Source organism: Nerophis lumbriciformis, linkage group LG01 (assembly GCF_033978685.3).
Source record: "Nerophis lumbriciformis linkage group LG01, RoL_Nlum_v2.1, whole genome shotgun sequence".
Classification (NCBI taxonomy): Eukaryota; Metazoa; Chordata; class Actinopteri; order Syngnathiformes; family Syngnathidae; genus Nerophis; species Nerophis lumbriciformis.
In genome coordinates, this window is record NC_084548.2 from 59,334,740 (window position 1) to 59,401,045 (window position 66,306).

General features: G+C 42.6%; 2 protein-coding genes and 1 long non-coding RNA gene across 3 annotated transcripts; 1 reads left to right on the forward strand and 2 right to left on the reverse strand.

The window, feature by feature from the left end:
* Window positions 1-390: 390 nt before the first annotated feature.
* LOC133570364 (uncharacterized) lies at window positions 391-18,664 on the reverse strand. Its single transcript, XM_061923152.2, has 2 exons — window positions 18,380-18,664; window positions 391-2,387 (listed from the first exon to the last, which is right to left on the reverse strand). The coding sequence occupies exon 2, from the start codon at window positions 2,335-2,337 to the stop codon at window positions 1,060-1,062; it is 1,278 nt and encodes a 425-aa protein (XP_061779136.2). The 5' UTR covers window positions 2,338-2,387; window positions 18,380-18,664; the 3' UTR covers window positions 391-1,059.
* On the forward strand, window positions 7,676-8,447 carry LOC133570550 (uncharacterized). Its single transcript, XR_012050737.1, has 2 exons — window positions 7,676-7,902; window positions 8,308-8,447. It is a non-coding gene; the product is annotated as an uncharacterized lncRNA (long non-coding RNA).
* A 7,910-nt stretch (window positions 18,665-26,574) lies between the features above and the next one.
* On the reverse strand, window positions 26,575-43,814 carry LOC133570116 (uncharacterized). Its single transcript, XM_061922804.2, has 2 exons — window positions 43,459-43,814; window positions 26,575-29,290 (listed from the first exon to the last, which is right to left on the reverse strand). Exons 1-2 carry the CDS (start codon window positions 43,574-43,576, stop codon window positions 27,321-27,323), a joined length of 2,088 nt encoding a protein of 695 aa, XP_061778788.2. The 5' UTR covers window positions 43,577-43,814; the 3' UTR covers window positions 26,575-27,320.
* Window positions 43,815-66,306: the final 22,492 nt, after the last annotated feature.

Here is a 66,306-nt window from a genome sequence, read left to right on the forward strand (position 1 = left end):
TGACTGTGCAGAAAGTCGACGACCTCTTTGCACTATGCGCTTCAGCATCCGCTGACCCCTCTCTGTCAGTTTACGTGGCCTACCACTTCGTGGCTGAATTGCTGTTGTTCCCAAACTCTTCCTTTTTCTTATGATAAAGCAGACAGTTGACGTTGAAATGTTTAGGAGGGACAAGTGGTAGAAAATGGATGGATGTACAGTAAAGCTCTGTGGCATGATGTACATTATTGACTTTTCCATAACATTCCAAACTTTCCCATGTTTTCTGAGATTGATATTGTTTTAGGGTTTCTAAAGGGAAACAATCATGAAAAACTTTTAGAAACAATATTTGTCATGTGTAGTTTTTTATTCAGAAATGTAGATTATTAAAAACAAAACTTTCCCTCATAACCTTCCACATATAATGTTGCCATCTTTTCTAATCTACATATTTCATAAAGGGGATTTACATATAAAACAATATTCATATTACAAAAGAGAGTATGGATTATCGAGACCCAACAAATGATTGATAAAGTCACACATTCTAAAAGTAAATGATCTTGTATAAAACACAACTGCTCAAATGATGTATAAAGTCAATAATAATATGCTTCCAGAAGTGGTCCAGAAGATGTTTCAGATGTGAACCAGTAAATATGAACTAAGAGAGATTTATGTGTACTCAAAAGTGAAATGTAAAACAAATATGTATATCACATAATGGAGTTCATCTATAACATTAACAATTAAAAACACAAATAAAAATGATTTACAATAATCTACAGTATATACACATAGAATGTATTTGTAACATGTTTTGTCCTGTTTATTGTTTATTGTCACCTTTTCAGTCAGTGTTATGTTCATTTTTAAATAAAAGTACACAATGTTGTATATTAAAACATGTACTTGATTGAAAAAAGCATTAATCCAAAATATCTAATCTATACATGTTAGAATCATATTGACAGGATTGTGTTACACACACAACAATGATGTCACACATGTTATATGTGCTGATGTTGTTAGAAAGTCAAAGTTAAAGTTTTGACAGTTTATTTCAAACCCTGCAGCTCATTTGCTGCTGCTGTTCTCACCAGCACACTTGTGTTTCTTACACCGGTACTTAGAAGATAATCTTTCACCACACACACGGCAACTCAACACTTTCTCTCCTGTGTGTGTTGTCATGTGTTCTTTCAACACGTTTTTTTGTGCAAAACCTTTACCACACCCTGGGCAGCAAAGTGTTTTTTCTCCAGTGTGTATTCTCCTTTGTGTTTTTAAAGTTTGTCTTTGTACAAAATCTTTACCACAGATTAAACAAGAAATTTTTTTTTCTCCAATGTGTTTTTCCATGTGTTTTTTCAAACAAGTTTTTCGTGCAAAACAGTTACCACATTCTGGGCAGGAAAAAGGTTTTTCTCCAGTGTGTATTCTCAAGTGTGTCTTTAAATTTTGCTTTTGAGCAAAATCTTTACCACAGATTGAACAGGAAAAGGGTTTTTCTCCAGTGTGTATTCTCATGTGTTTTTTCAAATCACTACTTTGTTTTAAACTTTTACCACACATTGAACATGAAAAATGTATTTCCCCAGTGTGTAATCGTATGTGTTTTTTCAAACACTGTCTTCGTGTGAAACATTCTCCGCAGATTGAACACGAAAAAGGTTTTTCACCGGTGTGCAATCTCATGTGTACCTTTAAATACTTTTTTTGGACAAAATATTTACCACATTCTGAGCAGGAAAAAGGTTTTTCTCCAGTATGGGTTCTCATGTGTACTTTCAGACGACAATGGTAGCTAAAAGTTTTGTCACAGTGAGAACATGTAAAGTGTGTGTTGTCAGTGTGACATGTCTTATTATTTTTAGAGTTTTCATCATCAGTGTCATGAGAGTGAGACGTTGTGTCGTCACTATCTGATAGTGGAGCTAAGATCTTGTCTGCTTGTGATCCTCCACAGTGGTCTCCATCAGCTTCTGTTGTCATGTGTTGAGTTGAGCTGCTGCTCGGTGGCTCCGCCTCTCTCTTCTCCTCACTTTCACCTTTGACCTCATCATCTTCACTCTTCACAATCACACCACTCAATGGCATCTTGGTGACATCAACCTCCTCCAGTCCTTCAAGATGCTCTCCTTCCTGACTGATGCTGTGTTCCCCTCCTTCCTCTTTAAAATGGTGTGTCAGTGGGTACTCCTCTTCCTCTTTAAAATGGAGGTTCAATGTGAACTCCTCTTCCACCTTAAAAGGGAGGGTCAGTAGGTCCTCCTCTTCCTTTTTAATTTGCAAGGTCTGTGGCACCTCGTCTTCCTCCTTAATGTGGGAAGGCTGTAGCTCCTCTTTCACCATCCTGAAGCTCCACTTCTATTGCTCAGGGAGAAGATGTTCCTCACAGACGTCTGCAGGACACAAAAAAACCAAACATGTTTTAGAATCGTCCAGCTTTGCTTAGTCACACAATGTATTTGGTATTTACCGTACTTAAGAAAACCAAGTCATTGTATGAACCAGTGACGTGCAGTCACTAGAGGCAGGTGAGGCGGGGCCTCACCTGCCATCATGGAAAGAAAAAAAATGTAAAAAGAAAAAAAAATAATTTAATTGTTATATGTATTCAGTGATTATACTATAAAGTTATTTTCCATTTAACTTCACCAGTTTTAGATAATTTTTATTCAAAATCGCTGAATTTTCACATTTGCCGTTCAAATACTGAGAAGAGACGGTGCGGTGATCAGCAGCCAGTTGAGGCACGTCACTCAGTTGTGCCTCAACATGGATTGCGGACTCGGCTAACTGCTGGCCTGCTGTGCAGTGAGACTGTATTGCTATATGAACTATATTATACATTTCCATAGTTTAGTTAGCTGAGGTATATAATGTACAGTGTATTTTGTCAACAACTGTAGGTGTGTAACGTATTTCTTGTGCTGAGCGATCATAAAACGGCTGCAAAAGACGCACTGGCTGAGGCTCGCAGTTATCCCGCCTCCTGCACCCCCGCCGTAAAATGCAACCCCTGACGGGAGTGTTATATCAACTAAAGCCCACACTTAAACTTTCCAAGTGCAAGATTTAATCTATTTAAAAAAGTTATTTCATAAGAAGCCAAAAAGTGCAAAAACAATAATGTTCGTGTTTGAGGAGTTGTGAATGACTGCAGGGCCACAACATTAGGTACACCTGCAGACTGCAAGTGTATCTAATTCACAACTCCTCCAACACGAACATTATTGTTTTTGCACTTTTTGGCTTTTTATTAAATAACTTTTGTAACCTATTTTTATGGGCTTTCCTCTTTGTGATGTTAAGTTCCTGTTATGCGCTGTTATACAGTATATGCCTTGAGCTCTTATTTTGAAGGCGCTAAGAGTGGAAGTGATGACACGGAGTGGAGCGGAGGTTTTTGAAAGCAGGTAAATAAAGTGGAGCCTCTGTGTTTGTTATTTTGTAGTTTCATACAGTATTGGCAACATTTATAAACCCTCGGTTACACTTTTTTAAATAGATTCAATCTTGCACGTGGAAAGTTTAAGTGAGGGCTTTAGTTGCAGCGCATGGACTTCATTTATGAGTAAAGGTAAGACCATAATAAAAATTTTTTTAATTAAATGTGCTTTTTTGTGTGCTACAGTTTGTATGTGTAAAGTTAAAGTTAAGTTAAAGTACCAATGATTGTCACACACACACTAGGTGTAATGAAATTTGTCGTCTGCATTTGACCCATCCCCTTGTTCACCCCTGGGAGGTGAGGGGAGCAGTGAGCAGCAGCGGCGCCGCGCCCGGGAATCATTTTTGGTGATTTAACCCCCAATTCCAACCCTTGATGCTGAGTGCCAAGCAGGGAAGAATGCTGGTATGAGCTTTTAAACATAACCCGTTAACTGCTGCCAATCAAATGGTGAATAAGATACTCTTTAGGGTTCATATGTTTGTAAATCTGACTGTGATGAAGTCAGTGCCTCACCAGCCATCAACCTCACCGCACGTCACTGGTATGAACTGTCCTGAAATCTTTGTGGTGGACAAACACGCTGCTTTTTACAACATTATTCACAGTTAAAGACTCTGAAAAGGTGGACTTTTTACAAAGAAATGTATGGTGCGATAAATTATTTAAATATAGAATTACTAATGGAACCATTTTTTGATGGGCGCCAAGGCTCCTAATTTAGTTGCTAAATTATGCAGTAAGATATTGTAATATTCTTAGGTAATACGATCTCCGAGCGGTCCCTGAAGTATACACGAATACCATTATCCAAGGAATGAGGTACTTCCTGTTTAAGCGTTGCCGGACATGTGATGTGTTATTCCCACTAGTCGTGAATAAAAGTACGGTTAGCAGCACGTCGTGTGTTGGCTCAACTTATTTCCACAACACGGAACAAGACATGGTGTCAGAATAAAAGGAAAGAAGAATTTTGCAACAAGATGGACGTCGCCTATGAGGGGCCGTTAGGGACATTATTCAGAATTACCTCTTACATACACAACTGAAATGCTCTCACATAAACAACTGAAATCTTTTTCTTTTATACACACTACTGAAACACTCTTATAAACACTACTGAAATGCTCTCACATAAACAACTGAAATCTTTTTCTTTTATACACACTACTGAAACACTCTTATAAACACTACTGAAATGCTCTTACATACACAACTGAAATGCTCTCAATGAGGGGCCGTTAGGGACATTATTCAGAATTACCTCTTACATACACAACTGAAATGCTCTCACATAAACAACTGAAATCTTTTTCTTTTATACACACTACTGAAACACTCTTATAAACACTACTGAAATGCTCTCACATAAACAACTGAAATCTTTTTCTTTTATACACACTACTGAAACACTCTTATAAACACTACTGAAATGCTCTTACATACACAACTGAAATGCTCTCACATAAACAACTGAAATCTTTTTCTTTTATACACACTACTGAAACACTCTTATAAACACTACTGAAATGCTCTTACATACACAACTGAAATGCTCTCACATAAACAACTGAAATCTTTTTCTTTTATACACACTACTGAAACACTCTTATAAACACTACTGAAATGCTCTTACATACACAACTGAAATGCTCTCACATAAACAACTGAAATCTTTTTCTTTTATACACACTACTGAAACACTCTTATAAACACTACTGAAATGCTCTTACATACACAACTGAAATGCTCTCACATAAACAACTGAAATCTTTTTCTTTTATACACACTACTGAAACACTCTTATAAACACTACTGAAATGCTCTTACATACACTACTGATATGCTCTCACATAAACAACTGAAATGTTCTTCTTTTATACACACTACTGAAACACTCTTATAAACACTACTGAAACATTCTTACATACACTACTGAAATGCTCTTACATACACTACTGAAATGCTCTTATAAATACTACTGAAATGCTCTTATAAATACTACTGAAACACTCTTATAAACACTACTGAAACACTCTTACATACACTACTGAAACACTATTATAAACACTACTGAAATGCTCTTACATACACTACTGAAACACTCTTATAAACACTACTGAAATGCTCTTACATACACTACTGAAACACTCTTATAAACACTACTGAAATGCTCTTACATACACTACTGAAACACTCTTATAAACACTACTGAAATGCTCTTACATACACTACTGAAACACTCTTATAAACACTACTGAAATGCTCTTACATATACTACTGAAACACTCTTATAAACACTACTGAAACATTCTTACATACACTACTGAAACACTCTTATAAACACTACTGAAATGTTTTTGTCTCACGCACACACACACACGCACACACACCTGGAATTATTTTTCACTAGTATGTATAAATGGATTTCACCTGTAAGTGTGTGTGCTTTTTACACGTCCGTGTGAGAGACAACAATTTCAGTAGTATGTGTGCAAAGATTTCAGTTATGTGTATGAGCGCATCTTACCAGTGTGTATGCAAGCATTTCACCAGTGTGTGTAAGAGCATCTTAGTAGTGTGTGTGAGCGATGTTGCATTCCGGTTCCGGTCACCAATAATCCCCGCCCCTTTTCAGACAAGTTTTTTTTTTTGTGTGTTTTTTTTTTAAAGCCAAGTTGTTGACAAAATGTCTGCCGACAAGTCGCTTAACCGAGGCGGGAGCTCCACTTCATAATTTGAGGGCTTCAGCGGAGAATATAAGAACACTTTCAATGCAACAAGGGTCGCCCCTGCAGGACGCGGCACCTGAGCGGCCACACAGGTGTCTTTCTCCTCCCGACAGCCAAGCAGCCTGGAGCAAATGTTACCTTGCGAGTTTACACTGCAGCATCATCAAGTGCAACGTTTCAGTTCATGGACATCGAAGCAAGAGGAGGAAAAGGTAATTAGACATTATTTATTTCTAAATGATTGTTGAATCCCTCGAAATGTAAGGCGACATGGCATTGTAGTGCGCTACAATGGCAACATGTCGAAATGTGAGTCACGTCGTGGTACGTCAGTAGCTAATCAAATACTAATGATAATGGATTACAATTATTTAGCGTTTTTCTATCGACTTGATAAGGGGTCCCCAAACTACGGCCCGCGGGCCGGTTACGGTCCACCAAAGTCCAACATCTGGTCCGCTGGAAAAAAAAAAAGTTGTATTATTATTTTCAATCTGTCTTTTCTAATCCATTTTTTGGTGTCCCCTAGCCGCTCAGGCAAATCATATTGTCTAAAAATGCATTTCCCTGTATGACTTATATTGTCTTGGCTGTTTTCATGTGATCTGATTGTTACATTCTTATTCCAGAGTCACCACACAGCTGCGTGACCATTTCAACAAGGACAGAATAAACGACCTCTGGATTCATGGAACTTCTCTGCACACAAATATATTAATTGGAATATTCAATCAATTTCACATAAACATATTAAATATCCTTTTAAGCTACTTGTCGGCAGACATTTTGTCAACAACTTGGCTTTAAAAAAATAAAATAAAATAAAAACTTGTCTGAAAAGGGGCGGGGATTATTGGTGACCGTAACCGGAATGCAACATCGCTCACACACACTACTAAGATGCTCTTACATACACTACTGAAACACTCTTATAAACACTACTGAAATGCTCTTACATACACTACTGAAACACTCTTATAAACACTACTGAAACACTCTTATAAACACTACTGAAACACTCTTACATAAACTACTGAAACACTCTTATAAACACTACTGAAACACTCTTACATAAACTACTGAAACACTCTTATAAACACTACTGAAACACTCTTACATACACTACTGAAACACTCTTATAAACACTACTGAAACACTCTTATAAACACTACTGAAATGTTTTTGTCTCACGCACACACACGCACACACCTGGAATTATTTTTCACTAGTATGTATAAACGGATTTCACCTGTGTGTGTGTGTGCTTTTTACACGTGCGTGTGAGAGACAACAATTTCAGTAGTATGTGTGCAAAGATTTCAGTTATATGTATGAGCGCATCTTACCTGTGTGTATGCAAGCATCTTACTAGTGTGTGTGAGCGATGTTGCATTCCGGTTCCGGTCACCAATAATCCCCGCCCCTTTTCAGACAGGGTTTTTTTTTTTAAAGCCAAGTTGTGGACAAAATGTCTGCGGACAAGTAGCTTAACCGATGGGGGAAGCTCCACTTCATAATTTGAGGGCTTCATCTGAGAATATAAGAACACTTTCAATGCAACAAGGGTCGGGCTGCCGCCGTGCAGGACGCGGCACCTGAGCGGCCACACAGGTGCCTTTCTCTTCCCGACAGCCAAGCAGCCTGGAGCAAATGTTACCTTGCGAGTTTACACTGCAGCATCATCAAGTGCAACGTTTCAGTTCATGGACATCGAAGCAAGAGGAGGAAAAGGTAATTAGACATTATTTATTTCTAAATGATTGTAGAATCACACGAAATGTAAGGCGACATGGCTACTATGGTAACATGTCGAAATGTGAGTCACGTCGTGGTACGTCAGTAGCTGATCAAATACTAATGATAATGGATTACATTTATTTAGCGTTTTTCTATCGACTAGATAAGGGGTCCCCAAACTACGGCCCGCGGGCCGGTTACTGCTTGCCAAAGTCCAACATCCGGTTCGCTGGAGAAAAAAAATGTTGTATTATTATTTTCAATCTGTCTTTTCTAATCCATATTTTGGTGTCCCCTAGCCGCTCAGGCTAATCATATTGTCTAAAAATGCATTTCCCTGTATGACTTATATTGTCTTAGCTGTTTTCATGTGATCTGATTGTTACATTCTTATTTCAGAGTCACCACGCAGCTGCATGACCATTTCAACAAAGACGGAATAAACAACCTCTGGATTCATGGAACTTCTCTGCACACAAATATATTAATTGGAATATTCAATAAATTTCACATAGAAACATTGTGATTATTATTTTCAACAGTGTGTTGAAAACAACCTTTTTTGGCTCAGAAAGGTTCCTTATGTCTTATTATTCATATGCTTTCAATACTTGTCGGTGTGTAATTCCAGACATAGATGTAAACATTAATGAGACAACAATGAACATTTTTCAACAAGTGAACCCACTTGAAAATGATGGCAACTATGGAATAGACATTTTCACTTCAATTCTGCACTTTATTCAGTGAACATGGGAATTATAAGGTTTGTTAAAATGTTTTCTTCACTTGTGCAGTGTATTCTGCAAATGAACATTTTGTTTAAACATTTTGTAAAAAATAAATAAATAAGGAACCTGTTATACGGACCTGTATGAAGTTGCCCACTTTATTATTGCAAATATCAAAATAACACTGCAATATGTTTGTGCTGTGAACATTTATGTTTCTACCGTTGAGGTTTTTAAGTTATTTTAAAATACAGCCCCCATTATCACACACACTTTGTCAAAATCTCCCCAAACGTTTGTGATACACAATGTTTTTGTTTGTGATTATTGTATTTAGGTTTGGGGCTAGGTGTAAATATTAACACATTAACTTAAACTATAATTTTGGACCCAAAAAATATTCAGCACAAACAATTGGGACAAGTGTGGGAAGATTTTGAGGAGGTGGGGGGGCTGGATGACATCACCAGTCAGAAAATCTATTTTGGAATAACAACAAACTTATCAGCACAAACACTTTTTTTTTTACAGCACAAACCAATGGCAGTGTTGTTTTAATATTTGCAATGGTAAGGGGTTTGTGCAATAAACTTAAGCCAGGTGTCATACAAGGCATATGTTCAGCTTATTTGTTTACATTTTAGCTGTCCAAACAAGTATATGTTAAAAGACAGTTTGGCAAGAATATATAATGTGCCGTCAAAATAAATGTAAACATCCATGCCCATCCATCCATCCATTTGCTACCGCTTATTCCCTTCGGGGTCGCTGGAACCTATCTCAGCTACAATCGGGCGGAAGGCGGGGTACACCCTGGACAAGTCTCCACCTCATCGCAGTAAACATCCATGCATCCATCCATTTTCTATTGCTTGTCCCTTTTTTGGGGTCGCGGGAGGTGCTGGAGCGTATCTCAGCTGCATTGGGGCGGAAGGAACTACACCCTGGACAAGTCACCAGCTCATCACAGGGCCAAAATAGATAGACAGACAACATTCACACTCACATTCACACACTAGGGCCAATTTAGTGTTGCCAATCAACCTATCCCCAGGTGCATGTCTTTGGAGGTGGGAGGAAGCCAGAATACCCGGAGGGAACCCACGCAGTCACGGGGAGAACATGCAAACTCCACACAGAAAAGATCCCGAGCCCGGGACTGAACCCAGGACTACCGTATTTTTCGGAGTATAAGTCGCACTGGCGTGGCGCTGTTGGGAGAGTGGCCGTGCCAGCAACCTGAGGGTTCCTGGTTCAATCCCCACCTTCTACCAACCTTGTCACGTCCGTTGTGTCCTTGAGCAAGACACTTCACACTTGCTCCTGATGGGTCGTGGTTAGGGCCTTGCATGGCAGCTCCCACTATCAGTGTGTGAATGTGTGTGTGAATGGGTTAATGTGGAAATAGTGTCAAAGCGCTTTGAGTACCTTGAAGGTAGAAAAGCGCTATACAAGTATAACCCATTTACCATTTACCGGCCGAAAATGCATAATAAAGAAGGAAAAAAACATATATAAGTCGCACTGGAGTATAAGTCGCATTTTTTGGGGACATTTATTTGATAAAAGCCAACAGCAAGAATAGACATTTGAAAGGCAATTTAAAATAAATAAAGAATAGTGAACAACAGGCTGAATAAGTGTACGTTATATGAGGCATAAATAACCAACTGGTATGTTAACGTAACATATTATGGTAAGAGTCATTCAAATAACTATAACATATAGAACATGCTATACGTTTACCAAACAATCTGTCACTCCTAATAGCTAAATCCCATGAAATTTTAGAGGTCTAGTCTCTTACGTGAATGAGATAAATAATATTATTTGATATTTTATGCTAATGTATTAATAATTTCACACATAAGTCGCTCCTGAGTATAAGTCGCACCCCCGTCCAAACTATGAAAAAACTGCGATTTATAATCCGAAAAATACAGTACAACATGTGTCTGGGCCGGTACGCTGTTTGTATGGTGAAAAAACGGACGCGTCGACAGGTTGTAGAGGACGCTAAAAGCAGTGCCATGACGGCACGCCCTTAATATTGTTGTCCGGGTGAAAATCGGGAGAAATTCGGTAGTATGGTTGCCCCGGGAGATTTTCGGTAGGGGCACTGAAGTGTTATTTTGATATTTGCAATAATAAAGTGGGCAACTTCATACAGGTCCGTATAATAGGTTCCTTATTTATTTATTTTTTACAAAATGTTTAAACAAAATGTTAATTTGCAGAATACACTGCACAAGTGAAGAAAACATTTTAACAAACCTTATAATTCCCATGTTCACTGAATAAAGTGCAGAATTGAAGTGAAAATGTCTATTCCATAGTTGCCATCATTTTCAAGTGGGTTCACTTGTTGAAAAATGTTCATTGTTGTCTCATTAATGTTTACATCTATGTCTGGAATTACACACCGACAAGTATTGAAAGCATATGAATAATAAGACATAAGGAACCTTTCTGAGCCAAAAAAGGTTGTTTTCAACACACTGTTGAAAATAATAATCACAATGTTTCTATGTGAAATTTATTGAATATTCCAATTAATATATTTGTGTGCAGAGAAGTTCCATGAATCCAGAGGTTGTTTATTCCGTCTTTGTTGAAATGGTCATGCAGCTGCGTGGTGACTCTGAAATAAGAATGTAACAATCAGATCACATGAAAACAGCTAAGATGATATAAGTCATACAGGGAAATGCATTTTTAGACAATATGATTAGCCTGAGCGGCTAGGGGACACCAAAATATGGATTAGAAAAGACAGATTGAAAATAATAATACAACTTTTTTTTTCTCCAGCGAACCTGATGTTGGACTTTGGCAAGCAGTAACCGGCCCGCGGGCCGTAGTTTGGGGACCCCTTATCAAGTCGATAAAAAAGCGCTAAATACGTGTAATCCATTATTATTAGTATGTGATTAGCTACTGACGTACCACGACGTGACTCACATTTCGACATGTTACCATAGTAGCGCACTACAATGCCATGTCGCCTTACATTTCGTGTGATTCTACAATCATTTAGAAATAAATAATGTCTAATCACCTTTTCCTCCTCTTGCCCCGATGTCCATGAACTGAAACGTTGCACTTGATGATGCTGCAGTGTAAACTCGCAAGGTAACACTTGCTCCAGGCTGCTTGGCTGTCGGGAGGAGAAAGGCACCTGTGTGGCCGCTCAGGTGCCGCGTCCTGCACGGCGGCAGCCCGAACCTTGTTGCATTGAAAGTGTTCTTATATTCTCAGCTGAAGCCCTCAAATTATGAAGTGGAGCTCCCACCTCGGTTAAGCGACTTGTCGGCAGACATTTTGTCAACAACTTGGCTTTAAATAAAAAAAATAAAAATAAAAACTTGTCTGAAAAGGGGCGGGGATTATTGGTGACCGGAACCGGAATGCAACATCGCTCACACACACTAGTAAGATTCTCTTACACAAACTGGTAAAATGCTCTTACACACACTGGTAAAATGCTTGCATACACACTGGTAAGATGCGCTCATACACATAACTGAAATCTTTGCACACATACTACTGAAATTGTTGTCTCTCACACGGACGTGTAAAAAGCACACACACACACAGGTGAAATCCGTTTATACATACTAGTGAAAAATAATTCCAGGTGTGTGTGCGTGTGTGTGTGTGCGTGAGACAAAAACATTTCAGTAGTGTTTATAAGAGTGTTTCAGTAGTGTATGTAAGAATGTTTCAGTAGTGTTTGTAAGAGTGTTTCAGTAGTGTTTATAAGAGTGTTTCAGTAGTGTTTATAAGAGTGTTTCAGTAGTGTATGTAAGAATGTTTCAGTAGTGTTTATAAGAGTGTTTCAGTAGTGTATGTAAGAATGTTTCAGTAGTGTTTATAAGAGTGTTTCAGTAGTGTATGTAAGAGTGTTTCAGTAGTGTTTATAAGAGTGTTTCAGTAGTGTTTATAAGAGTGTTTCAGTAGTGTATGTAAGAGTGTTTCAGTAGTGTTTATAAGAGTGTTTCAGTAGTGTTTATAAGAGTGTTTCAGTAGTGTATGTAAGAGTGTTTCAGTAGTGTTTATAAGAGTGTTTCAGTAGTTTATGTAAGAGTGTTTCAGTAGTGTTTATAAGAGCGTTTCAGTAGTGTTTATAAGAGTGTTTCAGTAGTGTTTATAAGAGTGTTTCAGTAGTGTTTATAAGAGTGTTTCAGTAGTGTATGTAAGAGCATTTCAGTAGTGCTTATAAGAGTGTTTCAGTAGTGTATGTAAGAGTGTTTCAGTAGTGTTTATAAGAGTGTTTCAGTAGTGTATGTAAGAGCATTTCAGTAGTGTTTATAAGAGTGTTTCAGTAGTGTTTATAAGAGTGTTTCAGTAGTGTGTATAAAAGAAAAATATTTCAGTTGTTTATGTGAGAGCATTTCAGTTGTGTATGTAAGAGCATTTCAGTAGTGTTTATAAGAGTGTTTCAGTAGTGTGTATAAAATAAAAATATTTCAGTTTATGTGAGAGCATTTCAGTTGTGTATGTAAGAGCATTTCAGTAGTGTTTATAAGAGTGTTTCAGTAGTGTGTATAAAATAAAAATATTTCAGTTGTTTATGTGAGAGCATTTCAGTTGTGTATGTAAGAGCATTTCAGTAGTGTTTATAAGAGTGTTTCAGTAGTGTGTATAAAAGAAAAAGATTTCAGTTGTTTGTGTGAGAGCATTTCAGTAGTGTATGTAAGAGGTAATTCTGAATAATGTCCCTAACGGCCCCTCATAGTCGCCGGATTTCCTTCACCTCGAATGGATTGGGATGCGAGCAACCTGCCCGAAGCATGGCGGAAGTTTAAGCTCCACGTAGAGTTGATGTTTTCTGGTCCTTTTAAGAAAAAAGGAGAGGACGAAAAGTGCAGCTATCTTCTCATTTGGATTGGCGAAAGAGGACGGGACATATATAACACATGGACACTTACAGACGACGAACGTAAGGTACTGATTACGTACTATGAGCGCTATGAAGCATACGTCATGCCGAAGTCAAACATATTTGCTCGTTATAAATTTCATGAAAAAGTCCAAGTAGCCAACGAGCCATTTGAACAGTTTTTGACGGATTTGAGACTGCTTGTGAAGGACTGCAATTATGCAAACAAGGAGGAGATGGTGAGAGACCGTGTCGTGTTTGGGATCCACTCACCTAAAGTAAGAGAAAAGCTACTGAGTGTCGGTTCCGATTTGACGTTGGATAAAGCTATAGATATAGTCAGGTCTCATGACATGGCACAAGCACAGCTCAAAACTATAGCTAGCGGCCTGCACGAGCAGACTGTCCATGCTATCAGTCGCCATTATCCAAGGAAGACAGCTTGGAAAACGCGCCATGACAAGGCAACAGAGCACACCTACAGACCTGATGGGGACAGAGAGCGTCATAAAAGTTGTGGCTACTGCGGAAACAAGCCTCATGGAGCAAAAGACTACTGTCCAGCCAAAGGTAAACAGTGCAAGATATGCAGCAAATGGAACCATTTCGCAAAAGTATGCCGCTCAAAGCAGAGTACAGGAGTGCACACTGTAAGTGAAATTGACTCACTCAGACAGACAATGAAGAATTATTTATTGATGCAGTTACACAAGGCAGCGGTAACAAAAGAGAAACTGAACAGGCATATGCAGATGTGTTTGTTGGACCAAGTAAAACTACTGTCACCTTCAAGCTAGACACCGGGGCTTCAGCTAATGTCATTCCCACTAATGTTTTCCAAAGGCTTGGGATACAGGACACACTACAACCAACAACACGCCCTCTCTATGGCTATGGGGGTGAGAAGTTATCCGTCAGAGGAAAATGCAACATTAAATGCCAGTACAAAAGCATCCATCTGACATTAAAGGTCCACATCGTTGACACACAAGCTCCTCCTGTGTTAGGATTAAAAGCCTGTTTGGATTTTGGACTCATTAAACTTATACTGTCCGTGCACAGCACACCTGAGACATCGGTTATGGATGAGTTTGCTGATGTGTTTACAGGAATAGGACTGTTTCCTGGAGAGTGTACAATTCACATTAAACCCAAAGCAGTACCTGTAGTTCACCCACCTAGGCGCGTCCCTCTGGCCCTTCGTGACCGCCTCAAAGAGGAATTACAAAACATGGAAAAACAAGACATCATTGTAAAAGTCACTGAACCAACCGAATGGGTTAATTCAATGGTAGCAGCAGAAAAACCACGCACAGGAAAACTAAGAGTATGTCTGGATCCAAGGGATCTAAATAAAGTCATCAAACGCCCGCACTACCCCTTACCTACCCTTGAGGACACCACATCCAAATTGTCAGGAGCCTGTTTCTTCAGTGTAATGGATGCAAGGTCAGGCTACTGGGCCATCAAGCTCTCAGATGAGTCCTCAAAGCTGACAACCTTCAACACTGTTTTCGGACGATACAGATTCCTCCGCTTACCTTTTGGACTGATTTCGGCTCAAGATGAGTTTCAGCGTAAAGTTGACGAGACTTATGAGGGTTTGCAGGGTGTCACAGCAATAGTCGATGATATCCTCATCTATGGCAAGACTAAAGAAGAACATGATACCAACCTCCGTGCAATGTTGCAGCGCTCCAGGGAGCGAGGAGTTAAGCTCAACCCAGATAAGAGTACAATCTGTGCTACTGAAGTCAGCTACTTTGGGCACCGAATCACCAAGGATGGAATCAAGCCTGATCCAGCCAAGATTGCAGCTGTGAAGGACATGGAGCCACCAAGAGACAAAGGTGAGCTCGAAACAATCCTTGGCATGATTAACTACTTGTCCAAATTTGCCCCTGGACTGTCTGATGTCAATGCACTCATGCGTCACCTATTAAAAGATTCGAGTGAATTCAGATGGGATGCACAGCAGGAGGAAGCATTCGGAAAGATTAAAGAGCTCCTCACTCAGGAACCAGGTCCAGTGTTAAGGTATTTTGACCCGAGCAAGGAACTCAGACTCCAAGTTGACGCATCAAAATATGGATTAGGGGCAGTACTATTACAAGAAGGAAAGCCCATAGGCTATGCATCTAAGTCACTAACTGATTGTGAAGTCAATTATGCACAAATTGAGAAGGAGTTATTTGCTATTCTGTTTGGGTGCAAGCGTTTCCACCAGTACATATATGGTCGGCACATCACCGTGGAAAGTGACCATAAGCCACTTGAATCCATTTTGCAAAAACCACTTGCAGCAGCGCCTCCAAGGTTACAAAGAATGATGTTACAGCTACAGAGGTATAACTTCACCATCACTCACAGACCAGGCAAAGACATTCCTGTCGCAGACACTCTCTCCAGAAAGTCACTGCCTGACCAGGACACCAGCCTCAGTGAAGGTATGGACATGCAAGTGCACACCGTTTATAGCAACCTACCTGTCAGTGACACCAGACTTGAAGACATCAAGGTGGAGACTGGAAAGGATGCTCAACTCATCTTGCTGAAAAAGATAATTAAGTCAGGATGGCCCGAGGAGAGGAAACGATGCCCTCAGAACATAGCGGAGTATTGGAACTACCGGGACGAGCTCTCGCAGATGAATAACATCCTGTTCAAGGGGGAAAAAATCATCATACCCAACTCACTGCGCACAGAGATGTTATCCCGTATCCATGCAGGTCACATGGGTATGGAAAAGTGTAAACAAAGAGCGCGTGACATCATCTTCTGGCCTGGGATGAACAAACAGATTGAGGAGTTAGTTGGTAAATGCCACATCTGCAATGAACATAAACCATCAAACACTAAAGAGCCAATGATAAGTCACAAGATCCCAGACAGGCCATGGCAAACAGTGGCTACTGACCTGTTCACTTGGAACAATGATGATTATTTAGTCACAGTAGACTATTACAGCAGATACTTTGAGCTAAACAGATTAAACAGCACCACAGCTGCTGCTGTTATACATCAACTAAAATCTTCTTTTGCAAGACACGGGATACCAGAGACTGTTATATCAGACAATGGTCCACAGTACAGATGTAGAGAGTTTGATGTTTTTGCCAACACATGGGGGTTCACACATATTACCTCAAGCCCATGCTATCCTCAAAGTAATGGGTTAGCCGAGAAGTCGGTTCACATTGCAAAGTCCCTTATGGAAAAGGCCAAAGCTGATCAGAAAGACCCTTATCTGAGTCTGCTTGAATATCGCAATACCCCAGTGGACAACTTCAAATCACCAGTTCAGCTGCTCATGAGTCGTCGCACACGCTCAATCCTGCCTAACACCCATCAGCAGCTGCAACCCAAAACTATCAGCCACAAGGATGTTCACATCATGAGAACCAACAAACAACACCAGCAGAAGAAATACTATGACAGATCAGCTAAGCAAATGTCACCTTTGCATGAAGGACAATACATCCGTTTTCAGGAGAAAGGCTACTGGAAACCAGCAGTTGTCGTTCGTTCAGCTGATACCGAAAGATCATATCACATACGTGCATCAGGAGGACAAGAATATAGGCGAAATAGACGACATCTCTTGGACACAAGAGAGACACTGACCACTCAGACTGAAGAAAACACAAAACATGACACACAACATGCACCGCACACTGACACACCACACACCTCAAAGATAACAGAAGAAACAGCCCCACAGCCTGTGCGGTATCAGACAAGGTCTGGACGTGAGGTTAAGCCCAGAGTTGTTATGGACTTATAAAAATTATACTCAATGGTGTTCAGATATGTACAATTCAATAACATTGTGATTGTGTTTCTATTTACAACAGTATGACATTCAAGCAAGTTAAGTGATAATTGAAATCTGTTGTTGAATTCTTACTTTATGACAGTCGTACATGTGCTACTTGAATTTCAATACGTTTCAGTAATGGTTATCGCACAGAGTGTGTTTTCTTAAATGTTGTGTTCCATATTTTTCTAAAAGAAGGGGGATGTAATATTCTTAGGTAATACGATCTCCGAGCGGTCCCTGAAGTATACACGAATACCATTATCCAAGGAATGAGGTACTTCCTGTTTAAGCGTTGCCGGACATGTGATGTGTTATTCCCACTAGTCGTGAATAAAAGTACGGTTAGCAGCACGTCGTGTGTTGGCTCAACTTATTTCCACAACACGGAACAAGACAGATATGACCTCATTTCTAGTATTATTTTCTCAAAACTGGCCACCATGCCGTCCCAAAATGTCCTCCACGTCACGCGCTGACGTCATCATACCGAGACGTTTTCAGCAGGATATTTTGCGCAAAATTTAACATTGCACTTTAGAAAGCTAACCCGGCCGTATTGGCATGTGTTGCAATGTTAATAATTCATCATTGATAGATAAACTATCAGACTGTGTGGTCGGTAATAGTGGGTTTCAGTAGACCTTTAACTTATTCCAAATGATCTTTCATGTGTGGTTTAAGTTATTTTTGAACATGTATGCAGTCACAATATGTTACATCATGCAATTTACATATTCCCATTCCTCTTTACATGTTCGAAAAGTAGTAGGAAGAAGCAACATTTATTTAATCTTGCCCCTTTTCCAAATAATTGCTATTACTGACACGCTATCACATTATGTCCCCATATTATAACACAATACACATGAATGAAATACAACAGTTATTTTGATGGGCAGTTAAGTCAGTTATTATTCTGCTATCCTTCTTTCTAACACTACTAATATTTATTCAACAACCAGTTCGTCGCTGATTCACCAACACTCTCATCGTTGCTACTTTACACATGTTCACACAATCACAACACTTTATACTCACACTTGATCTCTGCTTAGCGATGTGTTTTGATCATTTCCGCGTCTCTTTGTTAGCAGCTAACAAGCTAAGCTAACCAGCAAGCTCAACTAGCTAGCAAGCTAAGCCTGAGAAGAGACGCTTCAAAGCTCACTGCGACGAGTTGAGTTGATCCTGACACGAATACCTAATAGTTTATTTGTTCATACGATGGACGACTAAGTACAAATATAAAAATGAAAGAATAATGCAGACTTAAAGACCACATTGCTATGTTGCGTTTTACGACACGATTGGTACCGGAAAACACAATCGTTTTGCGCATGCGCATGGAACAGGTTATTCTTCATTTTATGGCGGGTCGCAACCAACGTTATAAATGCATACCGCTACTTACTGTACTGGAGTGTGTATCATCAGGGTGAGTACTTGAGACTATGTTGGTATATTCATATCCATCCATCCATCCATTTCTACCGCTTGTCCCTTTCGGGATCGCGGGGTGTGCTGGAGCCCATCTCAGCTGTATTTACACAAAACCACACATAACAAAAGGGAACAAATAAAATATTAAAAATAATAAATGAAAAAAACCCCCCCAAAAAACAAAGAAATAATAAAAATAAAAATAAAAATAAAAATAAAAATAAAAATAAAAATAAAAATAAAAATAAAAATAAAAATAAAAATAAAAATAAAAATAAAAATAAATAAATAAATATGAATAAAATAAAATAAAATAAAATACAATAAAATAAAAAATAAAGAATAAAAAAAATAAAAATAAAAATAAATGCAACCTACGCTTTAAGTATTAAACCTGTGATCTTAAGCTATCCCATTAGAGCCTTGCTACATTCTTTATTGTTTTCCCCCTTCCCTAAAATTGCCTTTAAACTCCATCCTCTACCGAGACTGTACAATTTGTCCCTTAGTGTCTTCCTCTGCAACCTGTACTTCCTACACTCCATCAGCACATGCTGCACATTTTCAACAACCCCACATAGCTCACATTTATCTGTTGCCACTTTGTTTAATAAGTATAATGTTGCCCTCAGTCCAGTGTGTCCTAACCTAAGTCGAGTATAAACCACCTCTTCTCTCCTACACTTGCCTCTATATTCTTCCCCTTTAATACATTTTTGGATGTTGTACAAGTGTCCGCCTTTCCTCCCAGAATCCCACAGTTTTTGCCAGGATTCCCTAGTTGCTGTATTAATCAGTGATTTTGCCTCCCCTCTTCCAACTGGGATTTTAATCAACTTATTGTCCACCATTTTTAGTGCTCTTTTATCTGTCATCTGCTCTTTCGTTGTCCCATATTCCAATGTGCGCCGGCATCCAACAGAATTCTACCACAAGACCAGTCCTCTGAATTCTAAAAAGCAATACATGCACTTCTAACAACAAATTGTCTCTGCAAGTCTGTTTTGCAGTTAGACTTTCCATAGCTGCAGCAGAGTCTGAGCAAATGACTGTTCTCAGCGGTTTTATTTCCTCTATCCATTGTAGTGCTAGTATGATAGCCACCATTTCCGCTGTGAATACTGACAGGTTATTAGAGATTCTTTTACAGATTGACACCTCAATTTCTGGAATATATACTCCTGCTCCAACCTTCCCTGATATCGGCTCCTTTGATCTGTCTGTATAAATATTCAGAAAACCATAGAATCTTGTCTTCACATACGTTTCGACCATGGGCACATTATCATATTCTTTCCACCCTTTCATTATCTCTATTAATTCAATGTCTACCCTTGGTCGAGGTAGAATCCAAGGGGGGACATCTCCCCACACTGAAACCGGGCTGTACTCCACTTTGTTTAAACTGAACTGAGCTGCTGCACTTTCAATAGTCAATCCAAAACCTGTACACTTTGGTTTTTGTCTGTATTCCCAGCAGTCCACCAAAACACTTGTTGTTTTGGTTGTTCCACCCCAGAACCCCTTAGTTGTGTCCAGTAGACCAAAGATAATTTGTTTCTTCTTAAATTCAGAGTTAGCTCATTTGCTTCAATTAAGATGGCATTTGTGGGACTTGTTATAACTGCACCAATACTAATTCGAATTGCTCTGTATTGTATTCTGTCTATTTTTCCTAACATTGTCTTAGTAACTGCTCCATAAACAATACACTCATAGTCTAAACTTGCCCTGATTAGTGCCCTATAAATGCCCAACAACAACTGTTTATCTTCCCCCCAGTTGTAGCTTGAGACTGACCTCATGAGATGCAGTACCTTCTTGCACTTTGTCTTAATTTTATTAATATGTGTCTTCCAGAGACATCTTTCATCAAACCACAGTCCAAGATATTTCAATTATTTAACTCTCTTAATGTTTTGTCCATATATTGTCAGGTTGACGTCACAGATCTTATGTTTCTTTGTAATAATCATGAAGCATGTCTTGCATACAGACATTTTAAAGGCCCATTTTTATGACCGGTCTTCCACTTTATGAATTGCATCCTGTATAGATCTGACAATTTGTCTGACATTTCTCCCTTGTTTCCATATGGCCCCACCATCTGCATATAGTGATTATCTAATATCTCTGCCCACGTTCACAAAGATGTAATTTATTATTATATTAAATAGTATTGGACTAATTGAGCTACCTTGTGGGATTCCATTTGAAATGCTGTACTCCTCTCAGGTGTTCTCTCCCACTTTGACTCGAAATGTTTGATTGGAAAGGAATGCCAGTTATATAATCTCCCTTTTATGCCCATATTTTCTAGTTTAATAAGCAGACTTTCTCTCCAACATTGAGTTGTATGCTTTCTCTATAGGGCTGTGAATCTTTGGGTGTACCACGATTCGATTCAATATCGATTCTTGGGGTCACGATTCGATTATAAATCAATTTTTTTTTTCAAATCAACACGATTCTCGATTAAAAAAAAAATGTTTTTCCTGGTTCAAAACGATTCTCTATTCATTCAATACATAGGATTTCAGCAGGATCTACCCCAGTCTGCTGACATGCAAGCAGAGTAGTAGATTTTTGTAAAAAGCTTTTATAATTGTAAAGGACAATGTTTTATCAACTGATAGCAATAATGTACATTTGTTTTAACTATTAAATGAACCAAAAATATGACTTATTTTATCTTTGTGAAAATATTGGACACAGTGTGTTGTCAAGCTTATGAGATGCGATGCAAGTGTAAGCCACTGTGACACTATTGTTCATTTTTTAATTTTTTTATTTATAAATGTCTAATGATAATGTCAATGAGGGATTTTTAATCACTGCTATGTTGAAATTGTAACTAATATTGATACTGTTGTTGATAATATTCAATTTTGTTTCACTACTTTTGGTTTGTTCTGTGTTGTGTTTGTGTCTCCTCTCAATTGCTCTGTTTATTGCAGTTCTGAGTGTTGCTGGGTCGGGTTTGGTTTTGGAATTGGATTGCATTGTTATGGTATTGCTGTGTATTGTTTTGTTGGATTGATAAATAAAAAATTAAAAAAAATTAATAAATACATTTTAAAAAAAAGAGAATCGATTCTGAATCGCACAACGTGAGAATCGCGATTCGAATTCGAATCAATTTTTTTCCCCACACCCCTATTTCTCTATGTCAAAATAAACTATTACCATTGCTTGTTTATTGTTAACTGCCTTCTCTGCTTCATTACCAACTATAATAACAGCATCTAGTTGTTGACCTCATTCCCTCTGTCTGTATTGTCACCCATGTTGGATACATTCACAGTACAGTTGTTGCTTCCTCACCACTGTCACCGACTCTCCCCCTACCTGCGTCGCCAGTCCTTGTCCCTGCAACCATTCCCGTTGGTCAGGGCGTTAGGCGGGATGCGCTTTCAACGATGCTCGCAGCTTTAATTTGAGCTTTAATGTGTCAATTAGTCAATAGACTGACACATTACTGCTACAAGTGGTGGAAAGGTGTATCACAACTGAGTACCGCTGCAGCCCATGCAAGCTATATAAATGATTGTTTTTGGAAGCTCTATTGTTAAGAATCACTTTAAAAGTGTTAACATTATTGAAACCACTTTAGGTTTGAGTATTTGCCACTTGGAGTCACAGCAGATACCAATTATTTTTTTAATGTATTTTTTAAAAATGTTTATTTATTCATTTGATAAGGAAAATATAATGTAGGTACTGAGAAACAGATGCCCCCCCCCCCCAAAAAAGGACAAAATAAATACCAAAAATGTACATACCGGTAATAAAAAATAAACAGATACCAATTTTTCAAGCTGAACAAACGGAAAACAATATATATTAATATTTGTGTTACTTTCAGCACTTCAATAGCTATAGAATCACTTCAAATCTATCCATTGACATCAAGTTAGATTTATTTTTTTAAGTTTTATGCCCTTTTTTAGTCAAAACCCTCTTTTTTATTCAGAAAAATAGACAATATTATGTACAATATGTACATATATAATATGACACTACCCCCCTCCCCCTCAGAAAAATGTCCAAAGTGTAGTATTTGATGTGAAGTAATTGGAGCCTTAAATAGGTCAATAATTCAAAACCAAAAAGGGTCCCACTCATAAAAGTATCAAAAATAAATCATATATCAATATATATTATTTTTCTTGCAACGATTGAATGATTCATTATTATGTTTTTGTTTTTTTTCATTCTTTTTTTTTGTTTTAGCAATGACAGCTTTGTGTTATTGATGTCAACATTTTAGAGCTGTCAAACAATTATCCATTCATCCATCCATTTTCTTTTGCTTATCCGAGGTCGGGTCGCGGGGTCAGCAGCCTAAGCAGAGAAGCCCAGACTTCCCTCTCCCCAGCCACTTCGTTCAGCTCCCCCGGGGGATCCCGAGGCGTTCCCAGGCCAGCCGGGAGACATAGTCTTCCCAACGTGTCCTGGGTCTTCCCCGTGACCTCCTGCTGGTTGGACGTGCCCTAAACACCTCCCGAGGGAGGCGTTTGGGTGGCATCCTGACCAGATGCCCGAACCACCTCATCTGGCTCCTCTCGATGTGGAGGAAATTCATTTCGGCCGCTTGTATCTGTGATCTTGTCCTTTCGGTCATAGCCCAAAGCTCATGACCATAGGTGAGGATGGGAACGTAGATCGACCGGTAAATTGAGAGCTTTGCCTTCCGGCTCAGCTCCTTCTTCACCACAACGCATCGATCGAAAGTCCGCATTACTGAAGACGCGGCACCGATCCACTTGTCGATCTCACGATCCACTCTTCCCTCACTCGTGAACAAGACTCCTAAGTACTTGAACTCCTCCACTTGGGGCAAGATCTCTTCCCCAACCCGGAGATGGCACTCCACCGTTTACCGGGCGAGAACTATGTACTCGGACTTGGAAGTGCTGATTCTCATCCCAGCCGCTTCACACTCGGTTGCGAACCGATCCAGTGAGAGCTGAAGATCCTGGCCAGATGAAGCCATCAGGACCACATCATCTGCAAAAAGCAGAGACCTAATCCTGCAGCCACCAAACCGGATCCCCTCAACGCCCGACGTCGCCTATAAATTATGTCCATAAAAGTTATGAACAGAATCTGTGACAAAGGGCAGTCTTGGCGGAGTCCAACCCTCACTGGAAACAGGTCCGACTTACTGTTGGCAATGCGGACCAAGCTCTGACACTGATCATACAGGGAGCGGACCACCACAATCAGACAGTCCGATACCCCATACTCTCTGAGTACTCCCCACAGGACTTCCCTGGGGACACGGTTGAATGCCTTCTCCAAGTCCACAAAGCACATGTAGACCAGTTGGGCAAACTCCCATGCACCCTCAAGGACCCTGCCGAGAGTATAGAGCTGGTCTACCGTTCCACGACCAGGACAAAAACCACACTGTTCCTCCTGAATCCGAGGTTCGACTATCCGGCGTAGCCTTTTTTCCAGTACACCTGAATAGACCTTACCGGGAAGGCTGAGGAGTGTGATCCCACAATAGTTGGAACACACCCTCTGGTTCCCCTTCTTAAAGAGAGGAACCACCACCCTGATCTGCCAATCCAGAGGTACCGCCCCTGACGTCCACGCAATGTTGCAGAGTCTTGTCAACCAACAAAGACCCACAGCATCCAGAGCGTTAAGGAACTCCGGGCGGGTCTCATCCACCCCAGGGGCCTTGCCACTGCTTTTTAACTACCTTTGCAACCTCAGCTCCAGAAATAGGAGAGCCCACCACAGATTCCCCAGGAACTGCTTCCTCATAGTGTTGGTGGGATTTAGGAAGTCTTCGAAGTATTCCCTCCACCGATCCACAACAGCCGCAGTCAAGGTCAGCAGTACACCATCCCCACCATACACGGTGCGACCGCTGAAGCAGTATACCGCTTGGCCTGTCAGTACCTATCAGCTGCCTCTGGAGTCCCATGACCCAAAAGGACCCGATAGGACTCTTTCTTCAGCTTGGCGGCATCACTCACTGCTGGTGTCCACCAGCGGGTTCTAGGATTACCGCCACGACAGGCACCAACCACCTTGCGGCCACAGCTCCAATCAGCCGCCTCGACAATAGAGGCATGGAACATGGTCCACTCAGACTCAATATCCAGTGCCTCCCTCGTGACATGTTAAAAGTTCTTCCGGAGGTGGGAATTGATACTCTCTCTGACAGGAGACTGCGTTTGGGCCTGCCAGGTCTGTCCGGCATCCTCCCCCACCATCGGATCCAGCTCACCACCAGGTGGTGATCGGTATAAAGCTCTGCCCCTCTCTTCACCTGAGTGTCCAAAACATGAGACCGCAAATCCGATGACAACTACAAAGTCGATCATGGAACTGCAGCCGAGGGTGTCCTGGTGCCAAGTGCACATATGGACGGACACCCGTTTGAACATTGTGTTTGTTATGGACAATCCGTGACGAGCACAAAAGTCCAATACCAAAACACCACTCAGGTTCAGATCCGGGTGGCCATTCTTCCCAATCACGCCTCTCCAAGTTTCACTGTCGTTGCCAACATGAGCGTTTAAGTCCCCCAGCAGAACAAGGGAATCACCCGAGGGAGCAGTTTCCAGTACTCCCTCAAGAGAATCCAAAAAGAGTGGGTACTCTGAGCTGCTGTTTGGTGCATAAGCACAAACAACAGGCAGGACCCGTCCCCCCACCCGAAGGCGGAGGGAAGCTACCCTCTCGTCGACTGGGTTGAAGTCCAACATGCAGGTTTTGAGCCAGTGGGCAACAAGAATTGCCACCCCAGCCTGTCGCCTGTCACTGCGTACAACGCCAGAGTGGAAGAGAGTCCGGCCCCTCTCGAGAGAACTGGTTCCAGAGCCCTTGTTGTGCGTCGAAGTTAGTCCGACTATATCTAGCCGGAACTTCTCTACCTCACGCACCAGCTCTGGCTCCTTCCCTCCCGGTGAGGCGAGGTTCCACGTCCCAAGAGCTAGCTTATATGGCCGAGGATTGGACTGCCAAGTGCCATGACTTTGGCTTTCGCCCAGCTCACATCACACCCAAACTCTATGGCCCCTCCTATGAGTGGTGAGCCCATTGGAGGGGGGACCCACGTTGCCTCTTAGGGCTGTGCCATGGGGACAGGCCCGGCCACCAGGGGCTCGCCATCGTGCCCCCCCTCCGGGCCTGGCTCCAGAGGGGAGCCCCGATGACCCGAGTCCGGGAGAGGGAAATCTAGGTCCTCGATTTTTACTTTCCATAAATGTCTTCGAGCTGCTCTTTGTCTGATCCCTCACCTAGGACCTGTTTGTCTTGGGAGACCCTACCAGGGGGCATAGAATCCCCCGGACAACATAGCTCCTAAGATCATTGGGACACGCAAACTCCTCTACCACGATAAGGTGGCAGCTCAGAAAGGAGCTGTCAAACAATGATTATGTTTCAAATCAGTTTAATCACGTTTTAAAATTTGATCACAAGTGAAAACTCACTTGCATGATTAAATGATTTGTAGTAAAATGTAATTTTTTTGTCCGAATGACATCCCGGAATGTTTTTAAACATTGTACTTGAATTAGTGTCATTTTTTAGAACAACACTTGGTAACAGTTATATCTAATTTTCTTTCAAGATGTACCATGGCTATAATATTTAGTTTTATCAAAAGGATGTAATTTGGAGTGACATTTGCCAGCGAGACCACCGGTCGGAGTCTCCTCACTCATTTTTGTATTGACGTATTATTGATATGATGATGCTCAAGCAGTTGTCCTATCCAAACAAGTTTCTTGTGTAGACAAAGCAGGAACAACAACATGTAACACTATATCAACTCTTTATTGATCAGATTGTTGTCCTCCAACATTACTCAAACCTACTTCCTGTTCTTGTCTCCAGCACAAACCTTTCTGGGTAATGAAGTATATAAACATTTACTTCCTAGTTTACATCTATTTATCCAGGGTAAAACAATGAAGAACATATTTACATTTACAATGCTGATCTAGGAAAGAGGCAACATTTACATGTTAGAGATGTTGAAGTGTGATGATAATCTCTCATGGTCTGTCATTTACCAAACAAAAATTAACGCTTTAGATCATAACAGTTCAAAAATTATCTGAGCATGCGAGGGTAAATGTGTTAGAACATAAAAGTTGAATACAACTTGTCAAGCTTGTAACACACAGTATAATGACAAAACATCCTGCGTCTTCATTTGCTGCTGCTCTTCTCACCCGCACACTTGTGTGTCTTACACTGGTACTTATTAGGGAATATTTTATCACACACACTGCAACTAAATGGTTTCTCTTGAGTGTGTGTCTTTTCAAAGTTAGACTGTCTATGAAACCTTTAAAGCCGACTGAGCTTATAAAAGGATTTTCACCAGTGTGCTTTCTGCTCTGCATTATCAATAATGCCGTCTAGGAGAATGGTTTGTCTCCAGTGTACATTAAGAGTCTTACTTCGTATAAAACCTTTACTACAGACTGGACAGGAAAATTATTTTTCATTCTTGTGTGTATTTTCAAAAGACTTTTTTTGTGCAAAACCTACAGACGGGACAGGATTAGAGTTTTTCTCTGTGTGCATTTCTTGCGTGTTTTTTCAGATCACTATTTTGTAAAAAACCTTTACCACAGACTGAACAGGAAAATGTTTTTTCTCCAGTGTGAATTCTTATGTGACTTTTCAGGTGACTATTTTGTGCAAAACCTTTACCACAGACTGAACAAAAAAAGGGTTTTTCACCAGTGTGCATTCTTGTGTGTATTTTCAGATCACTTTTTCCCGCAAAACCTTTACTACAGACTGAACAGGAAAAAGGGTTTTCTCCAGTGTGTATTCTTCTATGTCTTTTCAGATGAGTATTTTGTGCAAAACCTTTACCACAGACTGAACAGGAAAAAGGTTTTTCACCAGTGTGGATTCTTGTATGTAATTTCAGATCACTATTTTGTAAAAAACCTTTACCACAGACTGCACAGGAAAATGGTTTTTCTCCAGTGTGTATTCTTGTATGTATTTTTAGACAATTCGTTTGTGCAAAACCTTTACCACAGACTGAACAGATAAAAGGTTTTTCTCCAGTGTGGATTCTTGTGTGTCTTCTCAGCTCACCTTTTCCAGCAAAACCTTTACCACATTCTGTGCAGGAAAAGGGGTTTTCTCCAGTGTGGATTCTTGTGTGTTTTTTCAGATCACTGTTTTGTAAAAAACTTTTACCACAGACTGAACAGGAAAATGTTTTTTCTCCAGTGTGCACTCTTACATGCATTTTCAGATTATCATTCCGTGCAAAACCTTTACCACAAATTGAACAGGAAAAGGGTTTTTCTCCAGTGTGTATTCTCATGTGTACTTTCAGTTTACTATGGTAATTAAAAGTTTTGTCACAGTGAGAACATGTAAAGTGTGTGTTGTCAGTGTTACATGTCTTATCATCTTTAGAGTCTTCATCATCAGTGTCAGGAGAGTGAGACGTTGTGTCGTCACTATCAGATAGTGGAGCTAAGATCTTGTCTGCTTGTGATCCTCCACAGTGGTCTCCATCAGCTTCTGTTGTCATGTGTTGAGTTGAGCTGCTGCTTTGAGGCTCCGCCTCTCTCTTCTCCTCACTTTCACTTTTGTGGCTCCTCCTCTTCCTCTTTAATATGCTGCTGCAGTGGCTCATTCTCTTCTTTTTTAATGTGTGGGGGCTGTGACACCTCTTCCTTTTTAACACAGAGGGTTGTGGCACCCCATCTTCCTCAATGTGAGGGGATTGTGACTCATCTTTAATTTGGGTGGGCTGTGGCTCTTCTTCTTCTGTTTTAAAGTGAGGGGGCTGTTGCTCTTTCTCTACAAATTGAGGGGGATGTGGCTCCTCATTGTCCTCTTTAATTTGGGGGGATTGTGACGCTTCAATTTCCTCAATATGAGAGGACTGTGACTCATCCGTTTTAATTTGGGTTGACTGTGGCTCCTCTTCTTCTGTTTTAAAGTGAAGGGGCTGTTGCTCTTCCTCTACAAATTGAGGAAGCTGTGGCTTCTCATCTTCCTCCTTAATTTTGGGGGACTCTGGCACTTCAACTTCCTGAATGTGAGGGGACTGTGACTCATCCACTTTAATTTGGTTTGAATGTGGCTCCTCTTCTTCTGTTTTAAAGTGAGAGGGTTGTTGCTCTTCCTTTAAAAATTGAGGAGGCTGTGGCTCCTCATCGACCTTAACTTGGGGGGACTGTGCCACTTCAACTTGCTCAATGTGAGGGGACTGTGACTCATCTGCTTTAATTTGGGTTGACTGTGCTTCCTCTTCTTCTGTTTTAAAGTGAGAATGCTGTTGCTTCTCTTCCTTTATATATAGGGGGGGCTGTTCCTCTTCCCTTTTAATTCGGAGGGACTGTGGTGCCTTGTTTTCTTTAAACGGAGGGGACTGTGGGTCCTTCTCCTCTTTAATATGTGGGGGGTATGGCTCCTCATCTTCAATGTGGGGTGGTTGTGGCGCCTCAGAGAAGGTCCACTCCTGCTTCTCAGGGAGAGCATGTTCTCCACAGATGTCTGCAGGACACAAATAGACAAAATCATGCTTTAGAAAAGTCCAGCTTTGCTTAAGTTAAATCAGACATTATCCTGCACCAGCAAATGTTCTGATAATCTCATCAGTTTCCACATTGACATTCAAGATGTCATAACCACACTGTACACCAGGGAGTAACAGAAACATTACAAATCATGAAGAAACACAATATGAACTCAGCAGTAAAGCCTTACATACAAACAAGACAGCTGCTCGTACACCCAAAAGACAAAACATTAATTATGATATCCTGTGCAATTCCTGGAAAAAATAAAATGTGGGAAAAAAACATTTTCATAACAAACAAAAAGCAAATAAGGAAAACTTACAGTAAAAGGGACTTACAAACCCCACAACCTGTGAAGTTTGCACATTCTGTAATTCGTAAATCATCCTGACCAGATGCCCAAACCACCTCATCTGGCTCCTCTTGATGTGGAGAAGCAGCGGCTTTACTTTGAGCTCCTCCCGGATGGCAGAGCTTCTCACCCTATCTCTAAGGGAGAGCCCCGCCACCCGGCGGAGGAAACTCATTTTGGCCGCTAGTACCCGTGATCTTGTCCTATCGGTCATAACCTAAAGCTCATGACCATAGGTGAGGATGGGAATATAGATCGACCGGTAAATTGAGAGCTCCTTCTTCACCACAACAGATCGATCCAGCGTCTGCATTACTGACACCGCACCGATCCGCCTGTCGATCTCATAATCCACTCTTCCCTCACTTGTGAACAAGACTCTGAGGTACTTGAACTCCTTCACTTGGGGCAGGGTCTCCTCCCCAACCCGGAGATGGCACTCTACCCATTTCCGGGCGGGAACCATGGACTCGGACTTGGAGGTGCTGATTCTCATCCCATTCGCTTCACATTCGGCTGCGAACCGATACAGTGAAAGCTGAAGATCCTGGCCAGATGAAGCCATCAAGACCTTATCATCTGCAAAGAGCAGATACCTAATCCTGCAGCCACCAAACCGGATCCCCTCAACGCCCTGACTGCGCCTAGAAATTCTGTCCATAAAAGTTAATATCAGAATTGGTGACAAAAAGCAGCCTTGGCGGAGTCCAACCCTCACTGGAAACGTGTCCGACTTACTGCCAGCAATGCGGACTAAGCTCTGACACTGATCGTACAGGGAGCGAACTGCCACAATCAGACAGTCCGATACCCCATACTCTCTGAGCACTCCCCACAGGACTTCCCGAGGGACACGGTCAAATGCCTTCTCCAAGTTCACAAAACACATGTAGACTGGTTGGGCAAACTCCCATGCACCCTCAAGGACCCTGCCGAGAGTATAGAGCTGGTCCACAGTTCTACGACCAGGACGAAAACCACACTGCTCCTCCTGAATCCGAAGTTCGACTATCCGGTGAAGCCTCTTCTCCAGTACACCTGAATATACCTTACCGAGAAGGCTAAGGAGTGTGATCCCACGAAAGTTGGAACACACCCTCCATTTCCCCTTCTTAAAGAGAGGAACCACCACCCCGGTCTGCCAATCCAGAGGTACCGCCCCCTATGTCCATGCGATGCTGCAGACTCTTGTCAATCAAAACAGCCCCACAGCATCCAGAGCGTTAAGGAACTCCGGGCGGGTCTCATCCACCCCCGGGGCCTTGCCACCGAGGAGCTTTTTAACTACCTCAGCAACCTCAGCTCCAGAAATAGGAGAGCCCACCACAGATTCCCCAGGCACTGCTTCCTCATAGAAAGACATGTAGGTGGGATTGAGGAGGTCTTCGAAGTATTTTCCTCCACCGATCCACAACATCCGCAGTCGAGGTCAGCAGAACACCATCCTCACCATACACGGTGTTGACAGTGCACTGCTTCCCCTTCCTGAGGTGGCGGATGGTGGTCCAGAATTGCTTCGAAGCCGTCTGGAAGTCATTTTCCATGGCTTCCCCGAACTCCTCCCATGTTCGAGTTTTTGCCTCCGTGACCGTTGAAGCCGCACACCGCTTGGCCTGTCGGTACCTGTCCGCTGCCTCCGGAGTCGTATGAGCCAAAAGAACCTGATAGGACTCTTTCTTCAGCTTGACGGCATCCCTCACCGATGGTGTCTACCAACGAGTTCTAGGATTACCCCCACAACAGGCACCAACTACCATGTGGCCACAGCTCCAATCAGCCGTCTCGACAATAGTGGTGTGGAACATGGTCCACTCAGACTCGATGTCCAGCACCTCCCTCGTGACATGTTCAAAGATCTTCTGGAGGTGGGAATTGAAACGCTCTCTGACAGGAGACTCTGCCAGACGTTCCCAGCAAACCCTCACAATGCATTTGGGCCTGCCAGGTCTGTCCGGCATCCTCCCCCACCATCGCAGCCAACTCACCAGCAGGTGGTGATTGGTAGAAAGCTCCGCCCCTCTCTTCACCCGAGTGTCCAAAACATGAGGCCGCAAATCCGATGACACAACTACAAAGTCGATCATGGAACTGCAGCCTAGGGTGTCCTGGTGCCAAGTGCACATATGGACACCTTTATGTTTGAACATGGTGTTCATTATAGACAATCTGTGATGGGCACAAATGTCCAATAACAAAACACCACTCGGGTTCAGATCCGGGCGACCATTCTTTCCAATCACGCTTCTCCAGGTTTCACTGTCGTTGCCAACATGAGCGTTGAAGTCCCCCAGTAGGACAAGGGAATCACCCGGGGGAGCACTTTCCAGTACTCCCTCGAGTGTATCCAAAAAGGGTGGGTACTCTGAACTGCTGTTTGGTGCGTAAGCACAAACAACAGTCAGGACCCATCCCCCCCACCCAAAGGCGGAGGGAAGCTACCCTCTCGTCCACTGGGTTGAACTCCAATGTGCAGGCTTTGAGCCAGGGGGCAACAAGAATTGCTACCCCAGCCCGTCGCATCTCACTGCGTGCAACGCCGGTGTGGAAATTTTTGCAGAAGTCCTCTTAAAAAGACAAACAAGTTTCAGAAAGTGTGCTTCCAGAAAGCCAATGTGGTTTCAGAGCTGGAAGGTCAACATCTGATATGATATTCACACTGCGGAAACTGCAAGAAAAGCTATAGAACAGCAACAACCTTTGGTCATTGTGTTTAAAGTTAAAGTACCAATGATTGTCACACACACACTAGGTGTGGTGAAATTTGTCCTCTGCATTTGACCCATCCCCTTGTTAACCCCCTGGGAGGTGAGGGGAGCAGTGAGCAGCAGCGGTGCCGCGCCCGGGAATCATTTATGGTGATTTAACCCCCAATTCCAACCCTTGATGCTGAGTGCCAAGCAGGGAGGTAATGGTTCCCATTTTTTTTTTTATAGTATTTGGTATGACTCGGCCTGGGTTTGAACTCACAACCTACCATTCTCAGGGCGGACACTCTACCCACTAGGCCACTGAGTGTTTGTCGATTTCTCAAATGCCTTTGACACTGTTGATCGATCAACCCTATGGAAGGTGCTCAAAATATATGGTTGCCTTGACAAGTTTACAAATATGGTCAAACAATTGCAGTGGTTTCTGTGGGAGGCGGTACAAGTGCTCCTTTCTCCGTAAGTCATGGAGTTAAACAAGGGAGTTTGCTGGCACCGCCTTTATGTGCACTTTACTTGACTGCTGTGCTTGCATATGCGAGTTCTAAAACCACAAAAGGTGTGTACATTCAAACTAGGTCAGATGGAAATCTCTTCAAACTTGCGCGTCTGCGAGCCGCTTCAAAGAAAGAGCTGGTCTGTGTAAGATAATTATTATATGCATATGACTCTGCACTGGTCGCTACAAACCTGTAAGAAATACAGGAGATAACCACTTTATTTGCGAAAGCTGCAACCTGCTTTGGATTACGAATAAACACCACTAAAACTGAACTTCTCTACCAACCGCAATTATAACATCTAGACTCTGAGCAGCCTGTCGTTGAAGTAAATGGTGAGGCACTAAAAACGACAGACACCTTCACCTATCTGGGCAGTACTGTCACAAAGAAGAATTCAAGTAATGTTGAGGTAGATAGGAGACTCCAAGCAGCTTGTAAGTCATTTGGTTCTTTTCACCAGCAGTTATGGTCACGACATGACATCAAGCTATGTACAAGATAAAGGTCTACAAAACAGCAGTCTTACCATCATTGCTATAAAAAAACCTGTCGTGGAGTATGAACACCTCAGTGACCATCAAAAAGGCACAGCAGATACTTTACTTTCTGAGACTCCTCAAAAAGAACAATCTGTCACAAAAAATGCTTGTGTCCTACTATCGCTGCTCAATAGAGAGTGTGCTGACATACTGCATGTGTGTATGGTATGCCAGCTGCACGGCAGCAGAGAGAAATGCACTTCAGAGGGTCATAAAAACTGCCATGAAGATCACTGGCTGCTCTCTCCCCTCCCTAGATGAACTGTACAGTGCCAGGTGCCTCAAAAAGGCCCAAAACATCATAAGGGACCCATCTCACCCTGGACATAAACTTTTTGAACTGCTGCCCTCGGGCAGGAGATACAGGACAATAAAATGCCGGACAAACAGACTTAAGAACACCTTTTACCCGAGAGCAATAGTGTTGCTGAACACAAGACGACAATAATGACTGTGCATGTGAGCTGTGTGCTTGCTATTTTTATGTATTTTATGTATTTGTATCTATTTATCAATGTTCTTATGGTTTTATGTGTTATGAATTTGCACTAAATTAGTTTTGCTTACAATTTCATTGTACAATGTACAATGAAAAGAAAGATATATACTATTCTATAATCTACTGAAACAATGGTTCTCCACCGAAGGCATATCAAGCAGGTTCTCCACCAAAGGCATATCAAGCAGCTTACTCGTGTACAACTCCGCCATCTCTGGCAGATCACGAACATCAAGTGGCAAGACAGAATTCTAAATGTTACGGTCTTGGAACGTGCTGGAGCTGTGAGTGTTGAGGCTTTGATCACTGCAGCTCAACTAAGGCCCTGTCTACATTAAGCTGGATAACTCCTTAAACTAATACATATTTAACCTAAGCACTGTGTCAGCCACACTAACCCATCGTTTAAGGTCCCCCTCCTTTGATAATGTTTACACGGTAAGTGCGCCGTGTATTTCTTGAATCTCCGGCTCTTCGCTTTGTATGGACTCTGATCACTTACAAACTGAGTTCGGAGAGGAAGTGAAGTCAGAAAGACCACGCCCCACACAGAAAATGACGTCAGAAAGAATGTGCCACAGCCAGCTTCATAACAACCGGCGAAAACACCTGGAAAGATGGAGGGGAGTCATCCAGATACGCCCGTGTTTCTCATTCATCTCCATGTACAGACGCTTGTGGAAATCACACATGAATACCTTAAAGGGGAACATTATCACCAGACCTATGTAAGCGTCAATATATACCTTGATGTTGCAGAAAAAAGACCATATTTTTTTTAAACCGATTTCCGAACTCTAAATGAGTGAATTTTGGCGAATTAAACGCCTTTCTATTATTCGCTCTCGGAGCGATGACGTCACGTTGTGACGTCACATCGGGAAGCAATCCGCCATTTTCTCACTTTTGTCGGTGTGTTGTCGGAGGTTGTAACAACACGACCAGAGACGGATTCAAGTTGCACCAGTGGCCCAAAGATGCGAAAGTGGCAAGAAATTGGACGGAATTTGTTCAAAATACGAGGCTGTGGGGAAAGTCGACGAAATGGTCAGTCGTTTGTTCCGCACACTTTACCGACGAAAGCTATGCTACGACCTCGGTAGCACGGCAAGCAACGGCGGCAGTTTGTTCCCGCAGACGAGCGAGCTAAACCCCCTGGATGTCTTGGCTCACACCGCTTCTACCGTCCCTTAAGCCACCGAAGATGATCAAGAGAAGAATATCGACCCTAGCTTCCCTGGCCTGCTGACATCAACTCCAAAACTGGACAGATCAGCTTTCAGGAAAAGAGAGCGGATGAAGGTATGTCTACAGAATATATTAATTGATGAAAACGTTATTCATTACTCACGGTTTTACGTAAATTATTATACATAAACTGTGTTTACCAATAATTTAGCTTAAAAACATTTTTTTTTTTCAATCATTCGAGTACATTCGGGTAGTCTTGTGTAATGCAGTATTTTGTGTCTATTTAGGTATGGTTAACCTGAGTGCTGAAATCATGGAAAAATATATGTTCTTAGCGCGCCTGAAATGGGCTGTCTGCACTCTCAAAGTGCATGTTGTTGCCAAATGTATTTCATATGCTGTAAACCTAGTTTATAGTTGTTAGTTTCCTTTAATGCCAAACAAACACATACCAATCGTTGGTTAGAAGGCGATCGCCGAATTCGTCCTCGCTTTCTCCCGTGTCGCTGGCTGTCGTGTCGTTTTCGTCGGTTTCGCTTGCATACGGTTCAAACCGATATGGCTCAATAGCTTCAGTTTCTTCTTCAATTTCGTTTTCGCTACCTGCCTCCACACTACAACCATCCGTTTCAATACATGCGTAATCTGTTGAATCGCTTAAGCCGCTGAAATCCGAGTCTGAATCCGAGCTAATGTCGCTATACCTTGCTGTTCTATCCGCCATGTTTGTTTGTATTGGCATCACTGTGTGACGTCACAGGAAAATGGACGGGTGTATATAACGATGGTTAAAATAAGGCACTTTGAAGCTTTTTTTAAGGATATTGCGTGATGGGTAACATTTTGAAAAAAACTTCGAAAAATAAAATAAGCCACTGGGAACTGATTTTTAATTGTTTTAACCCTTCTGAAATTGTGATAATGTTCCCCTTTAAGAGAAGGAAACGTGCGATAGCAGGTATTTCGGATACAACACATCTCAGACGGCAAGAAAACTTTCGAAAGTCCGAGTCAGCTGTGATTCTACTTACCAAAAAACTTTGTCCATTTGTCAAAGGGCAGACAACGGGAATTCGGGCTCCTGTGGATGTGATAAAAAAAAGGTAGCGTGTGCTTTGTATTACCTGGTCGACATGAGAAGACTACGGAAAACAGCGAATGCATTTGAACTGGCAAAGCAGACAGTATCAGTTATTGTCCGCCATGTATGTCGTGGACTCAACGTCTAAGTCCAGAGTATATAAAGTCACCAAAAACTAATGGACAATGAAGGTGAGGGCAAAAGAGTGAGAAGTGTCCTGACCAGATATCTAGATCCCTAAATGAATTGTTATAAAATGTTCTTTATCACATTGTTTACTTTTACGTGTCCATTAACAATTTTAATTAATTTATGATAGCTCAGGTGTGATTCACTACAATAGGGCCCCACAGCACACAATATTCCAGTTAATTTAAATACCACAACACTGAATATTGTTCAGATAAGTTAAATTTAATTTAAGAACTTGCACACAAAGCAACATTGGAGGTGACTAAGACATGCACATTTTCCGTGCATGTGTACCAGGTCACGTTGCGCCGGCGGACGGAGGGGCGAGGGGGTCTTAAACGGTGGCATTGTGTGTGTGTGAACAAGGGTATGGTTAGGTGGGATATAGCCTGGTTAACCTTAGCCGGTTTAGTGTAGAAGAGGCTTAAGATGGGCGGGCCACATATCTCGCATGTCTGATGATCGCCTCCCCAAGCAAGTGTTGTACAGTGAATTACAGCACGGGAAGCGAAAACGTGGAGACCAAAAACTTAGGGGATGTATAGGGATAATCTAAAACGCAATATGAAATGCGGTCACATTAACAGCAACACCTGGGAACAGCAAGCATCATGCAGACCATCCTTACGGTTGTCTGTTCGACATATTCCCACTTGAAGCCAAACCACCGCCAGACGATGGACCCCGTGCTGTTTTTCTTGGGAATTAATTCTTCCTTCATTTGTTACCAAATTCACACCTTCTTTCTCGTATTACCAATCGCATCACAGCTAACTTTAGCCATGCTGCTACCTCTCTGCTCAAGGAGGGCGTATACGTATGTGACGTATGACGTGACAGTATGTGACGTGTGTAAGAAGGTGCGCTTATTGTCTGTGAGAAGGAGAGACAAGACAAAGTGAGAAAAGCCTGTAGTGTAATGCCCGCAGCTAAAAGCAACTGCGTGAGGAGGTATACTTGAATATCACGATATAGTCATTTTCTATATCGCACAGAGACAAACCCACGATATATCGCGTATATCGATATATCGCACAGCCCTAGTTAGATGTAAATATAAACGGGAATACAATGATTTGCAAATCCTTTTTAATCCATATTCAATTGAATGCACTACAAAGACAAGATATTTGATGTTCAAACTCATAAACTTTTTTTTTTTTTTTTCTTCAAATAATTAACTTAGAATTTCATGGCTGCAACACGTACCAAAGTAGTTGGGAAAGGGCATGTTCACCACTGGATACATGGTCTTTCCTTTTAACAACACTCAGTAAACGTTTGGGAACTGAGGAGACACATTTTTTAAGCTTCTCAAGTGGAATTCTTTCCCATTCTTGCTTGAGGTACAGCTTAAGTTGTTCAACAGTCCGGGGGTCTCCGTTGTGGTATTTCAGGCTTCATAATACGTCACACATTTTTAATGGGAGACAGGTCTGGACTACAGGCAGGCCAGTTTAGTACCCGCACTTTTTTACTATGAAGCCACGTTGATGTAACACGTGGCTTGGCATTGTCTTGCTGAAATAAGCAGGGGCGTCCATGGTAACGTTGCTTGGATGGCAACATATGTTGCTCCAAAACCTGTATGTACCTCTCAGCATTAATGGCACCTTCACAGATGTGTAAGTTACCCATGTCTTGGGCACTAATACACCCCCATACCATCACAGATGCTGGCTTTTCAACTTTGCGCCTATAACAATCCGGATGGTTCTTTTCCTCTTTGGTCCGGAGGACACGACGTCCACAGTTTCCAAAAACAATTTGAAATGTGTACTCGTCAGACCACAGAACACTTTTCCACTTTGTATCAGTCCATCTTAGATGAGCTCAGGTCCAGCGAAGCCGACGGTGTTTCTGGGTGTTGTTGATAAACGGTTTTCGCCTTGCATAGGAGAGTTTTAACTTGCACTTACAGATGTAGCGACCAACTGTAGTTACTGACATTGGGTTTCTGAAGTGTTCCTGAGCCCATGTGGTGACATCCTTTACACACTGATGTCGCTTGTTGATGCAGTACAGCCTGAGGGATCGAAGGTCACGGGCTTAGCTGCTTACGTGCAGTGATTTCTCCAGATTCTCCGAACCCTTTGATGATATTACGGACTGTAGATGTTGAAATCCCTAAATTCCTTGCAATAGCTGGTTGAGAAAGGTTTTCCTTAAACTGTTCAACAATTTGCTCACGCATTTGTTGACAAAGTGGGGACCCTCGCCCCATCCTTGTTTGTGAATGACTGAGCATTTAATGGAAGCTGCTTTTATACCTAATCATGGCACCCGCCTGTTCCCAATTAGCCTGTTCACCTGTGGGATGTTACAAATAAGTGTTTGATGAGCATTCCTCAACTTTATCAGTATTTATTGCCACCTTTCCCAACTTCTTTGTCACGTGTTGCTGGCATCAAATTCTAATGATTATTTGCAAAAAAAAAAAAATGTTTATCAGTTTGAACATCAAATATGTTGTCTTTGTAGCATATTCAACTAAATATGGGTTGAAAATGATTTGCAAATCATTGTATTCCATTTATATTTATATCTACAATTTCCCAACTCATATGGAAACAGGGTTTGTACTAATAGGTTGTATCAATTGACAGCTAATTGTTTACTAAAAAGTACCATTTACCAATTATATTACTCAGCAAATGATTTTAAATGACACATTATTCTTCTTTTTTTCAGTCTCTAAGACTCAACACTGAAGTGGAATCTGTGCAACATGATCATCATCAAAAATATATATTTTTTCAAGAGTCACAAAAATCATTGTAATTTATGGAGATGGCAATAGGTTTAAAAACTTCAAAATCCTCTTAAATGTTGAACTTTTACACAAACAGAATGAATATTACATGCCTTAAAGCGTAACATTTAATATTAATTTTTTTATTCAGATTCGGTTTTCCTATATAATTACATACCCAGCAAAACAGGTACAATATGCACTATTGACTTCTTCTCAATAGCAACCCACAGCTTATGGGGAGCACAGTGAACATTCATGGAAGGCATACACTCCGCCTTAAGGATATAAAACTGTCTTTCCTTGCTGATAGAATTGTAGAACAATTCCTTCATCCAACCTGCAAGGAATAGTCATACATTTAGTATAATGGTGTGTAATGTGTTCAACGTCATAAGCAGGGATAAATGTAATTCTGTTTAAAGTGAAGAACTTTTCAAATTAATGAATTAAATATTAAATAGATTGCATTTACCAATAATTATTATTTAATCAGTCTGTCAAAAATAAAACACAACTATGGCAACTATAATTATGTTTAGCTATCGCATCAAAATAAATTATGGAACAAGTATTTTAAATACATGCACAATTGTGTCGGAAACTTATTAGACTAAATATTGCTAAATAAAATTACCAAGTAATTGCTAGATATTGGCGAAACCCCCCCCCCCAAAAAACGTTATAGCTAAAATATAGTGATCTCACCATATGGTATCCTTAAAATACAGCAGCCACCATTTTGTTATATTTCTTCAGCGCATACATCGCACTTCCAACGAGAAAAGGAGAAAGAAATATCTGCATCTTTAAATTTTTCTCAAAATACATTCCACTGAGTTAGTTAGGCAGAACGTTCTACAACTGTTCACGTTATCCCATGCTTGTGCTACAGCAGGGGTGTCAAACTCAAATACAGAGTGGGCCAAAATTAAAAACTGAACAAAGCCGCGGGCCAAGGTTGAACAAATTAACCTTTTAATAGGGACCCAAACAAGTTTTGCATTGAATATTGAACAAGCAAGGCTTATATAACTTTATAGTGACATGCAAAATCGAGTTTCAAATAATAATAATAAAAATAATTAAAAAATATCAATGGCATATCAAATACAATTTAAATAAAAATGTAATGCCTCTTTTCTATTTGCAGCCTTCTGAGGTAAATATCAACATTGACTTTTTCCACAGGCTAATACATTTGAAAATAAAATAACAATGAATAAAACAACCATTCAGGACTTTAAACTGCTCAGTTTGCAACACACTGATCTAATCTGATGTGCCCAAGCCAGATACCTGGCATCTTTTCTTGGATGCTAGTTCATTAATGTCGGGGCTCAGGCTTTGAGCTGAGGCAACCTTCATTATCGAACGAAGGTGTTCATCAGTCATTACATCTCGTCCACCCGGACCACAGTCTTGGGGGCGTGCCTGTAATGCACTGCCTTTAACGTACTCTACAAGCTATCGTCACGTCCGCATTTCATCCATTCTAACATTGTTCAGACCCAATCACAAGATGTGTGCGGCTTCTGTACGCACACACGAGTGAATGCAACGCATACTTCATCAACAGCAATACAGGTTACACTGAGGGTATAAAAAAGTTTAACACTGTTAGAAATATACGCCACACTGTGAATCCACACCAAACAAGAATGACAAACACATTTCGGAAGAACATCCGCACCGTAATACAACATAAACACAACAGAACAAATACCCAGAATCCTTTGCAGCACTAACTCTTCCGGGACGCTACAAAATACACCCCCGCTACCACCAAACCCCCCCCCCCCCCACACACACACACACACCTTGTAGCATCCCGGAAGAGTTAGTGCTGCAAAGGGTTCTGGGTATTTGTTCTGTTTTGTTTATGTTGTGTTACGGTGCAGATGTTCTCCCGAAATGTGTTTTTCATTCTTGTTTGGTGTTGATTCACAGTGTGGCGTATATTTCTGACAATGTACACGTTTTTTATACTGGCACCCTCAGTGTGACCTGTATCGCTGTTGATGAAGTATGCATTGCATTCAATTGCGTGTGCGTGCAGAAGCCGCACATGTTATAGGACTGGGCCAGCACTCGTTGGACTGGCTGAAAAGCAGACCTGACGATTTTCGGGAGTGGCGCTAAAGTTTGGAAGACTCCCGGGAGGGTTGGCAAGTATTACAATTAGCAGTGAATGTGGTGTTACCGCCGCACCGCCGCAATATACAGGTAAAAGCCAGTAAATTAGAATATTTTGAAAAACTTGATTTATTTCAGTAATTGCATTCAAAAGGTGTAACTTGTACATTATATGTATTCATTGCACACAGACTGATGCATTCAAATGTTTATTTCATTTAATTTTGATGATTTGAAGTGGCAACAAATGAAAATCCAAAATTCCGTGTGTCACAAAATTAGAATATTACTTAAGGCTAATACAAAAAAGGGATTTTTAGAAATGTTGGCCAACTGAAAAGTATGAAAATGAAAAATATGAGCATGTACAATACTCAATACTTGGTTGGAGCTCCTTTTGCCTCAATTACTGCGTTAATGCGGCGTGGCATGGAGTCGATGAGTTTCTGGCACTGCTCAGGTGTTATGAGAGCCCAGGTTGCTCTGATAGTGGCCTTCAACTCTTCTGCGTTTTTGGGTCTGGCATTCTGCATCTTCCTTTTCACAATACCCCACAGATTTTCTATGGGGCTAAGGTCAGGGGAGTTGGCGGGCCAATTTAGAACAGAAATACCATGGTCCGTAAACCAGGCACGGGTAGATTTTGCGCTGTGTGCAGGCGCCAAGTCCTGTTGGAACTTGAAATCTCCATCTCCATAGAGCAGGTCAGCAGCAGGAAGCATGAAGTGCTCTAAAACTTGCTGGTAGACGGCTGCGTTGACCCTGGATCTCAGGAAACAGAGTGGACCGAAACCAGCAGATGACATGGCACCCCAAACCATCATCCAACCATGCAAATTTTGCATTTCCTTTGGAAATCGAGGTCCCAGAGTCTGGAGGAAGACAGGAGAGGCACAGGATCCACGTTGCCTGAAGTCTAGTGTAAAGTTTCCACCATCAGTGATGGTTTGGGGTGCCATGTCATCTGCTGGTGTCGGTCCACTCTGTTTCCTGAGATCCAGGGTCAACGCAGCCGTCTACCAGCAAGTTTTAGAGCACTTCATGCTTCCTGCTGCTGACCTGCTCTATGGAGATGGAGATTTCAAGTTCCAACAGGACTTGGCGCCTGCACACAGCGCAAAATCTACCCGTGCCTGGTTTACGGACCATGGTATTTCTGTTCTAAATTGGCCCGCCAACTCCCCTGACCTTAGCCCCATAGAAAATCTGTGGGGTATTGTGAAAAGGAAGATGCAGAATGCCAGACCCAAAAACGCAGAAGAGTTGAAGGCCACTATCAGAGCAACCTGGGCTCTCATAACACCTGAGCAGTGCCAGAAACTCATCGACTCCATGCCACGCCGCATTAACGCAGTAATTGAGGCAAAAGGAGCTCCAACCAAGTATTGAGTATTGTACATGCTCATATTTTTCATTTTCATACTTTTCAGTTGGCCAACATTTCTAAAAATCCCTTTTTTGTATTAGCCTTAAGTAATATTCTAATTTTGTGACACACGGAATTTTGGATTTTCATTTGTTGCCACTTCAAATCATCAAAATTAAATGAAATAAACATTTGAATGCATCAGTCTGTGTGCAATGAATAAATATAATGTACAAGTTACACCTTTTGAATGCAATTACTGAAATAAATCAAGTTTTTCAAAATATTCTAATTTACTGGCTTTTACCTGTATAATCGGCGGGTCAGCTTTAGTGTTAAGTTGATATCGCCTCAAGGGCCAAGTGAAATTACACGGCGGGCCAAATTTGAGTTTGACACCCATGTGCTACAACATTCATCTCATTTTGGAAAATGTGAATGTTTTAAGTGGAACTAAATGTGATCTCTGAAAGGGGTACACATTATTTCCAAAGCAGGGCCCCCATCCAAATATAAAATACTAGAACATGTCTGATGAAAAACAACATTATTTTATTATTTTCATTATACGTGGGCCCCATCCCCTATATTTGAACATTATCTAATGGAAATGACTGCTGTCTGATAATCACATTAACAACACAATAACAATCATGTGTCTGAGTACACCTATTAATCAAATGTAATCCAACATTTAATTTTCATGTTAATAATGAAATATAAAGTTAGTAAACATGTGAGAGTAAGGAGTAAACAAACATGTCATTTTCATGTTAATAATGAAATATAAAGTTAGTAAACATGTGAGAGTAAGGAGTAAACAAACCTGTTCTGTGTAACACAACTTGATTGAAAACAGCATCCAGTAGTTGACGTAGTCTGTTGTTCTCCTCTTTTGTCCGAGAAAGTTCCTCTTTGTACTCTGCTATCGTTCTTTCGCACATTTTCACACAATTACAACACTTTACACTCACACTTGATCTCTGCTTAGCGATGTGTTTTGATCAAATCCGCGTCTCTTTGCAAGCTAAACTCACGAGCACAACGAGCACGTTAAGCTAACTAGCGCTAAAACAACTAGCAAGCTAAGCGGGCCTAATAATTTACAAAGACGAGTCGAGTTTATCCTGACACGGAGGATGAATAAAGTGTAGTTAGTAGCGATGTGAGGAGATGTGCCGAGGATTACCGTAGAAGCGTGTGTGGAGTGAAGGAGGGGACTTTGCTGCAAAGCGCATATCCTCCAAGAGTGCTTCATTTAGGGGCGGGGCCAATAGGTCAGAGTGATGGGCAAGTCATGAACGACCCGTTCAAAATGTATGTTTTCATGGTGCCCACACAAAACAACACGGCGATAAATGATATTTCATGTATATAAACCGTATTTGACCTTAAATCAGATACTTATGAAAATAATTAACAAGTACTGTTTTTAATGCACTTATTTTAGCTCTTTTTTTTAATCTGCCACACGTTGGAAGGCCTGTCGGTGAAAACAATTGATTGATTGATTGATTGATTGACACATTTATTAGCAGACTGTGAGGGAAGAGAATACATTATATGAATCGGTACAGTTTACACAGTACAGTTCATATACCGTACAATTGACCACAAAATAGTAACACCCCAATAAGTGTTGCAACTTGTTTAAGTCGGGGTCCACGATAATCCATTCATAGTACAAATCAGTGACATGCAGTCAGGCGAGGCAGGTGAGGCGGGGCCTCACGTGCCATCATGGAAAGAAAAAAAATGTAAAAAGAAAAAAAAAAAAATTGTTATATGTATCCAGTGATTATACCATAAAGTTATTTTCCATTTAACTTCACCAGTTTTAGATTATTTTTATTCAAAATCGCTGAATTTTCACATTTGCCTTTCAAATACTGAGAAGAGACTTGCGGTGAGTCACCAGCCAGTTGAGGCACGTCACTGAGTTGAGCCTCACCATGGATTGCGCAATGACTCGGCTAACTGCTGGCCTGCTGTGCAGTGAGACCGTATTGCTATATGAATTATATTATACATTTCCATAGTTTAGTTAGCTGAGGTATATAATGTACAGTGTATTTTGTCAACAACTGTATGTGTGTAACGTATTTCTTGTGCTGAGCAATCATAAAACGGCTGCGAAGACGCACTGGCTGAGGCTCGCAGTAATCCCGCCTCCTGGTGGTAGAGGGCGCTAGTAATCCCAGAGATCATTCTTGCGACTACTTGGCTGCAGAAGAAGTGACAACAAGCAGCAACAATTAGCAGCGATCGTTTATTTTTTCCTCTTGCCTGGACTATTAACATGGAGGATTACATATCTAAAATAAAACAGTTTTCTAAACTGGACTTTCAATCGAAGCAGGAGGTAATACTTAAAGGAAGATCTCCATCGAGACAGAGAGACTTTTAAAACTGAATTTATTTATTTATTTAAGAAAGGTAAGGAAGACTTCTGTAAACAAGTTATCGATGCTTTTGTTCAAAAGGAGCAGCGCATGGACTTCATTTATAAGTAAAGGTAAGACCACAATAACGTGTTTTTTTAATTAAATGTGCTTTTTTGTGTGCTACAGTTTGTATGTGTAAAGTTAAAGTTAAGTTAAAGTACCAATGATTGTCGCGCACACTCGGTGTGGTGAAATGTGTCCTCTGCATTTGACTCATCCCCTTGATCACTCCCTGGGAGGTGAGGGGAGCAGTGGGCAGCAGCGGTGCCGCGCCCGGGAATCATTTTTGGTGATTTAACCCCCAATTCCAACCCTTGATGCTGAGTGCCAAGCAGGGAAGAATGCTGGTATGAGCTTTTAAACATAACCCGTTAACTGCTGCCAATCAAATGGTGAATACGATACTCTTTAGGGTTCATATGTTTGTAAATCTGACTGTGATGAAGTCAGTGCCTCACCAGCCATGAACCTCACCGCACGTCACTGGTCCAAATATATACTATCAGCATAATACAGTCATCATACAAGTTATTCATCAGAAGCAATGTCACTAATAGACATAATAAAGTAGGTCACAACTTTGGAGGATATTTACAGCAAGCAGTGAAGGATAGAAGCTCAGAGAGCATGAAAAAAGTATATATAATTATTTACAGTTTTTACAATCCGGGGGTGGGATGTGGAGAGGGTGGCATGGTGGTGGGGAGGCAGTGCCCCAGAGCACCTTGGGAGGTTCAAAGTCTACATGAAATATTTGACCAGTCAATAGAAATTGTGTATATCAGATGCTATAAAAAAGGGCACGAAAGTGATCAAGAATCGCTTTATTGAACACATATGATCAACAAGGATATAGCAAGCAGAGTAAGAGAACATGTTATCAATTTTACTTAATTGTTACTCCGATTGTAGCTGAGATAGGCTCCAGTGCCCCCCGCGACCCCGAAAGGAACAAGCGGTAGAAAATGGATGGATGGATGGATGTTACTCCGCATTCCACCTGAATGCAGCTGAGATAGGCTCCAGCACCCCCCGCGACCCCAAAAAGGACAAGCGGTAGAAAATGGATGGATGGATGGATGGATGATTTGATTGATTGTTTGATAGTGTCTCTCCGACACGTCCATGCAAGCCCCTCACAGCTTCACTAACAATTGTACTAAACAGATCCCTTAACATCACAAATAACATTAGATTGACAAATGATAACAAGTAAACTAAATGTGATCTGCGGATTATTATTCACGTCCAGTCAAGAAGAAGAAGCTGTTGTAGCGTGCATACACACACTACATCACCATGACAACGTACATACAACATCTAGTGTGGCCTGGATGGATATGGCCTTTTCATATTTTAAGTGTTATTTTTTTCATGCACTTTCATGACATTCACAAGTCAAAGTAAAACTTATTGTGCCATGATTTTCACACAGCCCAAAAAAAAAGTGTTATGGCAAAGTCCGCCTCAGTTATGAGCTAGCCTTTATTCACACAATTGCAAACATTGTTAAATGTACAATCAAAGCATGATTAACAAAATACTAGAATAACAATTGTATCTTAAGAATAAGTGAAACAAATTGTAATAAAAATATGAATACATATCTATACAATAGGGATTTGACTTGACCAATATATCTTATTGAACAAGATTTGAATGCCAGAGCGGAAACTTTAAATTTTTAGCCTGGATTTAAACTTTCCTAGAAAACCTGAAATGCTCTGATTCTAGAACATTTGCACACAAGGCTGTCATGTCCACATCTGCTTTCAACTCCCTTTAACCATCCCCCGACAATCTGGGCCATCTACCAACTGGTGTTAGAGCGACGTATAGTTTAGCATGCATGTGTGTACATGTAGCATTTACAGGTCCTTAAGCTTATGTCTGTCAAGAATGAGTGAATGTTGACCACACAACTGAGTGCTGTCCCTCACTTCACCCTGTCCTGGCATCATGACAAAAACTGTCACTTCATTTTCACCAGAAACTACCTTTACAGGGGAATGTAAGTGCATGGAGATCTGGCCTGCTCCCCACATACCATACATAGTTCAATGAGGCCTCTCGCCTCTGACTTAGACTGGGATGTATTCTGTATGTCAGCAAACATGTATGCTAAAGCAGTTTATGCTCATAAATTATTATGTAACCACAAAGACGGACCACTATTTATAAGAACTGGCTGTTGGCTTGCCTTACACAGTCCTACAGAACATGAGATTTCCTTTTGCAGCAGATACTATAATTGAAAATACAAACAACCGTACATCTTACTGGAGAACAGTTTGTCATCTAGTTACCAACAATTTTATCAGCTTTGTTTAATTATCATCCATTATACAGATGTGCATAAAAATGTGAGTTTTGTGGAAGAAACATAAGAAATATGAAGGACGAAAATACGCTTGATCTCCTCTGTAAAATGTTTTTGTGTATAATCTCTCAAATCTCCTGTTTCCATTTTGAAGCTTACCCAAAGATAAAGATGAAAGTAAGAAGTGTGGAGTGCTTTTGAAAAATAAATAATTATTTGCAAGTAATTTCTCAGTGTGGTGGTTTTGATAAGGCAGAAAATATTGTTTGACTCAAAAATTATTTCATTCCTTCATCTTGACTACCAGTTTACACCTCCAAGGACTAGATGTGTCATCACAAAGTCCTTCAGCAATGATAAATGTAAAAATGATCAATCACAGTGCAGGCATTTATCCCTGTACATTGTATTATTTTTAGATACTATGCGTCTTAGTTTTAGCTGGAAAAGTTAGGGCGGGAATAGCCTACATCTTCCTCCAGAAGAAAACATGTCTGTGACCTCTCAGGTGATCCAGAAACTGGAACCTCACACTAGGGGTGTTGCTACGCATAAAGCTCGACTGGGGCACAGCCCCCACTATAATTACTTTGCACCCCTCCAAAACACACACACTGTGTCTCTGTCTCTGCTTCAAGGGAAATCATTATGACATGTAGTCTCTTCTCAAGGATAGGGCTTCGAGGATAGGCTATGACTTTTGCATTCTGTAGTCCAAATTAGGGCCTCTTTGGACCTATGAAAAGTGATCCAGTCCACCTGCGAATGTCAAACTAAAGGGCCTTATCTTATTATGTGCTCAAACTTTAATACTACTATTTACTTAAACTCGGTGGTTCGCTTTTTCCAAGGTGAATATAAACCTTCACCATAAGCAAAACAATATATGAGTTAATTAATTCACTTCAGTATCTAATGGTGCGTCAGAATTGGTGTTTTGTAGAAAGAATGTTGTTCATGTTTTGTGTGGGCCTTGTGTGTCCTCACCCAGCCAGTCTCTGGTAAACAATGTTCCATCATTAGACATCCACTGAATGTGAGAGGTCGTAAAACACCACATAAACATACATACGCCAGCCCCTGGGTTCGACTTCTCAAGGATGCTGAGTGTCTCCTATCTTGGGAAGTTGTGAAGAAGTTGTAACGGACAGGACATTGAACTCAAGTTGGAGCCCCAAAATTGTAAACTGACTGACACTGTGTAAGAGAGACATGGCACCATCTGTGTCCTAATTGATATGATGACATACAGCAATTTTCAAGGTCCAACTTTCAGACAAGGGTCGATGACATCAAATGGAAGTATACATCTGACCTGGCTCCTCACAGGAACTGCAGTCTTGTTCTAATACTTTGAATAAAGTTCTCCTAGGACTGTCCATTAGTCCGCCCCTGATGCTGGGGCACATCCAGTGATGCTGGTAACATGTTACTTAGTAACGCAATATGACCACATTTTTCAGTAACAAGTAAAGCGTTACTATTTTCAAACCACTAATCCAGGTTAAAATCTTTGTGTTTTTCCTAAATGAAAACATGTAATATTTACTTTATTTTTGCCTCTTCGGGAGTGATGTCAGGCATGAATATCACGTTTCAGCACAAGGATGTGTCACGTGTAATACATACTAAGCATGTGAGCAGCAATCATGAACATCACAACACAAACCAAAACAAGCTCTGACCTACTCTGACAGGTCATGACAGTTATTTTGTTCTAGCTTTGATTTATGGCACTATGTGGTATTGTGCCATATGTGTGTGTGTGTGTGTGTGTGTGTGTGTGTGTGTGTGTGTGTGTGTGTGTGTGTGTGTGTGTGTGTGTGTGTGTGTGTGTGTGTGTGTGTGTGTGTGTGTGTGTGTGTGTGTTTGGTGCAAATATGGTGCTTGTATTGTGAATCTATACCCTGTGATTCCTGGCAAAAGGTTGGCTTACTGAAATAGCAAAAATCTACATTTTCGTGGTACTTGTTTTGGTTGAAGATTTTTCTTCAAGTATTTTTTCCTACATGTTTATGCTGTATTACTTCTTTTCTTCTGCCTGTCTCACTTTGCTAGATGCATCATATTTAGACTAATGTTTCACCTTACTGAGAGTGTTTACTTTTCCTAACTAAGAGTTTCCTGCTTGTCTCCAACCCTTCCCCCATGCATTCCTGAGCTAAGATAAAGTGTGTGTGCCTCACCGACACTCTCCTATAAACAGACAACTTTTGTCTTTTGAGGCCTCAAATAAATACTAAAAAAAAAGATATTCTCTGAACATTTCTTATTAAATACATTATTAAATGGTAAAACAACAGACACTTTACTTTTGCTTGTCCTTATGTCACTGCAAGATGATGTTACGTTTTGGACGCATAACTGCAATGCTTGTGTTCTCTCGATGCAGAATGTTACAACTTTCCTGCTTGTCGACTCCCAGTCCGTCGTTGAGGAGCACAGGGAAGACGTTCCCTCCAGGGCCGATGTATTGTTGGGGGTAACACCCTCCACTTTACCCTACAGTTCTGCTCTTGGGTTGGAATGATGAGGCCGTCGATTCGTTGAAACTCTGTCGCTTTATTTATGTTTTCCACAAAGCCAACCGGACATCCACTAAGCTACTAACGCTCCTGCACTTTAACTGCCACCGCTCTCTCACCTCACTTGCCCACTCACTTACTCAGTCGCTCACCTCACATACTGCCATTCTTAAAGGAACACACACACACATACGCTACTCTCACAACATTCCCCCCACTCTGGATGACAATTACAACATAATTACACTCGAGCACAGTAATAAACATTAACATTTCCATACAGACATACAGTTCCATATACATTCAATATAACTGAAAAGATGCAGCATGACTAGTTGGAGTCAATATAAAGCGAATGCAATAATGTAGCTTAGTGCATTTGCAAGAATTTATCAGTCCATATGTTTAGTACTGTTATGGCGCACGCGCATTCTGCTTCCTCCTCCTCGTCGGGAGCACCTAGAGGCTCCGTGGTGAGCACCGCAGGACACGCCCCCGCACGGGCCACGCAAACCGCGCCCACGCGCCTCCGACGCCGGAGGAAATCTGCAATCTACACACCTGGACCTGACGAGAAGCAGCAGCATAAAAGCTCACTCCGCTGACTACTCCACGTCGGAACGTAGCCCTGTTTTCAGTAAGCTTCACGTCTCTGGCTCCTCTCCTGTGTCTTTCTCTCTCGCTCGCTTTGTCTCCCTCGTGCCTAGTCCTTATCGGTCCTTGTCGTCTCCTGTTCCCACAGTCCTCCGTGTCTCAGCAGTGAGCCTTGCGCCTCCTCTGCTGATCTCCCCCTGGACTCTGACTGCCTTCCTCGATCCTCGACCCCCGCGCTCGGACCTGGACTTTAGGACGCCTCTCTCCTGCCCCCACGGACCTCGCTCGGATCACAGACCTCTTTTGCTTCGCCCCCTCTGGACTTGTTCGCTGCCACAACCAACACACACTTACAACAACCTCTGGTAATTCATATTCTGTTAACTTCCACACATAGCATTACATCCACACACATAGTAGCATACACACCCCACGTATTCATCAAAAGCTCAAATAAACCCGTTGAGCTAGACCTCCTGCTGTCGTGTCGTCTCCTTCCCTCTTGTTGTTACATAACAAGTGCACACATTACAGTCGAGCCAAACAGCCCTGAAGAAATATTACAACATCCAACACTCAGGCTACAATTTATGAGGAGAAGCAATTAGCATTTTAAATTCAAATGGTAACTGAGTTTACTGTAATAACTCAAAATATTCACAGAAAAATACACCAATTGCATTGTACACCATACTGCAGACTGTGGTTAATTATGTCATGTATAATTATATTATAGGATTGGAAATAGCATGTGTTTGTATTTGGCCACATAATCTTTTAAAAGTATTTTTCTACTAAGGTCAAAGTGCAAAGGTTCATAACCGGCATTGAAGAGAGTGTCCACAGGAGATTGGGAATCCCATAAGAATATAGGTGTCAGGAGGAAGATTAAAGACATTAACAACACCTGGTAGAAGGTTCACAGATAGGGACAGAGGATAGGGTTTGGAGGTCACCCAACTTAAACTAATCATAGGAATAATGACAAGGAAAGATAGACAGGCCAGACTGTCCGACATCAAGATAAGACCCACAAGGAGAGGGGGTTTACAAGAAATGGTATTTAAAGGACAGTGTTCCGACAGGTGGCAACTTGTCCAGGGTGTACCCCGCCTTCCACCCGAATGCAGCTGACATAGGCTCCAGGACCTCCACGACCCCGAACGGGACAAGCGGTAGAAAATGGATGGATGGATGGATGTTCCGACAGGACAGCAGAATGAAGAGATTTGGCACACTTCTTCTCCTAGAGCTGCAGCTCTAGTCCGAGGCTCGCTGAAACAAATAAAGCTTTTTGTTTGACGATTCCTCTTGGCGTCTCCTTGGCTCATCGCCCATCACACGACCATCAAATATACAACAATTTGGCGTCACGATCCAAGCTACTCTTTTGCTCCAAAGTCCACAGCGGTGCAGTGGTCTGGGACCAACTCTCTCTATCAAGACGGCATGTAAAAAGGTGAGTGCTTACTCACATGATAGACAGATATGGCCTCTTGACTTTGCTGTGCCATGTGGGGCAAGCTAAAACTACCTGTGTGTGGGTTTGGTTGGTGTGTGTGTGTGTGTGTGTGTTGGGCTAACGACGCCGCCGAAATTGTTTTTTATTTAGTTTGAATAAAAGGGGGGAGTATCCTTTAAGTTAGAACAAGTAAGGAAAATAGGTAAAGATAAAGAAGTGAAATGAGCAAAGAAGTGAAATGAGCAAAGAAGTGTAATGAGCGATGAAGTGAAAGTGAAAGTTAAGCCTAGGATAGTCGAGCAATCTTGTTTTAATGCTGGACGGACGGCACTGTGCGATCGAATAAATGAGGGAATGTATGCCCTATAAGTATTGGTAAGACAGAGGTGAATCAGTAATTGCATTTTGCGGAACTGTGTGAGAATATAATCATACAGTCGTAAGTATAATTGGAGATTGACCTGCGCAGGTTAAATTTGTATTACGTGTAAGATGAAGGCTCAGACGGTGATGTATGGCGCATGTGGTAACGGCTGACACACAATGTTTTATTTATTTGGGAAGTTACAGAGACTCTCACCTTTGTTATGTTTTTTATGTTTAATTTGCGGGTTATTCTCCAGAAGGAAGGTAACGGTTGTCTTTGGGCTTTTATCTATTTTACAGCTGAGATAACGAGGACTCAGTAATTTTATGTGGTCCGTAGATTATGTTTTTTGTTTTGCTCTACAAACGTTTTATATGGTGTTTATTTATGTATTCTGTGTCAGGTAACGGGTGACTCTCACGTGGTTATTTTTAAACGTTGATAAAGACGTATGAATGTGGTGAAAATATAACCCCGGGGTTTAAATGTGATGAGCGACACCTAGAGTAAGGACACCAAGAGGTGCAAGACACCCAAAGTAGGTGGACCTGAGAGAAAGGTTTAAAATTACAATCTAACAGCTTCTTCCCTCAGGCCGTAAGACTCTTGAACGCATCATAATAATCCCCTCAATTCCCCCCAAAAATGGATGAACTCGCTGGAATATAAAGACAATATTATAACCAACGTTCCCTCTAAGGTGCGCACATGCGCAATTGCGCACTGCTCACACATCCTCTGCGCACAGCAAATATATGCCGCGCAACAAATCAAATCCCACTCCAAACAAAATAAACAAATCGTTTGTTTTGTATGATTTTGCAATGCAACTGTGAGTAACAGGTGACGGAAGGCGGCCACAACAGATAAAACACTGTTTGTCAACACTTAAATTATTGTAACGTCTGTGGAGAGTGGAGACACTTAAAGGAGGACAGGAATTCCATTGGTAGCTTTATTTAGCGAAATTGTTTGTCGGCCATAACCACACCAAAACAATGTGTAAACGACTTTTATCAAGCAAAACTGGTCGTTGTCTAGCGTACAAACCAAGCCAAAATCAACTCTTTGTCACCTGTTATACCATACTTGCCAACCTTGAGACCTCCGATTTCGGGAGGTGGGGGGTGGGGTGTGGGGGCGGGGGCGTGGTCGGTGGTGTGGGCGGGGGGCGTGGTTGGGGGCGTGGTTAAGATATATATATATATATATATATATAAGAAATACTTGACTTTCAGTGAATTCTAGCTATATATATATATATATATATATATATATATATATATATATATATATATATATATATATATATATTTACATATACATATATATATATATATATATATATATATATATATATATATATATATATATATATATATATATATATATATATATATTGGTGTTGGTGTCTCTTGTTTGCGTGTTGGCGTTCGGGCTGACTGGCGGGCTGGCGCCGGCTGGTCTCCGTGGTCCTGGTGGCGTGTGGTTGCTGGTCGCAGTTTTTTTTTTTGATCGCTTTGATTTGATTGGCTGGTGCTGGCTGTCTGGGGTTATTGCGGCTGCTGTTTCTGCTGCCGTTTGTTTGTGGTGTGGGCGCCCGTGGCTGCTGGGTCTGGTGCAGGGGTGTGGCTGATGTTGTGACTGGTGGCAGCGCGCGCGCGTGATGGCTGTCGGGGCTGACGAACTGTGTATATGTATGTATATGTGTGTGTATGTATGTATGTATATATATGTGTATGTGTACATATGTGTATGTATATGTATATATGTGTATGTGTGGGTATGTATACATGTATGTGTGTATGTGTATGTATATATGTATGTATGTATGTATATTTCTGGGGGTACGCTCTGGGCCTGCCTGTCAGACGGGGGTCGACGCCTCAGGCTACTGCATCCGAACTGCGTGTCTGGAGCTCCTGGGTCCCGCTGTCCATCCCTTCCGGGTGCCCGTCTTGGTTGGGGCCTGTTGGGCCTAGTCCCTGCGTCTATTGTGGTAGCTTGGTGCTGCAAGGTATTCCGAGGTGCTGCGAGTCGGTCAGTTGCTGGGGTAGTGACCTTGTTTGTCAGCATGTCTGTGATCTTCTTTTAATTCTTTTTTTTAAATTAATTAATTAATTAATTAATTTATTTTTTAATATATTTTATTAATATTATTTTTTTTAATTTTTCCCCTCCCTCAGGGGGGGGGGCTCGGCGGGGCGGTTGCTGGTTGTTCCATCTCCATCGTTGGGGTCCCTGCGGGTGGGGTGGGTGGTTCCCGTGGCCCTGTGCCTGGGTGGTCCTGCGGCGGCCGGTTTGGGTGGGGTGGCCGGGGGGTGGCCTCGCCGCGCTCTCCGGGGGTGGGGGGTGGGCTCGTGGGGGCCCGGTTGCCGGTGGGGCGGGGGCGGTCTTCCCGTCCGGTTGCGGGGAGTCTCTGGGTCCCTCGGGCGGGGCGTCTCGCCTTTCTGCCCGTGTGGGGTGTGGTCTCTCGCTGGCTTGGGGTCTGGCTGTCCCCTGCTTTTCTCGTGCCCTGTCCTCTGCCGGGTGCGTCTGTCTGCGGCCTGCTGCTGGCCCTTGTGGGCGGTACGGTGGGTCGGGCTCTGGGGTTCCTGTCGCTGGCCGGCTTGGCTGCGTGGGGGCGGTGGTCCCTGGTTCCCTGGGCACCACGCCTCCTGTTTGTGGGTTGGGCTCTCGGGGGTGATGGGGCCGTGCTCTGGCTCCCACGCACTCTGGGAGTCGAATGTATTGTACATGCAAATTCACATATGCTCACATACGTACATAGGTACCTACGCTCCCACATACATACACAAATACAGTACATATTTACCTACCTAATGTTCGTACATCCACACGCACATTCAATATACAAACATACACATACACATACTGTACATATACATTCACTGTACAAACACATATACACATTCTGTACATATACAAGTACATATGCATACTTACACTCATGCGCATAATCATGTTTCATCAAACATATATTAACGTTGTTGCCCTAGGGTAAACTGGGTGTAACACATGGCACACTGACAAAGTTTAACCTATTGTGACTATTACAATCTACAAGGTTAATGTAGGTTGCTTCTCTTTCTCCCCCTCCATTTTTCTGCATTCTTTCGTATCTCAAGTTATCATTACGTATATGTATTGTTGCATTTAAACAACTGTATTGTTGATAATAAAGGTAAATTATTGGTATTGTTCATTATCAATAGCGCTATTTCTATTGGTATTTGTATTGATCCATTTGTAGTGTAATAATGCTCATTGTCATTTCTGTATTATTTTTTATTTTTCGCTAACTGCTTATTTGCTATTACTTTTACCATCATATTTGTACATGTCATATTTGCTGATGTTGCTCTATTGTTGTTGTTGTTGTTGTTTGCTGTTGTTGTTTTTGTCTCTCTGTCTAATCCCCCTCTTGTCCCCACAATTTCCCCCTCTGTCTTCTTTTTTTTTCTCTTTCTATCCCCTCCTGCTCCGGCCCGGCTGCACTAAATGATAATATAAATACATTTAATAAAGTCAAATACAAATAAGGCAACAAGAGAAGTATCCTACACTTCTCTTTTGTAAAGTAAATCTGAACAGCCGACATGGGCATCTACATCAACTATATGATTTGCCTGAGAAGCTGGACAGGACACAAAAAAAAAAAAAAAAAAAAAAAAAAAAAATATATATATATATATATATATATATATATATATATATATATATATATATATATATAAATAAAAGAAATACTTGAATTTCAGTGTTCATTTATTTACACATATACACACACATAACACTCATCTACTCATTGTTGAGTTAAGGGTTGAATTGTCCATCCTTGTTCTATTTTCTGTCACTATTTCAGAACACACACATTATACAAATATACATTATAAAATCAATAAGAAAACGGGAACTCTAATTTGGGAGTCTGAATTAGGATCAGAAGTTGCTATATAAACATTGCGCACTCACGTCGCCATTTTGTATTGATTACTGCAGCTGTGCACTGGATTCATTCACAAATACAAACTACAACTCACAAACACTTTAGAGTTAGGCTCCACCATCAGATTTGAGAAACACCTTGCGGTGCAGCTTGAACACATCATCAGTAAAGAACCGAGGTTCATTGGGTGTTTCGGGTCTTTGATCTCTATACACCCTCGCCTGGGCGACCCAACCGGGGCTGATTAGGCCCCGGCTTGTGTCCAAGCAGCGAACTACTCCATCTGTCTCCCCTCTTGATCCACAACCACCTAGAGGCTTTCTCAGCAGCCTCACTGATATTTCTGGTGGCTTTTCTCTCCAGCAACCCTCTGATTCCAAGAAGTCTGAATGCTTGATGCACAGATTGCCCTAGAAAGCCCCTGCAGCCCACTTCTATAGGCTCACAGCGGGTCCTCCAGCCGCTCTCTCTGCATGTCTCGACCAGCTCAAGGTATTTGGCCTTCTTTCGCTCATGGGCCTCCTCCATCCGGTCTTCCCAGGGGACTGTAAGTTCCAGCAGCACAACTTGTTTCGTTGAGGCAGAAGTTAAGACAAGGTCTGGCCTCAGCGATGTCCTTGCTATGCGCTCTGGAAACTTCAGCTGTCTGCCGAGATCCACCTGAAGCTGTCAGTCACGGGCTGTGGCTAGCAGTCCGGTTGGGGCCTTAAATCCAGCCTGTGGTTTGTCCCCTGCCTTGACGAAGGAGATGTTATGCCTGACTGGGAGCTGATGTTTGTTCTGCTGGATTCCAGTGCCAATGGTGTCTGCTACTGCCTTCAGCACCTGGTCGTGGCGCCAAGTGTACCTCCCCTCTCCCAGGGCTTTAGGGCAGCAGCTCAGGATGTGCTCCAGGGAACCCCGTGCCTTGCACAGTGGACATTCAGGTGTTTCTACTAGCCCCCAGCAATGAAGATTGGATGGACTTGGGAGGACATCATATACTGACTGGATCAGGAACTTGAGTCTTGCTGGTTCTGACTTCCAAAGTTCTGTCCAGGTGATCTTCCGGGTAGATGCGTGGTCCCAATTTGTCCAGGCTCCTTGCTGGCGCATGGCCACTGTCTTGCTCCGGCGTTCCTCCTCAACCTCTGCACGGATCTCTCCCTGCACCATCAGCCGTCTCTCTCGACCCTGGGCTTTGTCGTAGCGTGGTCTTGTATGGCTACCCAGCCCAGCTCGACCGACCGCCACAGCACCTACTAAGACGCCATGTCTCAGCCTTGCTTCTGCCTGGTCAACGGCCTCCTGTGCCTTCCACTTCCTCCCAGTTCTGACCTTGATGCCAGCAGAGGAGACTCTGGTGTCAGATGAGTCTCTGTAAAGTAACACCTCCCTTGCTCTGGTGACTTTAAACTCCTCAGTCAATCCGGTGAAGGGAAGTTGTAGCTTGTTGGTGTTCCCATACAGGGCGATGCTGCTTAGGCTCTTCGGCAAGCCCAGCCACCTACGCAGGTGCTGGCTGATGTTGCGTTCAAAGCCCTCCACAATGGTTACTGGGACTTCGTAGATGAGCAGCGGCCAAAGGATTCTCGGCAGGATGCCATGTTGGTATATCCAAGCCTTGAACTTCCCGGGGAGGCCCGACTTGTCCACTGCTGATAGCCAGGTCTTCAGCTCCACATGGGCTGACTGCACTGCTGCCTTGTCCTTCAGGGTGCTGTCAAAAATCTTCCCCAGACTCTTCACAGGCTTCTCTGACACTGATGGTATGGGGACTCCATCCAGGCTGAAGCGGTGTTTGTCCTCCACTCTCCCCTTCCTCAAAACCAGGGACCTGGACTTGGCTGGCTTGAACATCATTCTCGCCCATGTGATGATCCTTTCCAGTCCGCGGAGGAGCCACCGACACCCTGTCACTGATGTTGTTGTGACAGTCAGATCATCCATGAAGGCTCGGATCGGAGGTTAGCGAATGCCAGAACTGGACTTCGGACCCCTGCATTCCACTTCTGCTGCCTTGACCAGCATGTTCATCGCTAGGGCGAACAGTGCCACTGATATGGTGCACCCTGTGATGATGCCCTTCTCCAGGCGGTGCCATGCAGATGTTATTGCTCCAGAGGTGAATCTCAGATTGAAACTACTGTAGTAGTCTCGTATGAGTTCAGTGATCTTCTCTGGAACATGATGTGTCGTCAAGGCTGTTGTCACGAGCTTGTGTGGAATGGATCCATAGGCATTGGCAAGGTCAAGCCAAAGGACAGCCAGGTCTCCTTGATTTTCCCTTGCCTCCCGGATCAGCTGGGTAACCACTCCTGTGTGTTCCAAGCAGCCTGGCATGCCTGGGACTCCTCCCTTCTGCACTGTGGTGTCGATGTATGAATTCCTCAGGAGGTACTCTGTCAACCTGTTGGCAAGAATCTTGAAAAAGATCTTGCCTTCCACGCTGAGCAGGGAGATGGTACGGAACTGCGTGATGTCACTTGCATTCTCCTCCTTTGGTATCCAGACACCCTCTGCATGGCGCCACTGCTTGGCTGCCTTCCCCCTCCGCCATACTACCCTGATGAGTCTCCACAGCCTCTCCAGGAGTCTCGGGCAATGCTTGTAGACTTTGTATGGCACTCCACTCGGGCCTGGGGCTGCGCTGGTCCTTGCGGCTCGGACGGTGTCCCTGACTTCTGCCAAGGTGGGCTCTCTGATGTTAAACTGAAAGGAGGGTTCTGATGGTGTGGGTAGCCCTCTGCAGGGGGGCAGATCTTCTTCTCTCCTACTGTCGCTGTATGTGTTACTGAGGTGCTGATTGATCTCCTCTTCAGAGCAGACAAGGGTCACGCTCCGCTTCTGCCCCAGCAGCTGTTTCGTAAATCCAAAAGGGTTTGCTATGAAGGCAGTGCGCTTGCGCGCCCTCTCTCTGCCCCTTCTCCTATGTCCCTCAGCACGTCGGAGAGAGATGAGCTTCTGCTTCAGGATGTCCCTGAGCTCTGACAGGGCTGGTCGTTCCTCCTCACTCGCCCTCTTATACTGATGTTTTAAGGCCTTCAGTTCTTTCCTGAGCTGGGCGATCTTGGTCTCCCGCCGGTTTGGCCTGGCGATGTTCTGAGCCTAGGGTTGTTTGATGCCAAATCTCTCAGCACTCATGCTGATGATCAGTGTACTCATCAGCTGCAGTCGCCAATCAACTTCCCCTCTGCATGCTGCATCAAGGGTAGCATCAACATCCTCGTCAAACTGTCGCCATTCAGATTCCTTGTTTGCAGCAGGCCATAAGACCCGGCGCTGTTCAGATGGTTTGCCGGGTACAGCATGTTGAGCATGGAGGTTCTGGACACTGTGGGGTGACTCCGGTTCCTGCTCCTCCTCCGTCTCACCAGGGTCAGTACTAGGCACTGGCTCTGTGCGTTGCTCAGCTTGCTTTCTCCTTATGCAGCCCATCCTGGTCTGGTGGATCCTCAGGCCTCTCAGGTTCTTACAGACCTTGCCACAAAAACAAGTTGCTGTCGTTGTCGATAATCCGTCGCGTATGTCTGGTACCAAAAGATCCGTCAGTTTGGGGTGCTCATCCTCCCCCCCTCTCGGGCACCCCTGGGGGTATCTTTCTTTAGAGCTTTCTGTAGCGTTTTGTGGGTGCTCCCTCACGGGAGCTGCAGTGCAGGGTGCTAACCTTTACTGCCCCGTTGCCGTCTCTCCGGGCTGTCAGAATGTGTACTTAAACTTATAAAGATCACATGGATATTATTCAGTGAGTTGATTCACCAAAACTAACCTGTTATACAGGAGGAAAAAGCACACAGGACGTTTCAATTGTTCACAGACTGGTCGCGCTCATCAGAATGACGAGACACTTCCGGTCTGCAGGTGATAGCATTCAATTGGGAAGAAACGCCCTACTGCCCCCTACTGGCCAATGTGAATACTGATAAACGTGTAATGACAGCTCTAAAAACGAATTCAAACCACAAAATAAAATAAATAAATCAACACAAAAATGTGACACATTATGGGTGGGTCACATATGCATGTACAGTAGATGGCAGTATTGTCCTGTTTAAGAGTGTCACAACATTGCTGTTTACTGCAGACAAACTGCTTTACGGTAGACGCTGTTGTGTGTTGTCAACACGTCACTCCAGCTCCGCCTGAATTTCGGGAGTTTTTCGGGAGGAAATTTGTCCCGGGAGGTTTTCGGGAGAGGCGCTGAATTTCGGGAGTCTCCCGGAAAATCCGGGAGGGTTGGCAAGTATGTGTTATACCAACAGCAGCCGCTTGCTCTCTCTCCCTCCTGCACCAACACATACACTATGGCAATTAGCCACTGGTGCGTTTATGGCCACACAAAAAGTTGGACAACTCCAACACTACACGTTGTCAGAGTTTGTAGTTGACGAACCCCAAGATGCAGAGATGGCAGCAGGCTTGGTACCAGAAAACATGTTTTTAATGTTCAAAAATAAGAAAATGAAAACACGAACCAGAAAACAGGAAGCAGGAACAGGAGTCAGGATCCAGGGAATAGCTTAACGACAGCATACAGCAAACAACGACACGACAGGTAGTAACGACAATGATCCAGCAATGACTGGAGGAGAAGGCAGGTTTAAATAGTAGCTGGCTGATTGACACCAGGTGTGGCCAGGTGCCAATCAGCCACAGCTGAGGGGAAGCAGCACTCAGGGAGACACTCAGGAAAAGAAGACAAAATAAAAGCGCTGACAGGAAACTAAGACAAACAGAGAAAAAACTAAAACATAGTCAAACTGTCAGGGACAAGCCTGACAGTAGCCCCCCTTCCTATAACGGATACCAGACGTTCTAGGAACACCCCCCCCAAAAAAACAGTCCAAAGTCACGGGAGGGTGGAGGGAGGACAAGGAGGTGGGCCACCAGGCCAAGTGTCCCCGCAACCAGCGGGGAAGAGTTAGGTGGCGACGGCGAGTTGAACGCCGCCGCAATTGGCGAGGCGGCTCGACCGCCGGCATGGGAGGACCCACCGGAGACGATGGTGGCGCCCTCTGCTGGCCCACCGGAGAAGATGGCGGTGGCGCCCTCTGCTGGCCCACCGGAGAAGATGGCGGTGGCGCCCTCTGCTGGCCCACCAGGGAGGATGGCGGTGGCGCCCTCTGCTGGCCCACCGGGGAGGATGGCGGTGGCGCCCTCTGCTGGCCCACCGGGGAGGATGGCGGTGGCGCCCTCTGCTGGCCCACCGGAGTGCATGGTGGCGGCGTCTGTTGGCTCACCGGAGAGGAGGATGGTGGCGCCCTCTGCTGCTGGCCCACTGGAGAAGAGGATGGTGGCGCCCTCTGCTGCTGGCCCACCGGAGAAGAGGATGGTGGCGCCCTCTGCTGCTGGCCCACCGGAGAAGAGGATGGTGGCGCCCTCTGCTGCTGGCCCACCGGAGAAGAGGATGGTGGCGCCCTCTGCTGCTGGCCCACCGGAGAGGAGGATGGTGGCGCCGTCTGCTGCTGGCCCACCGGAGAGGAGGATGGTGGCGCCGTCTGCTGCTGGCCCACCGGAGAGGAGGATGGTGGCGCCGTCTGCTGCTGGCCCACCGGAGAGGAGGATGGTGGCGCCGTCTGCTGCTGGCCCACCGGAGAGGAGGATGGTGGCGCCGTTGGTTGTAGACCCACCGGAGTGCATGGTGGCGTCTGCCGGCCCACCGGACTGCATGGTGGCGTCTGCCGGCCCACCGGACTGCATGGTGGCGTCTGCCGGCCCACCGGACTGCATGGTGGCGTCTGCCGGCCCACCGGAGTGCATGGTGGCGTCTGCCGGCCCACCGGAGTGCATGGTGGCGTCTGCCGGCCCACCGGAGTGCATGGTGGCGTCTGCCGGCCCACCGGAGTGCATGGTGGCGTCGTAGGTTGCAGACCCACCGGAGTGCATGGTGGCGTCTGCTGGTCCACCGAAGAGGATGGCGCCGTCTGTTGCAGACCCACTGGGGTGAGGAGTAGCTGTGCCTCCCCAGCTGCACAGCCACTCCTAGCCCCCCCCTCAAGGGACGGATCCCAGACGTCCCCAGACAGGCCCACAGACGAAAGGGATGGGTGGGAGAGGGCTTGAAATGCGGCCGAACTCCTCTTCAATTTAGCCATTAATTCTAATGCTTTGTTAAGCCTCTCCGCCATGGAAATCTCCGCGGGGAACGTGTTAACAGGCTGGATCATTATGTCAGAGTTTGTAGTTGACGAACCCCAAGATGCAGAGATGGCAGCAGGCTTGGTACCAGAAAATATGTTTTTAATGTTCAAAAATAAGAAAATGAAAACACGAACCAGAAAACAGGAAGCAGGAACAGGAGTCAGGATCCAGGGAATAGCTTAACGACAGCATACAGCAAACAACGACACGACAGGTAGTAACGACAATGATCCAGCAATGACTGGAGGAGAAGGCAGGTTTAAATAGTAGCTGGCTGATTGACACCAGGTGTGGCCAGGTGCCAATCAGCCACAGCTGAGGGGAAGCAGCACTCAGGGAGACACTCAGGAAAAGAAGACAAAATAAAAGCGCTGACAGGAAACTAAGACAAACAGAGAAAAAACTCAAACATAGTCAAACTGTCAGGGACAAGCCTGACACACGTAAAGTGTAAATTTCAGGTTGTTTTACTATGACTCCTCAATCAGTGTGCTTATTCTACTGTCATTGGTTAAGAATTGTATTTTTTGAATATTAACCATGAAATTATGTTACAGGACTACATAATTGCTAATAAAAATATTTATTTTACGGACAAAAAGTTAATAAACACTTCAACTCATGCAACATGTGAATGTTTTAAGGGGAACTAAATGTGATCTCTGAAAGGGGTACCCAATCTTTCCAAAGCAGGACCCCCACCCAGGCATAAAATACGATGGCATAGCTGATTAAAAAAAACAATATCTAAGTGGGCCAAATCACATATATTAGAAAATAATCTCTTGAAATTGACTAGTCACTTGATTATAATAATAAGACATTTAAATTGTTATGTCAGGTTTGAGACAAATGTGCTGCTGGTATGACCACAATGTGCACATCTGTATTCCACTGAATGCTCAGAGTGTTTGTGCGTTTGTTCACACACATGAAAAATTAGAGGGAACATTGGACACGTTATCCACTATATCCCATGTTTGTGCTACAGCCCACATCTCATTGTGCTAAATGTGAATATTTCAAGGGGAACAAATATTGATCTCTGAAGGGGTGCATGTCTTAAATTATTTTACAGCAACCCCCAACAACAACAGCTCCTGAAATTTTTTTTTTAAATTTCCATTTAGATTCATTAATCATTTAGATTAGAAAATAGTGTAATGGAAACAACTTCTGTTATTTGATTAATAAAACATTGAACTTGTTATGATGTCAGCTTTGGTACAGGTGTGATGCTGGGGTGGCGACAGCGTGCATGTCTGATGTTGCTCACATGTCGTCCAAGGAATGCTCAGGGAGTTTGAGCGTTTGCTCAGACACATGAAAAATTAGACGGAACATTGAATATAACATACATCCATACACCTGGATGCATATGCAAAAGTGCAATATATTTATCTGTACAGTAATCTATTTATCTGCACCTTATTGCACTAACATGAGCTAATGCAACAAATTTTCATTCTTATCTGTACTGTAAAGTTCAAATTTGAAAGACAATAACAAGTAAGTCTAAGTCTAAGTCTTTGACCCACAAACACTGGCTGAGTAACAACAATATGAACGTTGCATGGAAATTTCTCTGCCGGTTTCTGCCTCCCACAGGGATTCTTCTATTGTGTTTCTGCACCTGTGGTTCCCACACAAGGTTGCAACATTGTTTGTCAACACTGTCTGCTCTCATTTTCTCGCACATTTGACCCTCTGATGTTCTGTGTACCTACACTCTGTCCTCCCCCTGCTGTGTGTGCGTGTGTGTGTGGGTGTGTGTGGGTGTGTGTGTGTTTGCCGCATGTGGTACACAGAACGTCAATGTCCAGTGAACCCGGACATCTTATATGTAATAGAAATGTGTAGGGGTGGTGTATGGTGTGTGTTCATTAAATATGTATTCTGATATATGTTCTTCACAGAAAATGAGCCAAAGCCTGAGTCTCAGTTTGAAAAATTAATTAATTGTATCATTTTTCTTTTAATAAAAATCGAAAACGGGTCCAATAGACCCGAACACCACACAAGGGTTAAAATGTTCCTCCTTTGAACAATATCCAGTGTTGTGGGATTTCAATAAACTAGAATCCAGTGTGCTGTGAGGTCCTATTGTAGTGAATCACACCTGAGACATCATACAAGAATCAAATCTTTAATCGACATGAGAAAGTAGACAATGTGATAAAGAACATTTTACAACAATTACAACAATTAATCTAGACAGAGAATACCCAAAGTATTGTTGTTGCGCGTTGACTCTGCTGTTGGGGTATTCTTTCGTGAGATATGGCGTCAGGGGATAAGCTGGGTCACCCAAAATAGCAGTTGTTTGGGACACAAGGGGATGGTTCCATCTTTCAGCTGCGCGCTAATGGAGGAGTTAGCGAAGATGCGGGCATCATGCACGCTGCCTGGCCATTTCACAGTCACACCCATAAAGCAATATTTATAGTCACACACTGCCTGTATCACATCCACAGGAGGAAGAGACTAAGTTTTTCGTTAAATAGACTCACAGCTGACCCGGACATTTGAAAGTTCTCTTGCTGTCTGAGAAGTGTTGTATCCCAAATAGCTGCAATCGCCCGTTGCCTTCTCTTAAGGTATTGATTTGTGATTTCCACAAGCGCCTGTACATGTAGAAGAAGGAGAAACACGGGCATGTCTGGATGATCCACCTCCATCTTTGTTATGAAGCTGACTATGGCGCGTTCTTTCTGATGTCTCTTCCTGTGTGGAGCGTGGTCTTTCTGGCGTCACTTCCTGTGTGGGTGGGGTCTTTCCGGCGTCACTTCCTCTCCGAACTCACTTTGTAAACGATCAATGAGTCCATACAAAGCTAAGTGCAGGAGATTCAAGAATTACACGGCGCACTTAGCCGTGTAAAAATTTGTCCGAGGAGGGGGACCTTAAACATTGGTTTAATGTGGCTGAAACGGGGCTTAGGCTAAATAATTATTTGTTTAAGGTGTTAAACGACTTAGTGTAGACATGGCTTTAGAGACACGCCAAATTAAATACTGAGGGACGCTCTCAAGTATTCACATTGGGCTCATCTGTAAATGAAAAAAGGTACACTGTTAAGGGTGTGAATTACAAGAGGATGATTTTGTTTTGGATTGTTTAGAAATAGGACAGATTTCCAAAATTATCTTTTCAAGAGAAATATTATCATTTTATATGAAACTTTGTTCTAAAGTATAGCAGAAGGAAGAAAAAAAAAGAGGGAGGAACATCTACTTTTGAGTGTGTGTGTGTGCGAGTACACTTCAAACCAGGTAACACCCTGAGACAGAGACTGGTGCATCCTAAAGACCGGACACCTCACACCCACAAAAACAATCTGGTGTATGCTATCCAGTGTAATGATGAATGCACCGATTCATATATTGGAGAAACTAAACAAACTCTAAGCTGACGCATGACACAGCATAGACTATTCAGGCCAAGACTCAGCTGTCTAGTTGCACCTCAGGGAGAAACAGCACTCATTTGAGAACACAAATTTACAGATATTTTGCTCAGGGAGCACGGATTTGTAGGGTTTGTAGGGTAAAAGCAAATCTGATACCATAAAAAGATTTCTAAACCAAATGAGATGAACACTGTTGATGAACAAAATTTGATATCTTACACTTTGTGTCTGTTTTTAGTTTTCATCTCTTATTGTCCTGTCCTGACGAAGATGAATTTCTGTTTTGCAACAAACAATAAAGGTTTCTACATCTATATTTTTAGGAGTTATTGATGATAAGCTAACCTGGGAATGACATATAAATCAAATAAAAAATATATAAAAAACGACTGCAATAAAAAAATTAAAAGATATATTAACTACATTTATTGTACGTTGTTTATTGCATAAAAGTCTGGGGACATACATGTAAAACCGTCGGAAA

Coding starts and splice junctions, on each gene's coding strand:
- LOC133570364 (XM_061923152.2), bottom strand. CDS start 2,337: ATGGTGAAAGAGGAGCTACAGCCTTCCCACATTAAGGAGGAAGACGAG.
- LOC133570116 (XM_061922804.2), bottom strand. CDS start 43,576: ATGTGCGAAAGAACGATAGCAGAGTACAAAGAGGAACTTTCTCGGACA. Junction 29,291..43,458: donor AGTTGTGTTACACAGAACAG/GTTTGTTTACTC, acceptor TGTGTCCTGCAG/ACATCTGTGGAGAACATGCT.